Source organism: Parasteatoda tepidariorum, chromosome 6 (assembly GCF_043381705.1).
Source record: "Parasteatoda tepidariorum isolate YZ-2023 chromosome 6, CAS_Ptep_4.0, whole genome shotgun sequence".
Classification (NCBI taxonomy): domain Eukaryota; kingdom Metazoa; phylum Arthropoda; class Arachnida; order Araneae; family Theridiidae; genus Parasteatoda; species Parasteatoda tepidariorum.
This window is the reverse complement of record NC_092209.1, coordinates 12,162,667-12,234,755: the sequence shown is the minus strand read 5'-3', so window position 1 is coordinate 12,234,755 and position 72,089 is coordinate 12,162,667. Positions and strand designations below refer to the sequence as shown.

General features: G+C 29.3%; 3 protein-coding genes across 12 annotated transcripts in view; 1 reads left to right on the top strand and 2 right to left on the bottom strand.

The window, feature by feature from the left end:
• Nucleotides 1-11,070, top strand: part of LOC107450977 (T-box transcription factor TBX3) — a 21,132-nt gene extending 10,062 nt beyond the window's left edge. Inside the window, exons 2-6 of one of the 2 annotated variants that reach the window (XM_043043542.2) lie at nucleotides 669-1,030; nucleotides 3,437-3,704; nucleotides 5,337-5,483; nucleotides 6,978-7,054; nucleotides 8,981-11,070. In XM_043043542.2, coding sequence (XP_042899476.1) covers nucleotides 690-1,030; nucleotides 3,437-3,704; nucleotides 5,337-5,483; nucleotides 6,978-7,054; nucleotides 8,981-9,608 — 1,461 coding nt within the window. In that variant the 5' untranslated portion in view covers nucleotides 669-689 and the 3' untranslated portion in view covers nucleotides 9,609-11,070. Of the gene's footprint in view, nucleotides 1-668; nucleotides 1,031-1,573; nucleotides 1,856-3,436; nucleotides 3,705-5,336; nucleotides 5,484-6,977; nucleotides 7,055-8,980 lie in introns of those variants that run through there. The other variant, XM_043043543.2, reaches the window with a different exon arrangement.
• Nucleotides 11,071-19,180: 8,110 nt separating this feature from the next.
• Nucleotides 19,181-61,692, bottom strand: LOC107450981 (BCAS3 microtubule associated cell migration factor). Of its 4 annotated transcripts, none has more exons than XM_016066932.3 (23): nucleotides 61,484-61,692; nucleotides 56,746-56,800; nucleotides 53,027-53,087; nucleotides 51,771-51,871; nucleotides 48,538-48,619; nucleotides 47,917-47,980; nucleotides 47,569-47,676; nucleotides 46,847-46,923; nucleotides 45,160-45,236; nucleotides 44,146-44,229; nucleotides 42,808-42,972; nucleotides 40,605-40,835; nucleotides 38,827-38,920; nucleotides 38,594-38,740; nucleotides 36,240-36,542; nucleotides 32,998-33,151; nucleotides 31,283-31,389; nucleotides 30,401-30,465; nucleotides 29,561-29,757; nucleotides 27,050-27,141; nucleotides 26,017-26,190; nucleotides 23,241-23,388; nucleotides 19,181-20,736 (listed from the first exon to the last, which is right to left on the bottom strand). In XM_016066932.3, the coding sequence occupies exons 1-22, from the start codon at nucleotides 61,549-61,551 to the stop codon at nucleotides 23,243-23,245; spliced, it is 2,652 nt and encodes an 883-aa protein (XP_015922418.1). In that variant the 5' UTR covers nucleotides 61,552-61,692; the 3' UTR covers nucleotides 19,181-20,736; nucleotides 23,241-23,242. The 4 variants fall into 4 exon arrangements, with proteins under 4 accessions (XP_015922418.1, XP_071038104.1, XP_042899478.1 ...); XM_071182003.1 differs by having other exon boundaries at nucleotides 31,289-31,389; XM_043043544.2 differs by having other exon boundaries at nucleotides 20,598-20,736; nucleotides 23,241-23,403.
• Nucleotides 61,693-67,773: 6,081 nt separating this feature from the next.
• Nucleotides 67,774-72,089, bottom strand: part of LOC107450979 (RNA-binding protein cabeza) — a 25,249-nt gene continuing 20,933 nt past the window's right edge. For 2 of the 6 annotated variants that reach the window (XM_016066928.3, XM_016066927.3), the window contains exons 8-13: nucleotides 71,503-71,553; nucleotides 70,165-70,262; nucleotides 69,954-70,083; nucleotides 69,244-69,490; nucleotides 68,020-68,277; nucleotides 67,774-67,934 (exon numbers count right to left, since the gene is read on the bottom strand). In XM_016066928.3, the coding sequence (XP_015922414.1) occupies nucleotides 67,907-67,934; nucleotides 68,020-68,277; nucleotides 69,244-69,490; nucleotides 69,954-70,083; nucleotides 70,165-70,262; nucleotides 71,503-71,553 (812 nt within the window). In that variant the 3' untranslated portion in view covers nucleotides 67,774-67,906. The remainder of the gene's footprint in view (nucleotides 67,935-68,019; nucleotides 68,278-69,243; nucleotides 69,491-69,953; nucleotides 70,084-70,164; nucleotides 70,263-71,502; nucleotides 71,554-72,089) is intronic. The other 4 variants (XM_016066929.3, XM_071182001.1, XM_071182002.1 and 1 more) reach the window with 2 other exon arrangements.

Genomic DNA, 72,089 nt, shown 5'->3' with positions numbered 1-72,089 from the left:
TAAACCAAAGACGTACTTGTCATTTACTATCTCAAAATAAATACAATAGATACGCATATAACTAAATTAAATATCAAATTCTAAGAAAAAGCCATCTCTTGCTCTGCAGCAAATTTCAATGAAATATTCCCATATGAATATTTAACTGAAGACAAGAGACCAATAGCAGCATACTATTGCAGTGATGCATCATATTCCCCACATCAGTAGCATATACATAACCTCATTTTCATCATGGCTCGAGTTATACCTCATATTTTTACATTATGCTTTTATCTGCATATAACTACATGGTCCGAACTCAATGATCTACATGAATACTCCTTTATTTCATTTGCATTCCACCACATCATCGAAAACCCACTAAGTTCAAGTTAAAGGTGAATGGGAAAAGGGCCGCAAGCTGCCTCGGTTGCCCAAATAATTTAATTCAGTTCAGTTCTTTGTTTTTACTTTTAATAACAAACTGTAAAAAAATATGCTAGAAAGAATAGTTTATTTAAATAAAATTTTTAATTTTTTTTAGACTCCAATTTCTGCATGTTTATTCTCCCGTGGTAACATTGCTAGTATAAATTCAAAATGTACGCATTCATACTAAGAAAGAAACGGTGTATATTGTTTTAGTACAATTCCAAGTACAAACTAAATTCTTATTTTTGTTCTAGGTTTAACAAGAATCGCAACTCATGACACTGGATTCACCGTTTTTACCACCCACAGGGATGGCTTTTCACCCTCATCTCTACCCCTGTGACCTACCCCCTAGTGCCTATGCCCCTCAGGCGCCAATGATGGACTACAGAACCAATTCTTTCTTGACTCCCCCTACCTCTTTGCCCTTTTTTACCCCTTTCCTTTACCCACAATGTTTGCCTAAAGAGTTCCCCATGGGAGGTTACTGCTACCCCCCTGAGCCTGAAGAAGAGGATGGAGTGAAAGATGACCCGGAAGTTACTTTGGAATCAAAAGATTTATGGACAAGATTCCATGCTTTGGGAACAGAAATGGTCATCACCAAATCTGGAAGGTAGGTGTTCGTCAAAATCTTCTGAATAATTATATACTTTCCTTTGGTTCCTAAAATAATAAAAAGTGGACAAAAAGTCAGATTTGAAGAATTTTTGACCTATACAATACACCAATTTGGCTTACAATAGACCAATTGCAGACCATGTAAGAACTATCCAACTCTTCCAAAACTTACAACGGATACATATTTTTGAGTTGTAGTCTTTTAATGTATGATTCTTGGTCTAGTAAATTCGACATTCACCATTACTTTTATATAATTCTAAGACTTATGTGATGCGCCAATTTGTTGATGTTCAGCCGTGTTGAGACTTTTAAATGTAGGCAAAATTTACCGAAAATCTACAAATTTCAGTTTGTAGTTCTTTACCGTGTTTTACTTTGTCGTAACCAGAGTAGATGGCATCTCTGCATTTAACCCTTATGGAATGGCAAATTTTGATTGAAAATTTCAGTAGGCAGCTCATTCTGAGTTAAATGACATACTTTAATAACTAGAAAGGAAAGTTTCAGGATTTAATAGAAAACTCTTCCCTNTCTACCCCTGTGACCTACCCCCTAGTGCCTATGCCCCTCAGGCGCCAATGATGGACTACAGAACCAATTCTTTCTTGACTCCCCCTACCTCTTTGCCCTTTTTTACCCCTTTCCTTTACCCACAATGTTTGCCTAAAGAGTTCCCCATGGGAGGTTACTGCTACCCCCCTGAGCCTGAAGAAGAGGATGGCGTGAAAGATGACCCGGAAGTTACTTTGGAATCAAAAGATTTATGGACAAGATTCCATGCTTTGGGAACAGAAATGGTCATCACCAAATCCGGAAGGTATGTGTATCATCAAAATCTTCTGAAAATTTATACTTTATTTTGGTTCTTAAAATAATGAAAAGTGGACAAAAAGTCAGATTTGAAGAATTTTTGACCTATACAATACACCAATTTGGCTTACAATAGACCAATTTCAGAGCATGTAAGAACTATCCAACTCTTCCAAAACTTGCAACGGACAAATATTTTTGAGTTGTAGTCTTTTAATGCATGATTCTTGGTTTAGTAAATTCGATTTATGAAATTTTTACTCACCATTACTTCCACATAATTCTAAAGCTCATGTGATACGCTAATTTGTTGCCGTTTAGACGCGTTGAGACTTTTAAAATCCAGGCAAAATTTACCGAAAGTCTTCAAATTTCAGTTTCTTGTTCTCTACCGCGTTTTAAAATATTTTGTCGAAACCGGTGTAGATGGCATCTCTGTATTTAACCCTTCCGGAAAAGCAAATTTTGATTGAAAATTTCAGTTAAACTGGGCATAAACATATGCGACCTTAGGCAGCTCATTCTAAGTTAAATGGCATAGTTTAACTCTTTGTTGTTTAAATAATTGAATTGGCTGCTAAACGTTTAAAAGTAATTAGTTTTATATTTTTAATGATTTGTAACTTTTGTTGAATTAGTATTGCCAGACTGTCTGCATAGCGCCGAAAAGGGTTAAAACTCTAATTAGCCAATTTTATTCAGTTTCTGAATTGTGAAGGGACGTAACTGTTTAGTTCTTGTATAATTTTGAGATTTTTGATTTATTTAATTTAAAAAATGAATAAAAATGAATAAAAATGATAATAAATAAGATAATAGTAAATAAAATAATAATAAATAAAATGATAGTAAATGAAACAATAATAAATAATATAATAAATAACTAGAAAGGAAAGTTTCAGGATTTTATGGAGAACACTCTTCCTTTCTCGTTTTGATACAAATGTAATTATAGGTTTAAAAAATCATTACTGATTAAAGAAACTTAAACTCTCGAAGACAACACTTTGTGACTCTTCTGCAGAAACCTTTTGGGAACCTCTGCACTAAAAGACTATATTCTTTTTAAAAATTACGTGCTGCATTCTTTGCAATGTATTAAGATTCAAGAGCATAGTTGATTAAGATTTATATTTTTAAAAAAAGAAGTCTCTGAAATTTTTATACGCGTATGCAACTTTAGCTACAAAAATGTCTTAATAAGATAAAATAGTTAGGTTGCTTTCGCATGTTACCACAACGCTTTGAGTTTCAATTTTATCCGTAAAGTTATACTGAAGGAACAAATATTATTTTATCGCTTAATAGCATCTAAATGGAATTAAATAGTTATTGCGAGTTACTTAATAATTATCATGAGTTGCTTTATGTTTTTAAGTGATTTGCGCAACATATCTTAGCAGTCTTTTATTATTATTATAATTATTTCAAACGTTACTGCATGTCCAAATTGTTCAGATACTTCTTTCACAGTTTATATTTAACATTAAATCGCTTTTAACGTCGTCAATTATCTATAATGTATTTTTTTTTTTATTTTAAACTATATAATTATTAAAAAGAATTAACATAAACTTCTTTTCCATAGGCGGATGTTCCCCGCTTTTAAAGTCCGAGTGAGCGGCCTAGACAAGAAAGCTAAATACATTCTATTGATGGACATTGTAGCAGCAGACGATTGCCGATATAAATTCCATAATAGCCGGTGGGTAGTGGCAGGGAAGGCCGACCCCGAGATGCCCAAGAGGATGTATATCCATCCTGATTCACCATCCACTGGTGAACAATGGATGCAGAAAATTGTTTCATTCCACAAACTGAAAATCACAAACAACATATCAAACAAGCACAGCCATGTAAGTTCTTTTTTTTTTTCATTCATTAAAAATATCTGCATTTAAATAAATACCGTGGTATTTATAATCAATAGTTGAAGACAGAGGTTTTAAAAAAAAGTTTGTAAAAGCCTAATTTCTTGTCGCTGAAAAGAATTTAATTGTTCCGAATGGAGTTCTATCATATTTGATTGAATAATCGTTGAAGATTCGTCCAGCAAGTTTAATTCTCGGCAAATATATAATTTGTTTCACATTTTTTCATTGCTAATGTTAAATGCACTATACTTATTTAGCATTATTATACATTTAGCACCAGAATTATTTAGCAAACTTAATAGCACTATATTGATTTAGCATTATACCTTACTTATTAAATGCACCATACTTATATAGCATTTTTTCGCAATGTGCATTAGATTCCACAAACAGTTATTTTGACTACAATAAAAGCAATTTTAAAAATATATAGGATAGTTTTTTGAACAATTCAAACGTAAAGTTATTAAAACATTGCAGGAATTATGGATTATTCATATTAAATATAATTTTTATTTAGACCTTTTAATTAGAAAACTGTTTTCTAACATAATTTGAAATTCTGAAATTGGATGGATTTATTACTAAAGTGTTTAAAGTGCTAGAAAGGTTAAACCGGAAAACACATTGCTATATAACAGCATCCCCACCAATTGTGTATTTAAATGTACGCTATTATTTATTTGTAGTGATGGTCAAAATCATTTTAAAGACGGCGACTAAAAAAGTAAAAAGTGGCGACTAATAAATAGCAAAAATCTATTGAAGATACTAAAATTTGAAACTCTTGTGTGTGTATACTCGTATATCAAAATGAATAATTTGCTATGTATGTTAAGAGTTATGATAGAACAATTAAATAGATAAGAATAAATGTTGCACCGTTTTATTTTATTTTTTATAACCGTCGTTGAACAGCCGACTACCAATGTTCAACCCCGTAGCTTTGTAATTTCGAACCTAATCCAGAAAACAAGAGAACTCCTGGATCAGTACCCCCAAAGGTATTGATTTGTTTTAGGAACTTGGAGAACTTTGTGATCCCGACAGATTTAAAGTGTACCAGGCACTATTTAATACGCAGGGATTCTTCGGCCGACAAGATTCGAACTCCTATTCTCAGGAACTCAAGTCCAACGTCCTAGCAAACAAGCTATCCCGGCCCTTACTACGGCTTTATTATAGAAATTAAATCTTGAACAAAATCAGTAGTAGACTTCCTTGTATGTCCGCGGAATCACACAGAAATTTAAAGAAAAAAAAATATTATACAGTACTTTTTTTTAGAAAATTTGTGGGAATCTGAGATTCTTTAAACTTTTCTAGTACAGTAGTTCAGCTTCTTTTTAAGTTACGTAGACTTCGTTACCAAGAAGAAGCTGTACCGGTACTAGAAAAGATTGTGGAATTCTCATTTCCTAGAGGTTTTCTTGGAAGTACTGCAATTTATTTAATTACATTGTATTTGCTAGAAAAGTTTATGAAATCTCAGTTTCCTAAAGATTTCCTAGCAAATACTGCAGATTTTTTGTTCTTTTTTTTAAGTAATGAAACTTTTTTTTTGCAATTTAAAAAATACGTATTGTTTTTGTTAATAATTTTCCTCTTTTACAGACTATATTGAATTCGATGCACAAATATCAGCCAAGGTTTCACGTTGTCAGAGCTGACGATATTTCTAGGCTACCTTTCAAGAAATTCCGTACTTTCACTTTCGAAGAAACAGACTTCATAGCTGTCACTGCTTACCAAAACCAAAAGGTATGTTCCATTTCGGCAAAGATCGATTGTACCGTCTGATTATAACTGAACTCTGTATTTGATTTAAGGCCATAAATGTCTTACTTTATTTGCTAATTTCTAATGATTTTTTATCCTGAAGCATATACGCTTATTTATATATTTTTACAAGCCATATTTAGTTTGATCACAAAAGTCCCTCAGTGATCAAACTAAATATGGCTAATCGTAAGGACACTCGGTTTCCAGTAGAACACCGAAGTCAAGCATCACAAGCTGCGGTCAGTAAGCAGCGGGTGACCGATTTGATCAGCCTGCGTAGGAACCGAGGCTGAGAGGTATCAGTCCCTTTTTGGTAGCCCTACAACCTGGACAAGAAATCTAACACTTTACGGTAAAACAGTTTAATAAGGATCAATACCGCACACCTCGCTCCCTTCGCAGACTGATCAAAGTGGTCCCTGCCAGAGATGCTCGACTTCGATGATATACCGAGTAGAAGTTTTAAAATTGATATTGTTAATGTCCGTAAATTTCCAAAAAGGTAAGTTAAATAAAAAAAGTAATACTAATAAAGCATTTCACAAATAATTATTGAACAACATTTTTTAATTTATAGTTGTTGTACAGAGTGCAAAGTACAAATGGAAATCCTTTGTAACTTTTGATATATTGATTGTATATTTTAATAACGAAGATGCAATCCTAATGATCAGAGGACCAAAGATTTTAAATGACCGATTTCGATCAAATTTTGTCAATGGGGTATAATATAGCCTACGTCACAGGTTGTGTTGTTCCTACTAAATTTAACCCATGAACGGCATTTTCTGCGAGCCTAACTTCAAGCCACAAATATTTTTTCATATTATACCCAATTAACTGTATAATATTTAAAGCTTTGCAAAATCTAATAATCTTTTACTTAAGGCAGTGTTTCCCAAACTTATGACTTTTGTGTACCCTTTCTAAATTTTTCGTAACGCTGAGTACCACTAATAAAAAAATGAATGTATATTTTTGAAAATATGTTTTTATCAACATATTTATTAATAAAAATATATATTTTAAAAATATGTTTTTATTAACATTTTTATTAATATATTTTAGTTATTGACTGTTAACTCTGCAAAAAATAGCCAATAGAAAAAAACGTGATCGTAAATTTTCATGGTTAGCTTTGTTTTTAAATAAATTTTTGCTGCAATTTTCGTTTGTTGCAAGATATTTCGCATGCGAACGCGTACCCCCGCTTAACTGATCCCGTACCCCAGGGGGTACGCGTACCACACTTTGGGAAACAGTGATTTAAAGGCTTAATGCGATTTAGTTGGAAAAAGTAATGTTCTGTAAAGTTGAAACACGTGTATTAGTTAGTGTTGCATAGTAACGTGTAAATTAACACGTATATACTTATTATTCTGTCCATTCCATGCCTTTTATTATCATAAATTCATTTTTTTTTTGGCAAAGCAATGTTAAAATTTAATTAATGTATGCAATTTTCTTTTACAGATTACCAAACTGAAGATAGACAATAATCCCTTTGCTAAAGGATTTAGAGAATCAGGCGGCTCGAAGCGTTTAAAAAGGTGAGTGGAGCATTTTTTGATAAACGAATTGCACACTTTTTATAAAAGCACCTGATAAATTTAAATATCATGAAGCAATCATCTATTTTAAGAACTGTATAAACTGTACACTTCAAAAGAAGTAGAAAAACTAGAAATCTATTTATGTGCAAGAGTCAATTACTGTTATGATGTGAGCACTTTTGTTTAAAAGAATTAAAAATACATTATATTCAATAAAAGTTTTCCAATTACTTTTTTAACAATCGCTGTAAAACATTTTATAGCAATATTTCCTTTTTTCTTCAGCTGATTTAACAGAGGAAATTAAAATGTTTAGTCATTCTCGCTGATGATTCCGCGTTTTCGCCAATTCTATTTGAAGGAAAGTTCAAACATAATTGCAGGCAAAAAATCAAAGGCCAATTTTCTATAAAACCATGCTAGTTTCAACATTTGTTGGGATTTGGGGCAATGTTAAACCACAGACATTTTCTAGCGGTAAATGGATTAACCACATTTGTCTAGTGTTTCTATTTATAGAAATCTCAATGTTTTAATCGTTTTACGAAGATGGCACACCGGTGTCCCTTTTATTAGATAAAAATTTAATAAGTTTACTTATATGAGAATCATTAAAATTGGTGATTATTTTCTTCTTTTTGCTTCCCCCCACTTCACACAATGCAGTGTTGGCGTGCCAATATTTTCAAATATTAAAAAACTGCCAAGAGGGTACAGACTATAAATAAACAAAACTTCACCGTTTAAGCGCCAAAGTTTCATTTTTGGAACATGTCTAGGATTTACACCAGCAGTGGAAATTTAGTGATCCAATAGGATAGCCTAGGTATTCATTTAGTGGTTCAAAAAAATTAATATGGTAGACAAACTTGAGAAAAAAAATTATTGAGCTTTACAATTGCAATATTCATGCTATGGTACACATTAAAAGTTATTAATTACCATCTATAAAACCCTGAAACTAATTAGGTTCATTACCCCATAATGATTAAAATTTATTAAAAATTAAGTGAATAAAAAGTTTAAATAATATTAGTAAATAGTTTTAACATACAAATTAAGATGCTGAGACCAAATAAATAGATGAGGAAAACGGAGAAAGTAAAAACTAACAAAATATTATATTAAAAATTATCTAAAAATTCTAAATTAAGTAAATTCTAAAAGATAAAAAAAAAAAATTATGTTTTATTGGTGAACAATTACACTGTCAGTACATGAATGCTAAGCACAGTACTGCATGCAAATTTTAAAATTTCAACATTTCAATTTTTTTGAACCAGTCACTTTGTCATTCCATTTGAAAAATCTTAAAACTGAAACCTAACCTACGCAGGTTTCAGTTTAATAAAATTATTAGAATAAAATTAGTACAACATTATTCTTTTTTAATCTATGAATATTAAAGATTGATAGCTGGAATCTTTCATTCTGAGTACTTACAACTGGAGAAGCTGAATATTCCGATTAACCAGAATAATATAAAATTATATATATTGTGATATATATTTCTTCTAAAATCAAGCAATTGCTATGTTTTTTAAACCAAATTGGTTGTTAATTGAATAAAATATCCATACAATTTATTTGCAAACCTTCTATCATGTTTTTCATAAAGGCATTTTTTCCCATTACTGCAAAATAAGTCTACCGGGTAAACGGTATACAATCAGGAATAACTGTAACAATCGGAATCTCTAAAAAATAGCGAGATATAATTTAATATTTGATTTACTGGCTTTATCTTTTCGATGGAAACAAAACTTAAAATATAACTAGCAATAATAAAAACCTATTTTTATTTTATTTTTAAATTTTCTCTCAAGTGTACCTTGGTCTTTCTATCTCCCAACTGTTTTACTAATTTTTTTAGCTACAATATTAATATTGTATATTAATTTGGCACATTATCTTATGTTTTAGGAAAGCATCTGATGATTTCTTCTTCGAGAAAGAACCGGACGACAACGCTGACGAAAGCAAATGGACAACCTCAGAGTCCGATTCATCGCCAAGCAAAAACCTCGCAGACAAAGAAGAAAAAGCTAATACATCAACACGTGACCAAGATTCATCCAAACCGGATGTGGTTAAGCAGAATGATGCTGTTAAACTACCCGCAGCAGCAGAAATAGACAGACTGGCATCTTTAAAATGCAATAACTATTTGGAACAATGCTTGGCAGAACGATCTCTACAGAGCCAAGAGATCAGTCAGACATTGCAGCAACCTTTTAATGTCCCTACAATGCCTTACATTCGAACATCGGGTGGTTATAGAACACCCGAAACATTAAGGACTTCTCCAGATATACCATTTTCTGTTGCTTCGATTCTGGGTACAGCAGATCACCTACATTCGAATACAATCTTGAATCATGAATCCAGGTTACCAATTAAGCCTAGTCCTGTTGTGGGCTTGCCACCCACAAGTTACCCTATTATGAATACAGGCCCTGATGCATATTCAATCTACCAGACAGACGAATATAGACGGGCATTTTTGTCTTCGTTATTAGCACAGCATAGATACTTTCCTTACATGTGTTAGCGAAATATAGATTGCCTCTGCCATCACCTCCAACACCAGAAGGCCTTTACACGGCTTTTTTAATGGAAGTCTGCGCAGACTATTTAAAAAGTAAACCAGTTTTGCGCATGAGCCAAACATCTATTACAAAAACACTTGAAGAAATGTTCTTTTAATATTCATACATTTGATGAATTATTATGTTTTAGTTAACAAAGAAGTAAAACCAATCCTATCCATTCATTAAACGTATTTTAATACAAATATTTGCAACCATCTTTTTGGTTTCAACGTAGGCTTTAATAAATGGCTAGTGTATAAACTGGTTTACTTGCATAGTGGTCTGAACCATCACCTCCTACATCAGAAAGCCTCCTCACTGTTTCTTATAAGTAGTCTGCGCAGATTATTTAAAAAGCGAACCACTTGTGCGCATGAACCCAAGTTCTATTTTAAAAGTACTTGAGAGAAATTTATCATATACGTATATTTGAGAATTGAATCTGTAGTGGCGGACAAGTAAATAAAACAAACCAATTATATTCATAAATTTAAAAAATTTTAAAATATATATTTTCTACCGCTTTCTAATTTTTAATAGATTTCATATTAAATGGTTCTTTCACTAAATGGTTTACCTTCATAGTGGTCTGATCGGACTACCTACAAAAAACCGTGTGGAGGCTTTCAGTTATAGGAGGCGTTGTCTGAACGGACTATCTTCAAGAAACCGTGAGGAGGGTTTCATTTATAGGAGGCAATGAATCTGCAGGGCTGCCAACTTTCTACGCATTTTGTAAAAATTTATTCTAGTGGTGGCTAAGTTAATGTATTATTTTTTATTCATTTAAACTCATTTTCCAAACTACAACATATAAATGATTTAAAAGCTCATACGCAACGCCACTTTGTTCCATCTCTTTCGAGGTGGAATGTTATCAAAAATTACCGAAAATTTTGAAAGTTTTCGTTTCTAAATGTCTACCACTCTGAAAAATATTTTACAAAAAGCGTAGTAGTTGGCAGGCCTGCCTCTGCACTGTCTGAGTGTGCAACAGCCTTAAAGAAGTAAAAAGTGATGGAAATTATTTCTGCCACATTAGATCAGACTTTTTATTTCAGAATGGAGATAATTTATGTTTGATATCTATGTGGTCTATTGCTACCGATACGTCACAGCACTGCATTTTATTCAAAATCATATCTATAAAAAAATAACTTTTCCACCGCTTTTTACTCTTTTGAAAGATTATTCTAGTACAAATATTTTTTGTCGTCCTTAAATTGATTGGTGAATCTGTATATAGTCTTTTTAAAGCATCTGCAATACCGAATTTTAAAAGAGAAATGTCTAAACAACTTTGTACATAGTGCTTGTAAAAATTGTATAATCAAAGATATTTATATGTTGTGCTTATGTTGATGTCGAACGTCAAGTAAGGCAATTGATATTGAAAGAGAGAAATAAAAATTCTTTATAGAAGTTACTTTTTTCCTTGTTGTTTTACAAAAATTGCTTTACATTATTTTGCAGTTAAGCAAGATTAGCTTAATTGTTGGCTATATGTGCAAGGGTTTTGATTGACACGAGTTTAAACAATAATAAGACACAAATGTATAAATGATTTTGGGATGCAACTCGAATTATCTACTGAAAATTTACAATTATAATAATATAGGATAGTATAAAATATTGCTTTTTTTTCCTTTCTTTATCTGTATATTACAAGAAGAGTTGGAAAAAAACAGACATTGTGTACAATGCCAAAAATCGATGAAGCCTGAAGTGATACAATTCGTACATTGCCTAGGCATGGGGTCAGTGTGTGCGAAAAAAGAAAAAAATGGGGGGGGGAATAAAACCTTGAATTACTTTTGATCAAATGATCGGATTTTCACGTACTAGGACTCAGTCGTAATATATTTAAGGGGTGACCTAAAATACGCTTATTAGTTAACACAGGCGATATTTTAAATTATGGAATCAGACACAAAAACGTATCTTTCTCTGAATCAATATAACTTTTTTTTCTTCAACGTATTATGATTTCTAAAACGCAAAAAATAGGGGATAGCAGCAAACTGGGAAGTATGGTCTCAATAGTTTGGACAAAAGAGCAGAAAAAGTTTGGCTCCTTTAATGTTAATTTTACTTTTTGCTTATTTCACCATATCTCGAAAACTTTGTAAGCGAATTAAGACATTTTTGCACACAATCATAAAATTCGCTTATCCAAAGATAATTTCATCAAAAAATAATTTTAAATAAACATTTGTTAACTTTTACTACTTTATTTCATAACAGTTCAAACATTTTTGAAACGTGAGGTGCACAAATTTTCACATCATTTAAAAGAATGTAATTTTATATAGCAAAATACAAAACTTGAATGAAATCTATCCAATAGTTCCTAAGAAATAAAATTTTAAATACCTGATTTTTTAAAAAAAAATTTTTGATGCAAATTTCTTCAATTATGAACGGAATTTTATGAGTAAGTCGAGTCCTTAAAAATGTTTTTAGGGCTAACAGTCAAAACAGTTGCACTGCATTGATTTTTAGAAAGTTGTGACTGATTGTTATCATTTTATCAGTCTAAGAGCCTTTGCCCTAACCATATGTTAAACTCATTTTAATTACACATAAAGCACTTCAATTTATTATATTGTGTAACATTTGGGTCTCAATTATTATCTTGATCAGAATCTTTTGCATATCCTACATCATTCTGCCAAAATATCAGTCAAATACCATTATATCAGCCAAAATATCATTTAACATGTTCTACCACCAACTCTTAAATTATTTTAAAAACTAATAATTATTTCCTCCAAAAAAAGTTTTTTTATTTTCTTAATTTGAAACTCAAGCAATAAAAATGCTTATTACAAATTCAATAACTAAACGCATTTACTTAAGTAAAAAAAAAAGTTAAATATTGAGCGTTCATGGTCAAGCTTTAACATCAAAATTTTATTATGTAATTTCAACTTAAATTTTAGCTAAAATTATTTTTGATTGAAAAAATAAACAAATCGACAAAAACTAATACATATCTGAAATAAAAAATAAAACAAAATACTTCCTACAAGAGGAATTAATTTTCTCCCATTCAAATAATGAAACAAAGAAACTATAAGTTGTTCTTTTTAGCACACATTGCCCACTAGAATAAAACTAAATTTCAAGCAAATTATAAATGTATACTAAAGAAATGATGAGAATGATTAACAAGGTAGACATTTACAGATGCTTTTAATAATTCAGAGATCATACTTTGAAATAGCTTTTTATAAAAAGAGAAAAAAACAACTAACTTTCATACAAAATAAATCAACTATACAAATTTACATTATTTTTTTTGTTTTTTTTGTTAGGCATAAATAATAAAATATCATGATCACATACATATGAAGCAATGATAGCAATACAGATCAACATAGGATATAAAAAGAAGCTTCCACAGGTGACAATCACATAATCACTTTGGTAAATGGCCGAAATATATACTTGGTCTAGTTAAGTGCCACTGTCTGGTATACATCTGCCCGCTATACCATCAATGTTTTTTTAAGGGCAAGTGCCATTGCTTAGAATGCATTTAACCAGAACTCTGAATGCTGATTTTTCTCCAAATCTTTCCTCAGCAGATATTAACATATCGAGTAAATATATGAACGAATAAACTAATATCAAATTTGATATAACAAATATTTCAGACATTCACCAAAGCGACTATGCGATTGTTGACATTCACCGAAGTACATTATCTTTATTTCGGTCATTCGCAGTAATATATGTATAGATATTGAACCTTAGATAACTAAACACTTGTCAAAGAAGTTGCCAATTCGGACCAGTTTTCAGAAGTCATCATACCATGTTAAATTCTTTAAAAATTGCCAACATTGAAAATGTCATCACTTATCAATTCTTTAATGAAAATATTAGAGTGTTACTCTTAAACTAAGCTTTTTTGCCTGACATGCATAGGTAAAAAATTAAAATAATCAAATTTTTAATTTTCATTCTACGAGTTGAGTTTTCAGTAACAGAGTAGCACTGATTTAAGTTCAGTTATCTAGAGTTGAAAACATATTGACATAAATGAAATTCTCACAAACACATGCAACTTAGGTTATTTGTCACAAAAAAAAACAACTCGAACTATAACAGAGTAGAATGTTGATAAATTTAAAAATTACTTTAAATCATAAAAAACATGACAATTCTAGATAAATTTACTAGTTATCAAATAGAAATTTTAATATCAGTTCAACTGATTAAAAATATTGATCCAATTTCAGGAGGATCTGAAAGTAGCATTTCCATATGCCTTCTTCTTAAGAAATGGGGGAGACAGGGAAGTAGTATTTTGAGGAGAAACATTCTCCCAATTTTTCTCCATTAGAGGGAGAAACAATGGATTAGTTGGGAAACATTCTCCTAATTATTCTCCATTAGGGAGGGAAACAATGAATTAGTTGGGAAACATTCTCCCAATTATTCTCCATTAGAGAGGGAAACAATGGATTAGTTGGGAAACATTCTTCCAATTATTCTCCATTAGAGAGGGAAACGAATGATTAGGGAGAATATTCTGCAAAATTTTTTAAAAAGAATAAGGGTAAATTTAAAATCTTCTATTATTCCGCTTTAATTTTTATAATAAAAAATTAGTAGTCTTTATATACCGAATGCCCACTAAAATAGTCATAAAAGTGGAAAAGTAGATAAATTTTAAGCTTATTAATTATTTATTTATCATTCACATTTGTTATCATAATTTAATAGAAGCAGAAGCTATTCTGACCAGCAGAAGCCATTATGAAATCAAATATTAGAGTTAAAAAAGTTATAAGTGCATAAATATTATGCTTATCACTTATTTTTTTCAACTATATTGCTTAGTTACACTTAGGCGATTTTTCAAAGCAAGAGAAAATTTGAATTTTTATAATTGTTTTAGTCAAGCAATTCAATACTATCAAAATTATATAAAGAAATGCAAGACAAATATAAGTAAAAGAAAACAAATTTAAGCAATTCAGATATTAGTTTCCTTTGCTTTTTGGCGGAATTACGTTTTCTTTCCCATTAAATAAGAATTCAACATTTTTAAAGAAAATTCCTCTTTTTCAAACTATTGAGAAAAAAAATTTATGATTTTTCCCATCTTTGTAAATGTGATTCACGATTTGTAATCCCAAAATTTAAAATTACACATTGATTGAATTTACGTGACTTCAAAATCTCACATCATGATTTTTATTCACGCGATTCAAAATCACACATAGAGATTCTTATCCATGCTATTTAAAATTACTCATTGTGATCTGTATTCACGCGATTTACAATAAAAAATCGCAGTTCATAAGTTTAAAAATCTCACATAGGGATTTAAATTCACCAGAGTTAAAACTAACTCATAGAGTAATTTTTTTCTTTAAACATTCCATGGGTATATACTTCATTCATATATATTTTTTCTTCCTCTAACTTCAGGTTTTTTCAATTATTTAAAATATGTTTTGCACATAAAATGTTTGATTTCTGCTTTTTTTTTTTTTTTTAAAAAAAAACCTAACTCCTCATAATTAATCATAATTTCTTATTTAACATGAGAAATCAAACTCCCTAAATCCACTTTGAGTAAAAAATTTTGCAAGTAGAAATAATATACAATCAACTTTACAAAATTTAAAATTTTACATTCAAAAAAAATTTTTAGTGTTTGAAATTCAAATACATATGTGTTTTATGTACAATACAAAGCTAGTATTTACAGATGAGTAGTTTATTAAAATTGTTAAAAAGCATAAGAAAGATCTATAAAAGTGAATGTTCCACGCTTTGGAATTACTTAGATGTTCATTTTATGAACTTATTCAAGCAAAGTATCTACCGGAAGCCTTGCATTTAAGATTGTTGATGCAAACGCTCATCAATTAGAAGACTATTTAAGGGATTTACGTGACTTTCCAGATATCTAAGAAAAACATTATTGTAAAAACACATCAAGGCAAGTAGGAATTTTCTTTTTTGGGATACCACTTAAATGTTTAGGGAACTGGTACCAAAGAGTTCTCTCTATATATACACACAAGAAACTGGTAGCAGAAAACCTCCAGCACCGTAACTGGCACTAATAATTATCACAGCATCTGTAACTAATTTTCCATCACAGATTTGTTATTTAAAAAAGTAAAAAATTAAGGACGAAACAAAAATGAAGAAGTCTTCGTTTATGAAAAATAAGGTACAGTTTTTCTCTCTTTTTTTAAAAAAATTTGTCTGCAAAGTACCTGCGATGATATGGAAATGAATTTTATTTCAGGAAACTTTAAAAAGCCACAAATTGGAGCACCGTAAATTACAATTCAGTTAATTTCACCCTTTAAAATGGAATGATTTTATATTAATGCTATCATCCTGCAGGTTCATTCTGAATTCGTTATTGGGTTTAGTTTAAACATGGTCCTTTTCTCCTTTTGGGTAAAGCTGAAATACGATTGGAAAAAATGCAATAAAAAGGTTTTGTTAATAGCATAATTATATTTGACACTTGAAAATTGTTCTAAATATATGTTAGATATGCTGTGCGTCTCACTCTGTTGAAGTCCAAGACAAAGTTGAATTTTTGAAGATAGTGCCACAGATTGAGACTGTAAATTCTGCTACCGAGTATGCATATATACGCAATACATTTATGACCACCACTATGTTATTTAGTGCGTGTGCATGTATATATACACGCATACACATAGTAGTCACAAATATATTAAGTGAGTAAGGTTTGTCTCCCCTTCTAGACAGCAATTACATTTTTTCTGAGACATAAGAACCCTGTTGGTGAATTTCAATGCATCAACTGTAGTCTCAAATGTAATTTCAAAATGAAAATGTCTTATAAAATAATAGAAATAAAATTTGTGCTACATATTTTGCATATACAGTAAATTCTAGATATCTTGAAAACCTTGCTATAACGAATTTTTTTTTTCCGAAAAATCACAATGTAAGCAAGCACATTGTAAACCAATTATTTTCGATTTATTGCATAATTGTTCTTGTCTTACTTTTAAAAATAAAATTATCAATTGTTGTATTTAGACTTATAGTCAACTTATTGTTTACATATTTCATAATAACTATTCTCATGTTTTATGACTCTACTTTTTAGAGTAATATTTCAGAATATATTTTCTTAATTTTTAGAACATATTTAGTTCTTAACTGGTTATCTCGAAAACTTGCTTTGTCTAAATTTTTTTAGTGTCCCTTCAACCTTGAGATATCGAGAGTATACTGTATAGATATAATTAAAATGTTTATTGGTTAAAATAAATGATGGATCTTTTTTTTGTAGAAAAAAGAAGAAAAAACTAAATTAATAACAAAATTTATGAAGAAAAAAAAAGAATTTAAGTTTAAAATACTTCATCTATTTCATAAAAGAAGAAAACACTACCAGCGCAATTAGCATAGAACTATACAATGCGTCTATCACAGATAACTTTTAACATAACAAAGCAATTAATTGAAAAATAAAACACGCCACTTTGAAAATATGTTTGTGTCAAAAATTCTATATTTATTTTTTAAAAAATTTTTTGACATAGAATCTAAAAATGACGTTCTATTTACTTAAAATTGTAGCCAACTATTATGATGTTTCTCCATAAAATTTAACTTCTAAGCATGGATGCAAAACATATTTACCACAAAATGTGTTTGATAAATAGAATGCAAGAATATAAATGATTACAATGCAGTCACAATGATAAATTTTTGCTCTAGAAGTGAATAATGATTTTTCAAAACTTAATAAATTTTAAGCAAGAAATTCTGCAGTTTCGCCAATATTGTTAAAGCTTATAGCTATTTTAATTAATATATTAGCAAGGAAAAAAATGACATAAACTAAAAAATAGTTTTAGGCTAAAGGAATAAAACATAAAACCACCAGTTATTACACTTAAACCTGAAAACAAAACATCATAAAGACATTATTAAGTATTACAAAACTAATTTAACTCTGATTAAATAGTTAAAACAATTTGAAATTAAGCATAAAAAAAGATATCAATGCATAAAAAGACATCAAAAACTCGCAATAATTTGCTAAACACCAAAATGTAGTAAAATATGGATACCACACACTATTTTCAAAATATGTAAATAGCACATAAAAATCAATTGAACAAATAATTGGAAAATAAATGATACTCCTTAAGAGGTCTCTTTCTTATGAACTGAACTCAATTGTCGAAGGAGTGGAGACGGGGAGAGGAATTTCTAAGTATGTTACGATTACTTATTATTTAATTTCACAAATAAAATGTCGGTAGGTATTTCCACTATTCGGCAGTATCTTTTAAAACATGTAAAATACAAAGTCATTAACCAATTAAAATTTGAGATAAAAAGTGTGCGATATTTCAGATTATTTATTCATTTTTTTCTTCGGATAAAATTCAATTCTGAAATAATCATTTTTCAAAAGGTAGCTTAGTATTATACGTTTGACAGTATTTACTAAATTTTAAAATAGCTAAATTGTAGCTTTAAATAACTTACTCAAAAACATAAATTGCATAATTTTATTGCACGACATGTTCGAGAAAAATTTATAAAATTTCCAAAAATTGTCAAGCAGAAAATTTAAATCCGAATGGCAAAAGGGAGCGTATTATTAAAAATTTTCAATGTAAAAGTTATTGCTTTCACTCTTCCTTTAAATTTAAAATTATATCGGCTTTTGCCAAAAGAATCGAATTTAAAATAGTTGTCCAGACAACTTAACACAATACAAATTAAAAATTAATAAATAATCATAAAAATAAGTAAATACCATTTGCACTATAAATTTAAAAATAATGCTAAAAACTTGCTACTTTGAATTAAGAAATTAAAAAGTAGAAATTAGTAATGAAAGGAAGATCACTTTGGCAACAGATTAATTTTTACACCTTTCTTTTTGGCCTCCAATACTCAAATCCTTTAATACTGAAATATTCTTTTGAAATTAAAATACACTCAAAACAATTTTTTTTTTTCAAATATTCTATTTCATTATTTACACTTTACTAACAAAGAGAATTATATTTATAATATTTAAAAAATTTGTCCTTCAAAGAAAAAAAATATGCAAATTTCATCCTTAAGACTCATCACACACTATAGTCTGTTCAACAAGAACTGATAGCGAAAGTAAACAAAGCGGCGTNGTATTTTCATGAAAATATTTTAATTTTGCACTTTCTTATCTAATTTTAAGGTATCAAAAACCAAACATCGTTTTCGTTTTTCTATAAAAGCAAAAGCTCTGTCGATTCAAATGAAATCGCCCATTCAGCGAAGAAACCGTTAAAGTGGCAAACGTTGTGTGCAATCAAACAGCAACCATTTTGTTTACTTCCACTCTCAGTTCTCGTTGAACGGACTATAGTATTCTACCATGCAATTAAAAAATAACACAAGTGATTTGATACGAACTTCGTGAAAAGAGGCTTAACCCTCCGCGTTCAGCTCAGTTTTTATACTTTCCGGTCCTGAAATACGGGGCAATTTTTAAGTTACTTTTATTCAGTATTTTTCATTTTAAGTAATTTTTTCACCACTAAATATCAAAAATTATAAGTATGATATGAAATGCAACGTTAAAGCATCAATCTACTGGTTACTATATTAAAAAGTAGGCATTACTACCTTCCTTCAATGAATTTTTCTATATAATTTGCGAAATTCCCGAACCCTCTAGTGCCACCTAGTAGCGAAAATAAGCATCAGATGATAGTTTTGGATGATGGTCATTCACGGGGAAATGGCGGGATCCGTATTGAAATCAGGGGGAAAATTTCTTCGTCCGCGATTTTCACGTGACCCGTAGTGGGGGGCGAAACAGATACCCCGCTCAAATCGCAGGAGCCATGCGCGGAGGGTTAACAAATATTTTCTTTCTTTTCTAATGCTGTTAACGCTAAAACAGACTCTCAGAAAACTGATTAAAAAGTAATAATAAAAAATTTTTTTGCATTATGTAGCTTACCATACAAAAATGTAAAACACATAAAAAATCTTAATTTTCAGTTGCTTTTTTTTCATTTACGTTAACTTTTTAATTGCAGGGTAGTATAATTTTAATCATAATAATTTTAACTAGTTAATTTGAATTCATCTGTCATGAAATTTTAAAACATTAATTTCAAAAAGCCAATTTATGTCATTTATTTAGGAAATAAGAAATTATTTATTATATAAAAAGTAAAAACAATAAGACATTATTTTTAATCATTAAATAAGGAAATTATTATCAAAAAACTATCAAATATTTCAATGTCTTTCGTTAGTATAAAATTAGTTATCATAAAATTACTAATGGAGTTATGAAAGTAGTTATTATAAAAAGTAACTATAATTAGACTATATTTCAAATAAATAAGTGATATAATCCTGCCATGATTAAGGATTGAAAGAAAAATAGTACAACCGAGCAAAATAACGAAAAAATGTTAGAAGATTTGACAAAAGAATTGTTCATACAATTCAGACACAAAGAATAGAAACTAAGAAATTAAATTGCAGAACAAGCAATATTCAAATGACTTAACATTTACACTCAAAAAATTTAATTTATATTTTATGATAATTAAATATCTAATATTAGAAAGTTTGCCATTTGATGCACACATACAAATAAAATACACTTTAAAAAGATCACTCAAGATAAGAGATTTGAAGTTAAATAGCACAAAAATACAATAATAAAAACGTTGACATTAGTTAAAACAAAAAATATAAAATTCAAATCTTAACCATTCGAATTATATACCAATTATAATAAAAGTGATGATGATGAGCAGTATTTACACTAATGATGCTTATAATAAGAATATAAATAGAAGTATATGTTACATTGTAAGTATAAATTGCATTTCGCTTTTTTATCAGTTTAAGAGAAAAATGAATCTGCTTAAAATCACCATTTAAAATATTATTTAAAAGAACTTTCAGCTTGAGCAAAATTGGAGTTGTGGACCCAAAGAATTCCTTTTAAAAAATGCTTGGTGGAAGATTAAAAAAGAGTTCATCGTTGTTCAAAATTTTAAATCACAAAAATGGCTGTAGGTAGTAGTTTGAATATGACTGAAAAATAAAGTTATTTATAAAATTATATGCTAATACATGGTCAGCAAAAAACATATTAATGCACACATCAACTTAGTAGTTTTCAATACACAACAATTACATAATATCATTGAAACTTAGCATGCAATCTGTTATAATTCTGTTACTATGAATTACCAAAATTGGCAGTTGTTGGCTTCCACCGGTGAATGTTGACAATCACAGTCACTTTTGTAAATGTCCGAAATATATACTAGGTCTAGTTAAGTGCCACTGCCCAATATACATTTGCATGGTATGCCCTACATCAACGTTTTTTTAAGGTTCAGTGCCACTGCCTGGTATGCCTAAATTAATGTTTTTTTTAAGATCAAGTGAAACTGCCCAGTATACATTTAACTGCTACTCCGAACACTGATGTTTCTCCTAATCTATCCTCAGCAGATATTAAAATATCGAATAAATATAATAATATCAACGATTAAATTAATATGAAATCGGATATAACAAATATTTTCACCAAAGGGACTATGCTATTGTTGACATTCACCGGTGAAAGTCTACATTCTCTTGATTTTTGTCATTCACGGTAAAAATTCTACAGCCCACTAAACTGACACTACATTAATTAATGCATAGACAATACTGATTTATTAGGATATTGAAAATATTAAAATTTGAGGTTAAAATTTTTAATTTGTAAAAAACTATAAATTATAATTTTACATTTTGAAAGTTAAAAATGAGCAATGTACAGTAAATTACGAGCTAAACAAACCCTTGATTTAAAGGAAACTAAACTTTAGCAGAAACATTATATGTCCTTTGATTTAAGAGGTAAGTGGCATGCAAAATCTACTGAATTAAACAAAAACTGTCAAACATGGAAAATGGAAGTTGACTTAGAAAATTTCCTCTTAAAAATTTATGAATAACTTTATTTTCAAAAAAACATTTACACCCACATCTGTTTCATTGATTGAATAAGTCACAATAAGTTGAAAGATGCAATTATTTGAAAGGTGCTATGGAGGTAGTTAACAGTATAGCAGACATCACAAAGAGCAGGTGGACATTTCAATTGAAAGGGATTCCATAGAAACGTAATATTAATGAAATTAGAATCTTACATTTTATGAGTGGTCAACTCAGTGTACGTTCTTTCTTTCTTAATTTTTACCTAACTGTAAACGTTTAGACAAAAACTCTATTTGATCTTATCACAAGAATAAATATTATTTATGTGAGAAAATGCTTATTAAGTAAATCAAGAAAATATTTAAGATCGTTAAATTATGAAAATATGTAAGACTGGCAAAACAGAAGTATACGATAGGTGAAGCATGGTTAGAAAGCCTCTATAGAAGAGATGCGTCAAATAGTTTTCAACAAACTTAGTGGAAATTCTTCAAGAGTAAGTTTCTTTCCAGAAATAGTAAATGTTTTTCTCTGTGGATTTAAACCAGAGGAAATAAAGTATCATAAAATTTTAATACAGTCTTTCCTAGCCAATATGGATATTGCGTCTTTAGCTACAGAATTTGCAAAAACAACTTTGAATTTATGCAGGGATATATAGATAAGCAAAGTTGTTGCTAGTGATCATGACGAAATATTTAAAAAAAAGCTGGATTTCCAAGAAGTGAATTTACTACTATAAAATATAAAAATGAAGGGAATTACACAAATGGAGCTGCTTTTGGTAATGCTAATTTTCAGTACTACTTCAACCCAAAGAAATATGTGTAAACTGAACAAGATGGCTGGGACACCTTTATAGATCTGAAGACCAAAACCCCACAAAAAAGTAACTTTTTCTAAACCAGAAGGTACAAGAGAAAGGGGTCGTCCACCGACTAGGTGGCTGGATGCAGTTGAGAGGGACCAAAGGAAAATAGGAATAACTAACTGGAAGGCCATGGCACAGAATAGATTAAGATGGCAAAAACTTATTGGAACAACTTTGGCCTGTCATAGGCTGTAGTGCTCAAGAAGAAGGCATGATTGATACTCATTAATTAATAGACAATCTCTCAGAAAGTAGAAAAAAAGAGCATAAAAGTAATATGTTCGAAGAAGAAAAGTTGAAAAATTATCAAGATTCTGTCAAAAACTTGAAGGAACTTCAGCAATTTTCAAAACTAAGAAAGGAGTCAGATATGCTTAATATTTTTCTTATGCTATAATGTTCAATGAAAGCCAAACAGCAAAAAATATAAACTGTTTCAAAAAATCTATTTTTGATTTTTGAAAAAAATGAAGAAAGCATGAGAGTAAATAAATATATATTTTCTATTTCGCGTAATACATACTTTAGGTTAGTGCTTAAAGCAAAGAAATGCATGCAGTAGATAATATAAGTTTTTTATTTCATTTATTTATTATTTTTGGGGGATATTTCCATTAAACATTACCCACTGTAACTTTAATTAGAAATAAGTACAAAATTAGCTCTATATGAAATATTTTTCAGATAAGAAAAAAACCTGTTAAACAAATAACTTAAAATAAGTCAAACTTACAGTTATGATGAATCCGGGGATCCACGACTAGAAGGAAAGACCAGAGTGTGATCCAAACTTTGAGGATATGCGTTGGCATCATAACAGTGACTGACAGAACCAGAATGAGAACTACTAGAGCTTAGTTCTTCACAACTACCCTGAAAATCTGAAAGAAAATTTTCTTTTTTCTTTTAAATATAAATTTTTTGAAAATGAGAATATTTATTTAAGAATAAATTTATACATTTGGTCTTGAATAAATATTCTCATCAAATAATTCATATTACAACTCAATTTCATGTAAATTATAAAATGAAATTAAACTGTGTGCATATATTTTTTAAAGTGTGGAATCTATATGATAAGAACACATAGAAAACATTGGTTTAGAACACCCAGATTATCGGTTTGGAAACAGATTAGTTTCTATAAATTATTTAGATAAATGCAAATTTGTATTTTGAATGCGTGGTACGATAAAATTTTAAACAGGAAAAAAGTACAGACTCCCCCCCCCTCAAAAAAAGAGCGAAAATCTAGCTTCGAATAGCTAGGTTGCTCTATAAAATTGTACCTTAGTTCAGTTCTGTTCGAGTAATCATATGTCAGTAACAAAAACTACATGTGACTTACATGATTTCTTGCAATAAGAAAAACATGTGACATATAAATAAATTAAAATGCATTTAAAAAACATTTTAAAAAGCAGTTAGATTTCAAAATTTACAGATTTGTTAAATATTTTTCAGATTTGTAAAATGGGGTGTTATGGTAACAAATTTAATGCTATATAACAATAATTTACAGCATATCTTATAAACCTTTAACTAGATAATTTACATATCATGTAAGTAATAGAAGAAAAAAACAGATAGAAAAGATAGCAGTCAAAAATTACTCAAAATTAACTGGGAATGCAGGTTTGAATTAATTAAGATTATACAACTGCATGAAAATAAAACTATTAATATAAAAATGAAAGATTTAATTTAATTGACTTTAATACAGCCAAAAATTCTCTATCTGAAGAAAAAATCTCATGCCTCTCTGATATTAAAGAGTTACAGCTAAGATGCATTTTGGAATTGCATCTAATGGGACTATCAAGCATGAAAAGCAGATATAGTAGGTATTAAAGTTTGTAGTTTAGCAAGTTAGAAGGATATGAGTAGAGTGTGTGGTTATTCCTCCATGTGTAGTCCAGGTTAACGAGATGAGTATAAAGCACAGGCGAGGACAGAAGAACCCTAAACATTACAGTTCGTAGAACCGTAGGTCATGGTTCTCAGCTAAAGATATCATCCAGCCAAAGATAAGTTGCTCAATGAAAATTTACTTCATTAATTGCTCATGCCAAACATAACAATTAGAAGATAAGAATTTTTTTTAAGTCAGGTCTGGAAAATAACTGATTGATGATAATTTGATCAGGTAATTCTAGTTTAAAATCCTAGGTTTAAAATTCAGTTTAATCCCAGCTTTGACGCCATTTTGTAAGTTGCCAATTTGGCAGAATTTTACGGAGTGTCCCCAAAAGAAAGTCAACTTTAAAATCAATGTTAAACTAAACAAAATAAATAAAAAAATTCAAAAACATTTTAGTCACCAAGGATGCTGTAAAATTATGATTCAACCTGTCTTTAGTATTTTACTAATAGCCAGTATCATAGTAAGATTACAAAAAAAAAAAAATTAAGTATCTGTGCCCACAATCCAAAAGCATCTACAAACTAATAATATATTTGGGTACGAATGATTTCATATATAACAAAAAGGAGAAAAAACATTTAACTATTTAACTTATTTATTCAAAAATAATAATACAGTACAGAACCCATTATCCGGAAACCGGAAAACCAAAAAACCGGGACGAAATCCGATACATTTTCCCGCCATTTTTAAATTTTTTTTTTCCTCATAAGATTTTAGGATTTTTCTTTCTTTTTTATTAAGGTTACGTTAAACCGTTACCGTTTTTTCTTAAGGTGAACATCTTTTTTAAAAGATGTTCACCTTACCATCATTCTGGAAATAATCATTAATATATTATTACTTCATCGTTTTTTCTTTTTAAGATTATTTCCAAAAAAAACTTTTTTTTAGTTGGGTTTAACAATAAAAAAACGGCTTTTTGTAGCGATTCTGAAAACCGGAAAAATAAGTTATCCGGAATAGCGATAGTCCCGATCGTTCCGGATAATCGGTTCCCTACTGTAATATAACATTAACATTAAGAACATTGGAGGAAGATTAATATAAATAGTTATAAATAAAAATGAAATTAAAGAACTGCATTCATATTAAGTAATTATCATAGCAAGTATTAAGTAATGTTAATAATTTTGCTCCCGTGATTCTCCACTGTGATATTCATATTTAACTTTTTGTGTAAACTTAGGCAACTATGTTTCATTTTTATTAAGAAATGAAATTACATTAAAAGATTTTCTACTGTCACCATAATAGCTTATTTTTGTTGTAAAGCGACAGTTGTGTCCAGTTGTTTGCTTATCCGCTAACGACAGGCTCTCTAATTTTTGGGCTAAATGAGCAGTTTTATCTTTTCTCTTCAAAAGCAGCACGTATACAACTAAACAACTTTTTTCCACCTGGCTTAAATTATGATTATGCAGCTGTGTGCCTCTTGTTTAAATTTTTTTCCCTGCAAAAGTTTTTTTTGCGCGGATTTCTTTTTAATATTACAATAAATATTTTTAAAAAAAGATACTCTGTCTACATTATCTAACTATGGCCAGTATTATAAACATTTTAATTAAATAAAGGTTACACTTACTTCTCGAGTCTGAACATCTTCCACTTCGCAGAGCATCAAAAGGGTCTTCAATCATAGCATCAGCTAGGCTTTCTTTTAACTGTTCTTCCCTGCCTTTACTAGGGGTGAGGCTTGGACAGTTATCAGGCCAGCTACCACACACTTCCAACATGCTAGGTAGTTGTTCAAAACTCCCTGAAAAAATGTACTTTCAAAACAATTTCTAGAGAACATTTACTCAGCTAAACTAATATTTTTTTCAAACAAAAAAAATTAAATATTCAAATTGGGTGGCATTAGAAATTGTTAGACAAACTGTAAATGTTCACATTTTGCAAATAATCATTAATTTTTATTTTGTACAACAGATTCTTCTATGAATGTTTTCTTTAGAGTGAGACAACTGAAAGTCCAAAGGATATTGCACATCTTCATCGTGCAATATCTTGGAATATAAAATTAACACTTCATCCAGTGATTCAAAATTCCAGTAAATTCAACTCTTAAAAAAATGTCAGCTAAGATTTAATAATGATTAAAGCTCAGATTTTGACAATTTAAAAAATCCTTTAAAACTTTAAAAAAGAAAATTCATTAACAAAAAAAGTAACACCCAAGGACAATAAGGTTATTAGAGATGGTGAGAGAAATAATTTAAGAGGGAAAAATATGAAAATAAATATAAGATTAAGAGAAGAAAATATAAGATAAATCCCAAGCGACAAAAAGACCCAAAATCAAAAAATTTTAAAAATGAAAAGCAAAAAAAAAAAAAAAAAANAAAAAAAAAAAAAAAAAAAAAAAAAAAAAAAAAAAAAAAAAAAAAAAAAAACTAAAAGCACATAATTAAGCAAACTAAATTCTTAAAAAATAACCTAACAGATAAAAAGAATCTAAAAATGCAAACATTCGAAAGAACATTTTTGAAAACGTGTCTAAGATTATAAACTATAAATTCAAGTTAAAAAGAATGATATTAACAATTAATTTCAACACACTTGTTGAAAGAAGAGTTTTTTATGCAGGCATTTAAAAGTTTCCTTTTTCTACTTACCAGAGCTAGCTTCAATAAATAAAAGTGAACCGGGTGAACCAGAGGAAGACTGGTGACTTCCAGGCATTGCAACTGGATTAGAGCGAGCTGGGCTGGAAAAAAAAATGACAGTGATAGAAACTTTTTTTTCCCTGCAAAATTTTAAATGTATAAAAAAGAGAATTTTTTTAACATTCAATATCAGATATAAAATTAAGCTTTCTTATTTATTGGTTTCCCAAACCATTTCATTTTAATAAATAAATATATGCACCTTTATCTTTTTTAGAACTGGCGGAAGAAAGAACCATTTCCCTGAGCTCACACTATGAGTTTATACGTACTTAAGAGTGTGTATATGGACTAATACTAGATGTAATACAAGAGGATGAGCCGCGATGGCTCAGGTGATAGAGTGTTCGCCTTCCAATGTGGCGAACCGGATTCAAATCCCAGTTGATACGAATTTCGCATCCGGGGCTAATCGTGTGAGGTTCTCGTGGTCTTCCTCTCCCTGTAACGCAAATGCGGGTTAGCTCCATCAAAAAGTCCTCCATGAAGGCAAATTTCTCCTAATATTCAATCTAAGAGTTCCCTTGTCTTCTGGATTGGGTTCAAAATTACAAGGCTACGGAGTTGAACAATAGTAGTCGTAAACCCATAAAATTGGGTCGGCTGTTCCACGACGGTTATAAAATAAAATACAAGAGGACCATATTAAGATCATGTCGGAGTGAACTTGGGCCATTTGAGCTCATTTCATATATATGATACCATCGGTTGTGATGGTCTAATCATTCGATCACATATATGTTAATACGTGATCCCTGGCCTTAAGTGGTTGAAAACCACCATCCTTGTCTTCTTTGTTTTAAATTAAAACTTACGATTCATTCTTAAACTCATTTGCACAATTTTATTTAATTTTTCTTCCCATTTCTATTAAAGGGTTTCAATGGCAAAATAAATTCTAAATGTGAGCAGGTATGCCTTGGTATGACAATTGTGGGGATAGTAGTTATCAACAATGCCAACCTTCATGTATGAAAAGGTACCCCATCATAGAATTGAGTTAATATGTCTTATATACCAGAGATGCCAACTGCTCCGGACACGCCAAAATAATTAAAAAAAACGGTAAATAACTATAAAGTAAATTTTGCAAACATTTCACTATTTTTGCTTGCTTTTTAAAGGGTGTAGCATGACATATGTACTACAAAGTGGTGAATTATATAAGCCTATGAATTATTTAGGAATAGTGATGGATAAAAATCTACTAAATTGAATTTATTAAACCAAGAATCACAATTGATAAACTACCACTTTAAAATATATATTTGCTGTCCGGAGCAAGTTGGCATCTCTGATATACTAGTAAATTGGAATTATATTTTTGTTGTGGTAGACACACTACTGTACTCCCCCACCAGAATTATATCTGTGNTTGATTTATTACTGTTTTGTGAGAAGCCGGGAGAGCTGTATTAAGATCACCGTACTTTTGAATGCTGATCTAAAGAGTTGTATTAAGATCACCGTACTTTTGAATGCTGATCTAAAGAGCTGTATTAAGTTCACGGCCCTTGCTGCTCCCGTGTTGCTATTAGCAGTCGAGCGTATTATGCAAGTGATCGAGACTGAGAAGCAACAGCGCAAGGAGGTAAATAATGTCGCAGTCACAAGTAGCAAGTCAACTGTTCAATGTGGGCCATAAATCAAAGTAGGCGTGTTCAGATCAAAGTGGGCGTTACTGTTAAGGTAGGCGTGTTCATATAGAAGAGGGAGTTTCCGTCAAGGTAGGTGTGTTCATATCACGTCCGAAGGTCACCGATGTCAACCTTCATGTATGAAAAGGTACCCCATCATAGAATTGAGTTAATATGTCTTATATACTAGTAAATTGGAATTGTATTTTTTTGTGGTAGACACACAACAACCAATTTAAACTATGTTTACACACCTAATTAAGTTAACTGGAATCAGTCTTAATACAATGAGAAACATAATTTCACCAAAGGGGGGGGGGAAGTAGCATTGTACATTTCACAGTAGATTTGTCATTGTACATTTTACAGCAGTAGCATGTGTGAAAGCATAATAATTGTACATTTGCATTTCAATATAATAATCTCCATTCTAGATTGCCATGGCAAGAAAAATAAGAAAAACTTTTTCAATTATGTTTGGAGATTAAATTATGTGAACTTTTTTCAGAATATAAAATTTCAAAAACTTTTGGATTTTCAAGTCTAAAAAACAAATTCTACAGTGCTTAATTTTTGAATAAAAATTTTTTTTCTCAGAAAGGCATTTTTTAAACTAGAAATTGAAGAAATGTTTTTGACAAATTTAAAAAAACTAGATGAATTCAAAAAAGTCTGTTCCTCCATATTTCAAGTCAAAAGAAAATCATAAAAAAAAAGGTTTAATAACAATTTATAAATAAAAATTTTTAAAAGGATATTTTAAATTATTTTAAACAACACAAGTAATAAAAGTAACTCATTTAACTCGCTAAGAAATGCTTACCGCAAGCTCTGGACTTCAAGTTCTTCCGTGAAAATATCAGGGGTCAAGGGAGTTTGACTATCTGGGCTTTGAGAGAGCAAAGCTGAAGAATTGGATGAAAGAACTGTAGTATTAGATGAATGCTGGAAAGTCTGAAAGGAAAATTGAGGTCCCATCCACAGTCTTCTATGAGGTCCTGCATGAGTTATAATTTCTACCTATACATAAACACAAATAAATGACTATTAACACAAAAATTCAATAGAAAATGTAAAAACATAGTTAAATATAAATTTAATATTTTAATTATAATTTTATTTTTAAATTTCACTTAAATAAATGCAATATTTTTCAGCAATCAAAATTGAGACTTTTCTACTTTTTACTAGCAATTTAAAATGATGAATTAAATTTCTATGGAAATAACCTTTTACAAGCTTCTGATAAAACATAGCTTCTAAAATTAAAAAAAAAAAACAATAATTAAGAACGCTTTATAATATCAGAAAAAGTATCAGATAGTAGATGAATTACTGTCAGAACTTTTTATTTTATTGTTGGATATCATTTATAAAATGTATCAATATTTTTTTTAATGTTACAATTTTAGCTTGCCCGATACCTCAACTAATAATTTGCTATAAAAAAAGAAATACTTTTAAAAAAAACATTCATAAATATTTTTTAAACATAAAAAGTTGGCTTGTAAATATTGAGATTTAAACGTTTCAACCACACAAAAAAGGGGGGAAGGGAATATTCATAATGGGTATAATTTAAACAAGATTAATTTTCTTTCCAAACTTCAAAAAACCTTGGTTTAGAATATATAAAAAAATACATTAAATACAAATATATTACTTCAGAAAGCCAGCTTTCTTCCAACTCTGCAGACTTCAAATCCTTAGGACTAAGACCAGAATCATCTATAAAAAAAATAATATTATTTAGCAATTAATTTGGAATAAAAGATATATGCATAAACAGAGAAGAGCACAAAATCTCTCTAATAAATTGGGGAAAAAATCCTAAGCTTTTAGCCTAATTTTAAATTTACTTATACTTTAGCAAAAAAAAAAATTAAATAAATAAAAAAAATAGAGTTAAAATATAGTAAAATATTGTTCAAAAATACTGCTCTATTGCAAGTAACATGCTTTTAATACAGGATCAAATCTAATAACAAATTGTATTCCTTAACTTCTAAGCTTATTATTTGGTGAATTGCTAAAACCCAATTTCGTAAGTCAATCAGCTCTTTTTATTTTCTTTTTAGCTGACTGATTTATAAAACTCTCTTCAACTTTCACTTTTAGCCAGAATTTAAATTTAGTATTCAACATAATTTCATACCTTAAGTAGCTTATATCTTCCAGATAAAAAAGTAATCTAATATTACATGTAGAGCAAACTTAATGAATGGAAATTTAGTTTAAAAACTGAAGAAAACAATTTACACTAAGAAGTACATAAGGGTTAAGAAATAAAAATTTAAAACCAAAAATTATAATTGTGACATGAATTAGTTATTTTCCTAGCACAAGCATGCTCATTTATCTGCAGTTGATTCCATTTTAAAGAATTTTCAAATTAAAGATTTAACATACACAATTTCAATCATTAATGTTATCTCTATAAATCTTTTAAAATATATGAGCAGTTAGTCATTTTTTTCATATATCAATAGTTTGTCAATTGAAAAAAAAAAAACATACACGAACTGTAGCAGAAAAGTTATTTTACCCTTACTGGATTTTCTTCTGTTTTCTTGGGACTGAAACATATCAGGAGTAAACATAAGAGGATTTGTGTTGGGAAGTGGAGGTTGGATTTCAACAGAAGAGGGTAGCCTAAATAGACAAAATAAATAATATAAAATTTCCTACATTCAAATTCAACACAAAAATGCTAATGGAAATATTCCTCAAAAAACCTTAAGAGGACGCAATACCTACCCTCTCAATGCCAGCTGCTAATGCTTTTTCTATGGGAGCTTCATTTGCTAATAACTTTTTTGCATTTTGATATTTTGGAAAAATTCTTTCAGCATTTGAAACTTCATAGTTTACTCTAAGGTTTTATGAAATCATTTTTTGTTTTACCATAAATTTTAAATTATTAATGGAGTTTAAATATCGGTAATAGAGATATCTTCAAGAAATCAGTTTTTTATCAAAATTCATTCAGTAAATCCTTATTTTTGAGTTCACGTACTCGAACTATACNAGTTGTGTTTACTGCTGATTTCTTGCTTAGAAACTCACAATGCCCAAGCAAACTCACAACATCAAGCACTTAGCTCAATTTTTTAGGGCACTATCTTTCAAAAGCCAAGGCAGGAATGCTATGTAATTTTTACCCCAGTCATAAGACATGGACAGCAACTACGCTGGTACCTCTCTCGCTGTCTCTTTGTTCAAACTTCCACAACACTTAACGGGAGAAGTTTGATAGATTTATCATGCATACACACACCAGTTGGTTGCCATGGCCGAACTCTTCACACCCAGCTTTCTTCACTGGCAGTAACTGACTGTGCCACTGGAGCTCTTACAGAAACCATATTTTAAGTTTTTCAGGCTAACATAAACAAGTTTGTCAATCTTGAAGTAATTTGACTAACTAATAAAACAAGTATAAGTATTTAGAGGACAAGAGTGCAAAAAAGAACAAGAGCAAATTCTTCAGCAACCTCCTAACCTTAGACAGTAACTAAAATTTGATTAATGAAAAAAATATCAGCATAGCTTTAGTCAGTGATTGCAATGATGTGATTCATGGCAAGACATGTGAAGAGCTTTACTGTTTATCATCATACAATTTTGCACAAACTAATCTAAAAGGGCCCTTTTGAAATGATTGAAATTTCCCCGAACAAAATAGAATACTTTTTTTTTTGACAGCATCTATGAAGTAAACTTAAAGTGAAGAAAATTTCCTTGCCAAAGCCTAACTATACTCGTAATAATTTTATAAAGGGTTCATATTTTTAAATGAACAATTTATTACACTTTTTATGATTAAACAATGGATCTTGTAACATGAAATACATTAATTTTATTTATTCACACAACAACATATCAATGCATTTTTATTTAATTTTTTTTCTTTTAAATCCAAATTTTTGTAATTACTTCTAATCTTTTTAATATACCATATAATGAGAAATTTAATATGCAAAGATGACTGCGGACTAAATAATGTGCAATTTTAAAATTATTAGGAAAGTTGCATAATACAATACATTTATAAAAACAAACCAAGCTTCAGGTCCAAGTCCTTTTCATAACTATAAAATATATATCTTTCCTTAAGTAACAAAATTTAGTAATTTTAAACATTATCACAAAAGATTATTTTTTTTAAGCAAGTAGTCATTTATAATGATATGTATATTTTCTGTTTGGATCATTTCAATCAGTCTTTATTAAAACTTGATTTATTCTCAGAATGCTTACCTCAAAAGATTCCACTGAGCATGAGCAGTGACCTCTAACTCTATAGGAGAATCATCGGTTTTTGGTGCAGTGGAGGATGGTCTTGGTTCCATAACATATTCTGTTAAAATCCCCATCCAATTGATAATGAAGAGGGAATCCATAGCTGGTTTATCTGAATAAAGGAAGAAAAAAAAACATTATGCAAAAAATCATTTCTAAAAAATTAAATAAACATTTTTAACTTCAGAAAAACTAAAAGACTTTAAACGGTTATGGTTAGCAGTATTCCTTTTTCGTATACAGCTTTCCCTGGTAGCATTTTTTAAAACTAAAGTATCTAACTTTAACTCAACATTCTCATAATAAGTTCAAGTTCATAACTTATAAATGCTGAGAGTCAAGTACATGAGTTGCAGCATATTTTTCACTAGATTATTACCCTATTTTGCAACCCTTTAACCAGTTAAGCGTGTTTGGCATGTTTACAGGTTGGATCAAACCTATTGTAGTGCATGACATGGTGTGTAAAATAAAAAATTACCTATGGTAATCAAAACTTGAAATTCCAATAAAATACTATAAGAATATTATCGGGTGATATGTTTTCCTCATATTATTAATAGAACTGCTATATTGGGGGAGGTGGGAGATCATCCTACTTTTAATTATAAACTATTCCTCATTATATTTACTTCATATTCGGTAAAAAAAAGAAACAGTCCTATAAACAGGGATGAGATTGGCCAAAAGGCAAAAAAGCTGAATTTTCACGTGAGTAAATCGTGATTTAGAGCAAAAATACCAGTAACAATATTCTCATCCAGTTTCGCTGATGTTGTAATGCCTACGTATAGCAATAATCGTCGATAGAAAAACTTCCACATTTATAATAACTAATTCAAGAAAAAAACGTACTTTTTGCAAGAATAGCGATCTTGGATTTTAAAATCGCGTGAATATAAATCAGGATATCGAAATCACGTGAATGAAACTCAATATTGGATTTCAAAAATGTGAAAATACAAATCACGATGCGTAATTTTCAGATCGCGTAAATACGAATCACGATGCATAATTTTTAAATCGCATCAATATGAATCCAAAGCTTAATTTTTAAATCACGTGTAAATACGAAAATAGATGTTGGATATTACAACAGCAAAAACGAATCACAAAATTGGATAAACTCGCGTGAATACGAATTGTTACATAGAATTTTAAAAACGCCTCAATACAAATCGGGATATTGGATTTTTAAATCTCGTAAATAAGAATTGCAATGAACGATATTGAAATCGCGTGAATAAGAATTGCAACTTTTAAATCAGGTAAATACAAAAATCGATGTTTGATATTAAAATTCAGAGACGTCTGGATTACGAAAATACGAGCTATCTAGCGGACGGGTAAAAATGAGGAAAATCTTATTTTCTGCTCATAAAAGCTAATAGCTATAATAAGTACATTTGTGGAAGGGTTGGCAGCTACGTAGTTTGAATTTTCTATACATCTTTTGATATATTATATCTATATATTAAATCGGAAATAAATATAATTATTTTATTTCAATGACTGAACTTTCAGAAAAGGCGAAATATTTATTTAAAAAAAACAAACTTTTAGAGAATCGGAGTTCTTGATAAAAAAGGCTGAAATTTGAGAGACAAAAGCGAAAAAGGCGGAAATCCGTTTAAAAGTGGAAAAATCTCATCCCTGTATAAATATATGTCGACATTCTCTTGATTTTGGTCATTCAATGGCATATACATATAATTTCTTTATTTTAATTTAACTCCATTTTGAGGATTTTTAAGCTGCGACAATCGAAGTTATATTTTTGCATGATGAAAAATGGTATGATGCCACAATTAGAAGTTGAATTAAACAATGAGATTTAGAAAAAATTGTTTATTCTTGAATTTGTTTTAAAAAAAGAAAGAAAAAAGAGATTATTTTGTGTTTACTAGCGTATTATATTTGTAGTTTGCAGTTGACAAAAATTATTATCTCTTTCAAATTGAGTTGCATTCATTTCAGATATAGTCAATGATGTTACAACCTGGTTGCTTTCAGACACAGAAAATTTATTTTATTCCTGGTCATTTTCACAATAGAAAAACTGCACCTCGCGTACAATACAAATAGGTAGAAGATTAATATTATTTGCTTTACCAGCATCTTAAAGTTAAGTTAGCTGCTACATGTAAGCAAAAAAAAAATTTTTTTCTTCTTTTTTTATGTTGACAGCACAAAATCGACATATTTTTGAACTTAAAAGATTACTTGAAATTCTTAAAGTACATAATTGAAATAACTTTTACAAAACACTTTTATTTGATACTCATTTCTTCAAGGTGTGATAGACCAACTAAATAATCACAGACAAAAAATAAAAGTATAAAATTCTTATGGCAAACAATGGCAAAGATGAAATCTTATGTTACAGATAGTGCAAGAATGAAAGATAAAATACGGATTACCAGTCCCAGTTGGTTGAACCCCTAAGTATCTCAATCGCTACTACATATCACTACTAAAAATAGGGTTTAACCAATCCTAGTTGGTTGAAGTCTTAAGTCAATATTTACAATTAATGTTCCTGCTAAGCTGTACATGTGTGCCTCAGCTTACAAGATTTTGAAAGATTGCTCTGAAACTTTCGCAAACAGAATAAAAAAATATTTTTAACGATGATGCAATCTTATTTAGAATGCCTACAAATCGTTTGGCTACTAAAAAATATTTTCTTACAATAGACTGCATTTTCAGATGCTTTTAGGTTTAATCTCTAGCAAAAGTGCTCTCTGCTGTAAAATTTAATTTAACAATTAAATTTAAAAATGAATAAATTTACTGGTTATAAATGCTTAATCGAACTTCAAGTTTGTCAAGGAAATATTAGTTTTCTTAATTGGTTGAATTAAATGAATATGTATGACAAATTTTAGTCATTTTTATTATTAAATGGAAGAAAAAAAAACTTAAATTTGTTGGAAAAAGTTCAGTACACAACTATCTGTCACCCGTTTAGCTTGATTCTATCAATGGCTCTTAACCTTAAATTTGCATTACTTATGTTACTGCTTTATCAACATACAAAGTTTGGGCTATTAACAACTAGGATAGGTAATAAAATTCTACCAAGGATATATCCTTCATTGTTGCTTTATTTACAACAACGTGAAATACAAAAGATAAACTAATAAACAAAAACAAATAAAAATAAAATAAGAATTCTCATAACAGAATATTGCACTTACCTCTCTTATCACGTGTTAAACTAGGACTACCGACCAGCCAAGCACGTGGTGGTGCAAATGCAGAAGACACACACATAATTTCTGAAGACAGAGAATTTCTTTTGTAAGTTTTTTCCTTCCCGGGACTTTTAGGAGCGGCTCCTCCGGCCAGAGGAAATGTAATGACTTGCTTTAACTGTGCCAAAGGTTGGATAGTCGTAGGATGAGGATAAGGGGGCAATCTTGAGTTACCCATACGGCTCATTACGCCAGTCTGATAAGCCATGCTTGGATGAGTATCATAAGCTCTAGCCAAATTACTCGCTAAAAAACATAAGATAATTTACCAAATAATGCCATTAAAAATATATAATAATACCACTTATTATAAGCTTATTAAAACATTGTATAATAAGCTTAGAAAAAATCACAAGGGCTGTTATCCTCAGCGATTCTAGAGCACCTAGCCAAATTACTTGCTAAAAAATAAAGGATAATTTACCAAATAATGCCATTAAAAATTTATAATAATACCACTTACTATAAGCTTATTAAAACTTTTTATAATACAATTAGAAAAAAATCACAAGGGGTGTTATCTTCAGTGATTCTAGAGCAACTCTGTTGGCTATCGTTTCTGATAATAATCCCACAACACAGTACATATTGGATTGTACTTATCATCTTAAAGACCTGGCATCACTTGAGAATATTATAGTACTTTTAGGCGTTAGTGGGTTCCTGCCCACTGTGGAGTTCCAGGCAATGAAAAAGCTGACATCCTGGCTAAAAAGGGTGCTCTAATTATGCAAAAAATTTCTCGTCATATGCGTTTCAGTACTATTAAAAATCTCTTTAAAATATCTATTAAAGCCCATGCTCAGGAAGATATCTATAACCCTATTTCTCAAAAGTCCATAGGATGGACTATGACATGAATAAACAGCTGAACTTGTGCATTCAGCTAATTAACGGATTTGAGCACTCTTATCTTAAGATTTTAGTAAAATACTATCATTTTTAACTATTTTAATGACATAATTTGAAATCTAAGTAAATCTGCAGTTATTGTCTATTTGTAGTCTAATTCTAAAATAAATCTGTAGTTGCTGAAAAGTATAAATCAAATTTTAGACTTAAGTGGCATTTCTGTTACCATCTTTCATGTTGCTATAAATAATTTCAAATTTCAATAAAAATGCATATTTGTCAAGTGTAGTAAGAAATTGAAATTCAATGAAAAACAAAAAATGCCAGTTTTGAAAAATGGCTGCAGATTATAATCTGATAAGAAGATAATGTCATTTATATACAAGAATAATGAAAAATAAAATAAATATGCTAAAAATAAACCATATTGGGAAAAAAAGTATTGAAAATTATGAAAATTATTTTTAATTATTTCTCTCTTTGAATGATGTAATATAAAATTGGCTGGAGAAAATACAAAAGTGTTTTAAAGGAAATTTTTAAAGAGAAATTAAAAAAGTGAATTTACAAGAAAATGTGGAATTTTAGCATTCTTCAAGCATACAGATTCAATAGGATAAAAAATCGATAATAATTGCCGAAACATTTTTTAATTTGTATTCATTCAAAAAAAAATCCTTCTTTAAAAACTCTATGACTAATATCTTTGTTTACATTTTTAAAAATTGTCAACAACTAATACCCATAAGTCCAATCTTGAATATGAGTTTTATGTTACATTTTATAACCCGTATTGAACAGCCGACCCAATTCTGAGTTTACGACTAATAATATTAAACTTCCTAGCCTTGTAATTTTGAACCAAATCCAGAAAACAAGGGAACTCCTGGATTAAGTAGCGAGACTTCACAGAGGAACTTTTGATGGAACTAACCGCGTTTGCGCTACATGGAAACGAAAGCAAGGGAATTCTAACCCATGATCCGTCTATCACTGAGGGTATATTTATGTCAGCATTGTGGTCTGTGCGAGCAGGGAGAAGAATTTGAATATTAAATATGAGTTTAAGGTCTATGTAGTTATGCATTTAATGATATCATATATACATGCGAAAATAAAAACTTAAGGCTCACCTACGTAAACTTTAACATGCTGACCGTTGGTCGAAATTTTCTCTGAAATTTCAAATGTAAGCTTTTCTTATTAAAAAACCAGCTTTCCCCATATTATTCCATGAAAATGTAGTGCCCACAGAGAAATTTCAGATTAATTTTACCAGGAACTCAACAATTAGAGGATAAACAATCATAATGAAAACATTATCTAATTAACAAATAAAAATAATAGAGTTACTAAGAAAAACCAAAATAATTAATAAAACAAATTCTGAAAATTAAAATTATTTATCCCACGATTTTAAATTAATAACAAAACACTAATAATACCAGAAGAGCTAGGACTGCCAGAAAGCACAGGACTGTTTCTTCCAGTTGAAGGAGATTGTTGAATTTCCTCTAAACCGGCACTTCGGTGAAATCTACTTAATCTATTTACAACTCTTGGGGAAGTATGTGTTCTGACTGTAATTGGTCCTGTTTAAGAAACAATTTAAATGAGAAAAAAAAGGTGAACATTCTTGGGTAAAAAAAGTTGAAGGTTAGCAAAGACAGTTATTTACCGCCGTATGGAGTAATTGGAAAAATGTGAGTAGTACCCCTCATAGTGCTTACTGAGATCCAGCGACTATCTAAGGAAAAGGCAACATCTTGGACCTATGGAAATATAGTAAAAATTATAATTAAGTATCTATTTATGATATATAGCTTAAATATAACGAAATAAAACGCTTTACATAAAAGTAGCTTAGTGATGAATGATAATATGATCTCTCACAGTAAATTTGCACATTGCTGAAAGATTAATTTAGTGCTATTTATATAAATTTTTGCCAGATTTTAACAATAAGTTTGATGTTCAACAGAAATAAATGAACAAACAAAACAATTTTAGCTAGAAATGGAAAATTTAATCCCATAGACTATTTTCCCTAATTTAACATTATGTAATAATCTTGATTGTTTTATTACTTTTTGTCTAGCAAAGTTTTTCATCTGAAACTTTAAATGTAGAGTGATGCAAAACAAAATGTTCAATATAACTTTTGATCTGAAGATCAGGATTTTACATTATCAATTTCAACCTAAAGATATGTTAAGTAATCAATAAAAACTGACAAATTAATTACCATTTGCATCAAACAAGCCATTTTAATATGTAAAAAAAAATTGTTCGGAAATAAATTGACTACAAATTGACTTTCCAAAACAGAGAATTACAGAAATTTAAAAAATATGAACTTAATAATGTGGTACAAGTCAAGAGTTCAATAACAGTTGTATTACATGCAGAGTTGACTTCTTTGGCAGCATTGCAAGAAACTGAGCAAATATATAGCTTTAAATACACAGTTCTTAAGTGTGATCTTTCATAGGCTATTTCCTTAAATGAAATAATGTTTTTTTAAACTAATAACTGTTTTGATTTATACCCAACACTCTATGCCAACAATGAAAATGGTGCAAAATGTCAATGTCAAAAAATGCTAGTTTCTTAAAAAGGAAAGCATTTGTGATTCAATTTAATGTTTGACATGATTATCTAACGCTGTTTTGCTTAGGTTAATAAATATATGTTTAAAATTTTATCCTTTTTTAACATAGTATGCATTATGCCTTTTAAATTTATTCTACATTTGCAAGAATTCCATTTTTCCAATAAATAAAAAGTTATAACTTTAGATTTTAAATTACCAATAGAGGAGAAGCCTAATTTGCTTAGAAAATTTTCTCCTGCTATATAGCGCCAGTGGCGGATCCAGCAGGGGGGGGGCATAGAGGTCATGACCACCCCGCCCAAAAAATAGAAGAAAAAATAATAATTTCATTAACAGTTTACAAAAGAAATTAAATATTTTAAAAATTATTTAAGGGGGCATATACACCTAGATAGGTCGGAAAAAGCAATTTCTTTCCCATCTAATTATGTTCTTCACTGTTTCAAGAATCATAATCCAAAAGATTAAAACGAAATTCGTCATAGTTTCATTGTAAACATTAATAATGTTGAAGCGCGCTTCAATAGGTTTAACCGAAGATTGCACCTGCCAAAGTTTCCAAAAAAAAAAACGCATTACATTTATTATTTTAAGATTTTGAATACTTGAATTATTTATGTATTCTTCTATTGCTAATTATGAAAAAAATAAATGAGAAGACTAGCATTAAACCCCCCCCCCCTTTTTTTTTCAAAAAAAATATTTAAAAATTTTTTTTTATAAAAATATTAATTGTCGGGATGAATCTATGACCCTCCCCAGGAAAAATTTCTGGATCCGCCCCTGTATAGCACCCTTTTTAAATAAATTAAAACTTCAGTATAATGTTGAATAAAAATTACTTTAGATGTTGTTTCACCACGATGCAGAGTATAGAGGTGGTGCACTGCACCCATAGCTGAGCTAGCAGGATGTGGAAATATTCTGAAAACGTGAAAGCTGTGGCCTAATCGACAAGACGTGAATAAAAGCATGCCGCTTGGGTCAAACTCTAAAGCAGCAACTGGTTCATTAGCATGGGCAGGAAAATGGGCAATGATGCCATCTCCCTCACTGTCTTCATCAATATTAACCTTAAAAAGATAAACAATATTCAATTATTGTTGATAATTAAACAATAATTTGATCTTTCAAAAAATTACATCAATGAACATATTATTTAAAAAAATAACACAGATAGCTCTTTAAAAAAAAAGTTTGCACTAAATTTGTCCCCTACTACCGTCACATTCATATTTCGTATTATAAGAAATAATACTAATAATAGTAAACGGACATTTAAATCTATTCATGAAAACTATTCCCTAGTTAACTCCAAACTGATAATTGAATAAATATAAATAGATTTACTATCTGAAGTAGCATAAATATTAAAATAATAATAGAACAAGCCTATACTAAAATAATAACTAAGTTAGATTCCTTTTCAGGTTAAACATAAAAATAAATTATTTCCAAGAAATAAATTGAAATTATTATAATAATTGAATTCTGAATGTTAAAAAGGAAAGTAAATAAATTCTTTATTTTAAAATTAATTTTATCTTAGAAAAAAAATTCATTTTAACTTTCAAATAAAAGACGCTTTCATTTGAAAATAGTGTTCAATATCTCAGAAATATAGCGCCAATTTGGCATCTTTGTCTTAGCATCCTCGCCACCGTTTCTTGTAACCATAACAGTTGAAAATTGGTTGTTGATCTTATAGCTGGAGCATGCTTGTAGCACCAATGAAAATAAAATTTGAAATACAGTCCATTAGTTATTTTATTCATTTGTTATCAAACGAACCAACGTAGAATTCAAACCAATAGGCATCGAACAAACTGTAATCAGTTATTATTCTCTATCTCCATTGACCATCTGCCTTTAAAATTACTCTTAATCGCTTCCCTGATTATCCCAAATTACCCGGGGCATTGCAAATATTTATTATCCCGAGAAAACTCAGGTGTAGCAGAATTTGTCAGTACGTTTTGCTTTATTACATTTTTACTTAGTCGGAAGCAAAAAAAAAATTCTTAATAAACTGCTGCGACTGGAAGTTTGCAAAGTTTTGCTGTTGGATTGTAGGACTGTACAAGTGTTTTGTGCGATTGCATATAATGGTTGCTGAATTTACATAGAAAAAAAAGAGAGTAAAAAAATGGCGTATCACTTTACTTGTATTTGGATACTATCACTTTGTGGTGTCCCTTGTTTTAAAAACTATCAGATGATGACTAATCTTTAAATTTTTTCATTTTCCCCAGATAACTTGGGATAGGTAAATTATATGTTTTTCACACACAAAAAAATTTAAAATTTCAACTTGTGTATTATGTTTTGTTTTAGTTCTCTGCATTTATTAATGAAATAAAAAAAAATGTGTTGATTTTTTTTTGTTGCATTCTTTTTTTAAAAAAATTGGTAAGGGAAACAGTTAACAATTCACTACCAAAGCTTTATTTATTTATTTTTTTAAATGTAAGTTTTTTAAGCTTACAGTAAAACAAATTATAGTAATTATTTGCTGAAGGAAACGAAATTAAATGGAGCTAAAACTTTGATGTTCTCTGAGTTCACAGTAAAAGAAATTTGCTGAAGGAAACGAAATTAAATGGAGCTAAAACTTTGATGTTCTCTAAGTTCACAGTAAAACAAATTTGCTGAAGGAAACGAAATTAAACGGAGCTAAAACTTTGATGTTCTCCAAATTCACAGTAAAACTAATTATGGTAATTATTTGCTGAAGGAAGCGAAATTAAATGGAGCTAAAACTTTGATGTGGTACATAAGTTATTGAAAATATTTTAATTGATATGATATCCCCTAAAAATAAATACTTTAACAAACTTGAAATTGCCCCGATGTGATCGGAACAAAACATCTTTTTTTTTCTAATGACTTTGACCATTGTGCTCATAGCATGTGATTATAACCGGATAGTAATTAAATATAACATTGCTATCTGTAGCTAAAAGATAACTGGCAGCATAAACAAGGTAATGGAATTTTTTTAACAATAAGCTAACTCAACATAAAGAAAATTATTTCTCAGCTTACTTCACCATTAACAGCAAGAGTATCTAGAATAGTAACAATTCCAGGTTGACTATCTTTTGAATTTTTTGGATCATTTTTCACAGTAGATGATTTACTTCCAAGCTTTGGACCACCAAGGCTACTTGCTACTGTTTCTCCAAACATAGTTAAACCTTTGGTAATTGTCTAAAATTTCCAGCACATGGGGAAAAAATAGATACAAATAAAAAATCATGGATGTTAATTTCATGTATTAATTAATCTAAGCATGTATTAATAAAGCAGCAGAAACGTAACAGCTTTAAATTTCAAATCACTTTAGCATGTAAAAGAATTCAATGTAATTTGTTAATCCAATGGCACTAAATACATTTTAAAAAATAAGCATACAAATGAAAAGTATACAAGTAAAAAAGTATTTTCTAAACATAACAATAAGTGATAAGAGAAAATGCTAAAGAAATGATTTATAAACTTCATATGAAATGCTATTTATCATTATAAATAATAAATATAATAATTAATAACCTTTTAAATTATTAGTTTTTATGTATAATACTTTAGCAAAATGTAAGTAAAGTTTTGCTTTTGCTAATGCATTAAGTGCTAGCTCATAATACAGCTTTGCATTATTAAAGTACTTGAGATAATAAAAATAAAACATCATTAAATTTAAAAAAATAAGTTATTTTCAAACTTAAAATGGTATCACCCTTACTTTTCCTACAGTAGTCATGCAATCATGTAGATTATAGCCACTTAATATTTTAAAACAATAAAATAATGTTTAATAAAATAATTGCATACAAAATTTGAAAAGAATTTAAACATTTCTATAATCTATGAATTTTAAGAAACATGTTTACAATTAGAAACATGATAAAAATATTACTATCCATCATATAGAAAAGTCAACACTTTTTGAATTAGTTTTTCCAATTTCCAAATTTCTAAGTAAATATTTTAATGTATGTTTAACAGTTTCATAAATTTCACATGAATATAATTATCACATAATATAAATTTTACATTATCAATTTAACATTATTTTCCACACCACTACATGCAAATGATTAAAAAATTCATAAAAAACCGTCACTCTGTTCTCTGTCGTAGTGAGGTTTCTAAAATATAGGCTAAATTACCAAATATTCTGAAAACTTTTGTTTTTAATTGTCTTCAACTCTATTGTTACAAAAACGCAGTCCCAGGAACATTAAGTATAATATAAATGACGATTTAAGCAAAACTGATTGACATTATTTCTGACCACATATTACAACTATACTTGCTTTTTTTTCTTACAAAAATAAAAGCTTACTGATAATGAAAGCTTTTTGATAAAGATAGAATGACTACCTTGGCAGCATGGATAATTGTTGCAGCATAGGATTGCACACCATCTCCAGCCATTCCACCTCCACTCTGATGAACTGACACCAGCTATAATTTTAAAGTTAATTTTTTAAACAACATACTAAACATAAACAAAACAAAAAATTTAATATCACTATTTTTATTTTAAATCACAGAAAAAGACAATAGCATGTAACATATGAGTGATATAATGAATGAAATAACTTCAAAATTGCAATTATTTTAGGATAAAGTAAACATATTTAATACAGTCATATATCACATCATCGTACTTAACATATCCTCACATAAAATTACATTGTAAAATAATTTTTAAGAAATTTTCAATCCAATAATAGATAATTTGATAACTTCAAAGAAATCTCAACCTAACTTATAGCTAACGCCAATAACTGACATAGTTTATTTAATTCTTATATGCAATTATGACATTGGATTTCAATTTGATAGATAATTTGATCGAAATTTTCAACCAAACTGATAGCTAATTTCTATAACTGACATGGCTTAGTTAATTCTTATAAGCAATTATGACATTGGATTTTAATTTTACAGATACATCAAATTAAAAAAAAAAAAAGAGGAAAAAGTCTATTCAAATAAGTAACAAGAGATAGATTAAATATTTGATGCTTGATTCCAATGATCAAAAGTAAATGAAAGAAGGAACTTAGAAATTAAGCACACAAAAAAAAAAGCTTTAAAACTTTTTGTTTAAAAAAAATAACATTTACGAAGGAAGAAGAGCATTAAAATAAAATTGTTTTCCTCAACATTTCCTTACATATTTGAATAAACAGATAATATGTACGCAATAAATTTCTTCACTGTACATTAAATTGAGAAATAACTAAAATTATAAGTCTGTGAGTTGAAAAGACTAATTTTTAAAAGAGTAAATACTAAGAAGATTTTTAATCAATTTGCATTTTGACTACCAGTATTTTTTTCTTTTAAATGTTTAAAATTACACACATAAGCTAATTATTATCTTGCCTTTTTGTTTGCAAATGCAACCCATCTTGTTCCTAAAGCAACAGGGTTAACAGCAAATCCTGGAGTTGTATAACAGCCTAAAATGTATTTTAAAAAAATAATAAATAAAAATCAAATCTTAAATGCATTTATAACTTTTTTTAAAAAAAAAAAAAAGTTTAAATATAAATTTCAAAATTACACAAAAATTACTAATAACTAGAAATAATAGTATTTAAAAATTCTTAAAACTTAAAAACTACAATTGCTATTCCTGTTTATTTTAAAAAAGTGCTTTCCAATCTTTTCCTCTTACATACCCTTTAAGCATGTTCTTCCCACCCTATCTTGGGTCATTTTTGTTTCTTAAATGGGCCATCCAAAATTGATGTCCCACTTTTTTTTCTCAATATCTTTGATCCCTCTCCTACTCTTAGCCAATAAATGCCACACTTCAGCATGTCCCTTAAATGACACATTATATTACATAAAAATATACTTACAGTAAACAAACCACAACCTTATGTGAATTATCTCTTTACCATTTTATTTTTAAACTGCTTTAATGACATTTGTGAGTGTAACAGAACAAATGATGATTGTGAGTTTACTTTAAAAAACATGAAAATTGCAAAAATAAATAACATAAAAATATTTAATCCAATGACTTTAAATATTTTTATTCCATTAAAATGTGCTTTTATTCCAATAAAATGTGTTTTTATTCCAATAAAATGTATTTTTATTCCAATAAAATGTATTTTTATTCCAATAAAATGTGTTTTTATTCAAATAAAATGTGCTTTTATTCCAATAATATGTGTCTTGTTATTACACTTCTCGTCACCCTTTAAGTGTGACATCATTTATAGACAATCCTTGTGTTTTTTTGCTTGTTTATAAACTATTATTTGACAACATAACTATTAAAAAGGTGAGTTTTAAAAGTACCTCTTTATTGGGTTGGCAAAGGTAGTGTATGATAACATTTAGGACTTCGATAGAACTTTTCCTTATAATATAAAGCAATAAAGTTATGAAGTTAACAATTTTGGATAGATTATTTAACATTGTTTTTAAATACATAAAAATTTATTTCAACTATTGCTTAAAATATATAATGAGTGTATTATACAAAAATATTCCTTATAAATTACACAAAAACAATGATATTCTTCTAAACAACATAACAATATTGAAAAAATCATAATTTTTTACTTAAACTATTCATTCCTAGAAAAAAGTATTAAAGATAAGAACTTGTGTACTTGCAAAAAAATTATATAAGATTTCTAAAAATATAGGTAATTTTGATTGGACAAAATATTTACAGTAAATAATAAATCCAGCTTGCATAGTTATTAATGTTCCATTAGTTGCATACTAGAATACTTAATGACCCTCTGCCCCTCCCCTAACAAAAAAGTATTTAAAAAAAAGAGCAGGATATACCAAAGGTCATTATAAAAAAAAATGAGTTTGAAATGCGTCAGATAATTGACATCGGATTTATTGTTCTACAGCATAAGAGCTGGATGGGGATGAAATGTATCGATCTCAAGATAAAACAAGACTTAAAATTAATGATGATAATTAGAAGCCAGAATACTTTGAAACTAACACAATAATTGAATATATATGATGTTAATAAATATAAACAAAATACATTTTTTTTATTCCATTACAAGATCATAATATTAACACTTACTAGTGATTTGAATAGTCTCCTTTAGTGTATATGCATCAAAAACTACTACTTTGTTTTGAAAAACAACAGCAATGACTCTAAAAATTGCATAAAATATGAAAACTGATTAGGAAAAAAAAAACTCTTAACAATTTACTGTAACAATTAAATAGAAAATACAATTTGTATTAGTACTTACTTGTAATTTATGCTTACAAATATGCCAAGGAAGAACTATTTTATAACCATAATTAAACTGGTTTAATAACTAATGAATTTACTATTTTATAAACATTAAAAACTTAAAGAGACAATTAGTGGAGTGCAAGACTATAAAAACATTCCACTTCAAAATTTAGACTTTAAAGCAACATTAATCCATATGCGAAGAAAAGCTTTTAAAAATTGCAAAATAATCAGCATAATTTTCAATTATGAGTGAATTGTTTAAAAGAAACATTAAAACACAAAAATGATCAAAAAAATTTAAAACAGACAATTATATTTTAAGAACAAGTGCTTTATTTGATTTCAGATTTTGTATTTGATTAGTTAAAAATTTTATTTGCTGTAAATTTTTTTTTCTCTTTGATTTCTTAAACTAATGTTGGAACAAAATTTGTGGTCTGTGAAAGGTTAAAATTTTCAATTTATACAAAGAAAACTATAAAATAAAAGTTTAACATAGGAAACAATTTTATACTTAAGAAAGGAGGGATAGAAAAGAAATTTTTAAAAATTACCTTTTAGAACATTTTACATCCGCTATTTGACTTGAAAATTTAATACAATCAACTCTGTCTCCAGATTTTAATGAGATAAAATTAAGAGAGCAAAATTGCTCTCCAGCGCTGGAAAAAAAGAAAATAAAAATATACATTTCAATAAATAATGCTACCATAAGCTGCTCAACAATATTTTTAATATATAACAAATAACTCAAATTTTCATCAAAAAAATCCAGTCAACAACTTGACAATTTAACACTTTTTATTTTATTAATAAATAAAAATGTGAAGCTGAACAAATACAACAAGAAACCCTGAAAAAGTGAATGAAGCAATAAAAAGAAATTATTAATGGATTTTTACCTAGTGCTATCACATATGGCAACCAAAGGACGATTAGCAACAAAACGATCCTTTAAAGATGGAGCTAAAATGAATTTACAGTCACTTTTAAATTTTCACTATACGAAACACAACTAAAACCATAAAACAATATTCATTGCATTTAGAAAAAGATTATTAAATAACAGAGTATTAAATAATATAATCAAACCAAATCTAAATAATTATTTTATATTATAAAAACAAATATAAATAAAACATTTGCTGAAAATCAAAATTTAAAAACTACTTTTAGCATCATATTAAAAGAAAAAAGGGATGAAAATTTCCTGTATTAAAGAAAAATAATTTAACTCAATTATTTCCTTGGATTTTTTACATGAAATACTAATAAATATATGCTGATTTTTCCATGCTTAAGAAATCTATAGTAATTTGAAAACATCTAAGTTTATGAAAACTCATGTAAAATAAATCTTCAATAAAAAATTTTCTAAAAAAAACTCATGGTAAGTCATTACAGAATTGTTTTTTAAAAAAAAAATCAGTTCATTATTATAATCATAAATCAATTATTTCTTAATTAAACCAAATACAAAATATAGGCAAAAATTTTTTTTTTAAGAATTTAAATTTACAAACCAGATTCTGGTGAAGACAAGAGTTTTAAAAATTTAACTGGTCCTTCACGCCAAGAAAGAACTTCCTGTGCTTCTCCGCTGGCCTAATTAACAGAATAAAAATTAGAAACTTAACATCTAATATAATTAATTAATAACGTTCAGCTATTAACTTTATAACTGTTAGAATAGGTTTTTTTTTAAAGTTAACTTCAACTGTTTTATCAATTTAAATGAAAAGATTGAGAAAGTAGAGCTTTTTCTCAATTCACCCACTTATGAAAAATATGCTCAATCTAACAAACATGATATTTTTTTATACAAAATACACAAATACAAAAGCATTGAAGCACAAAAGTAACAAGGAAGAGCAATTGTGAAAATGACTGAAGTCATTGCCTTAAAAGTTAGAGTTGCCAAAAAGTGATGTACATTTACGGAGGTGGTATTGATGAATTTGATCTGCTAGACAACAAAGATGGCAGCCAGGGTTCAAAAATATTCTAATATGGTGGAGATGCTCTGGTGGTGATAGAATGTGGTGGAGATAAAAATGGTCCGAACATCTTGCAGTGAGATAATCGAGTATAAGTGAAAGCAAAGTAATCAAGCATAATAGATATTTTGCTACCACTTTATCTAAAAGAGGTAGAACTTCTAAATCGGCATCAACGGAATATTGCTCCGTATGATAACCCTAATGCAAATTTCTCATTAGTTCACTAGATCAACTTTTCAAAAATGACCCCTTTAACTTAAATCGCATGAATGTTATAACATTTAAAGACTCTTCTAGAAAATTGATAAAAAAACATTAAACGACTGACATACTAATCCACAAAAACTGCTTTATATAACACAATGAACATTTAAGTATGTTATATCATACAAAATACTAAGTACCACTATAACCGAAGAAAATTACTCAAAATTACAAATTATTTGTTGTTGTGGGCCATTAAGTCAAGGAGTGCGATCGTTCTTGTTTTCCAGTGGCACCATCTATGACCAAGATTTTAACTTCTGCCACACCCATACGTCCCACCCGTTTATAGAGAAGATCCCTTCATACATCCACAGATCATAATTTTTAACTGAACCAGAGAGCAATCAATCTTCAATTCAATACCCCAAAGGTATAATTTGTTTTGGAACATGGAGGACTTTGTGACCTGGAAGATTTAATGTGCACAAGTCACCATCTTGTACACGAGGAATCATCAGCTGGCGGATTTGAACATGATGAACACGAGTCCAGTGCCCTGACAAGCAGGCTATTCCAGCCCATTTATTTATCATAAGCAAAAAAGAGTCAATTGGATACTGATACCCTTTATAAGATCGCATGAAGTATACTCTTTCCCAATTTTATTAAAATTTCAATGTCTATTAGAAGCTATTTTAATGATTTATTGGGCCTTCTGCTGATAACTTCCGAAAATATAAAATAAGAAAAAGAATATATACACCAATGAGGATTTTGTTGACATAAATGTGATCAATAGAAAAGATTAGCGTGGGATCAGAAGAGAGGCTATTTTCTCGAGTGTTTTATGTGTTCATTCACTTGCCCATTTATCATCCAATCTATTTGTAGTCATAGAAGTTTGGTTATTAATAAGTGCTAAAGTAATAGTTTACACCAATTCTTTACAGTTATTCAACTACCCTTCCATAAAAAAATGGTCTCAAAATGCAAATTAACTTTAGGTAAAACGCTAAATGAATTTCGTTCTATAAATCAATCTCAATTAATCCCCAAAAAATATTTTAATATAATATTACTAGGAAAAAAATGGTTATATAAAAGGTTAAGCAAAAATAATGAAACAGAGACAAAATAGCTTTTTCTTACTATAAGGGTCCTATAATAAACATGCCTAAAAAAGTGAATTCACATGGTGTTATAAACTAAGACTGACAAAAACAAGAACAAAAAAAAAGAGTAATCCCTAAGGAACTGATGGATCATATGTTTCATATAGAGAAGGCAAACTTCTTAAGATATTGTGCATTGGAACTCATAAAATTATCAAATATTTTGAAAACAAATTCTAAATGTCGATGGCATTCAAATTGCTTTTCATACTTTTTTTCAAAAGAAAATAAAATGATTAAAAAAAAAGAGTTTTATTCAAAATAAATAATTAAATATCATTGTATATTAAATTTCTTTTTCTACCATTATATAATTGGTTTCACAATAATTTCGAAGCGGCAAGAATATTTTTACATTTAACAAATTAAATTAACTTAAAGCCGCAAAACTAGCAATTAGTAAATTTCAATTTTAACGTAAGACTAATCCTGTGTATGAGAGAAGAGATGAAAGAAAACATGAAAATATCATTAGTGTTCCTTATCTTAAACACTTTAAAAATCCATGAAAAAAATATTCAATTTTTTTTCTATGAATCAGTAATTAATAAGTAAATGAAGGTAAATATTTTAAATAATATTTGATTAAATTACTAGCTTCAAATTCCTTAGTAAAAAAATAGGGAGATAGTAATTATATTCAATAAAATCACACACAGATTTTTTTTTTAAGAAGAAACTAATGTTTAAAGAAATGGTTCTGCAATTAAACTTTACTGTTCTATAGAAAAGAGTATTCTTTGTAACCAGGAAGTTATATTTTATTCAACTAGAGCCATCTATATTGTTTTATTTGAACTTGGAAAGTAATTACACAAAAGTTAGGAACACATACAAAATGATGCGTAGAAAAAATATACAAATTATTCAAAGAATATTAATGATATATATTCAAGTAGACAAACAAACTATATCAGAATATGTTTGCATTCGTCTATGTAACACTTTCATAATGTAGTAAATTACTTAGAAAATTCAGAAATGTGTTTTGGAGACATAAAATAATGACATTTTACTTATATTTTATTTATTTGAATAAACACTTAATTATTTAAAAATAATTTAAATACAAGATCTGTCTGGTGAATATTTTCTTAACCATGTGAGTATTTTAAGCAAAACATTCCATTAAATAATGAAAATAAATATTTTAATAAGAAACATTGCTTAAGGATTCAAAAGTTACCAATTGAGAAAATAACCCATTAATATTTCAACACAAATAAGTAATGAATAATTGTGTATGATTGAAAGATGAATGGCATGATAGAACGATGTAATGTAGTAATTGAGTGAGTTTTATAAACAATGCAGCAAATAAAAATATAAAATAAATTACTACAATATTGGTACTAAATATAAAAGACTTGTACGTACTGGAATACACCATATTTGAACTCCATTTGTATATCCAAGAATGAGTAAAAGTGGAGGATGATTTGCGTTATGTTCTCCTTCTTCACGGATCAAATTATAATCTAAAATATAACAAATTCATCAAAAATCTATAATTAAATGTAGAAATTTATCAAAAAGGTACTAACTCTTAAATTTAACAGAGTCCTAATGCAAGTATTGTAACAGAGTTCTAAATGTTAATGGGAAATTTAAAATATAACTAATATTATCAAACAACTATCTAGTGTTTATTAATTTGAAAAAGATTCAACTTTAATATTTGATTATCTATTAATAATGATAATAAATAATTTGCCAAAATCATATAAAATTCTGAAAGATTGACTTCACAGTTGGTTTACATGCTTGGTTTCATTTTTCGTAACATTTTTCTACAAAAGTAATTTCAATAGATGATTAATAACTTATAAATTTCATGATTAAAAATTCTATAACTGTTAATTGGAATCGTTCATTTCTAAAATCGTATAAAAAACATGAATCAACAATTGTGAAACTACAAAAATTCACCTTACAAGCTACATTAATGCATTTGCTTAAAGTAATAAATAAACATTTGACCCTTGAATAAAAAATTTTATATCAACCTTAAAAATTTAATTTAATTTTGCTTAGTTTACGTATAATTGTCAAATAAATGTGTTTTTATAAAAAAGGAACTATTTCTTTAATGTAGCTTGTTTCGTTACGGTTCTTGCCAGGTTTTACTGTAGAGTTCTGAATTTGATGTGGTCTAAGGCTAGAATATTTCTCTGTTTTGCCAACCAGTTAGTTTTGTACTCTGAAGTTTTCCAGCAAATAAAAAACGTCATCTGCAAAATTAAGGTCTTCTAATGTTTTAGTGAAGTTCCATCAAAATCCTTTCTTTCTTTTTTTTAAATCTTGGATTGCACTTTTCCTTGTCAATTAATTATAATTCCTTAACCATCAACTATAACCCTAAATTCTAACCCTGACACCACACATCCCTGTCGACCCCAGTCTCAATAGTAAAGGGCTCTGTCAGGCTTTCATTCACCCCAACACAAGATTTTGAATTTCTGTAGAGTTCTTTAATGATATTTATAAATTTTTTGGGAATACCATACAACTCTAGAATTTTTCATAGCATCTGTCTACTAATGGAATCAAGGGCTTTTTGAAAATCAGTAAAAAAATAATATCCTGTTTATTTAATGTGATATGATTTTCTCAAACATAAAATAGATATTCACCATTAATATCACAGTAGTCAAATTTCACCCACAAAATAACTTCTTTTTCTCCTTGTTTACCCTGTGATCAAAATAAAAACAAATTACATGAAATACATAAGAAAAATTACATCAAAATAAATAGATATTAATTATAATTATCAAAAAAACTGACAAGGAATGCTTAAATCCTCTAAAAAATAATGTACAAAAGATTCTATTCTATATATTTGTCAAAATAAATTTTGATGTACAACAAAATGTTTTTGTTTTTCTTCAAGTAAATATGAATCTGAATCTTTCAGTCACTATTTACAAGGATTCTTACATTAAGGGAATGAACACTCTGTATATATATATATATATATATATATCAGGGGTCTGTCTAGGTTTTTCGGAGAGGTACCTATTTTGTGAAAATTTAGACATAATTTGTGAAAAATTAAAAATTATATTAAAAAATCAACACAAAAATATGGATTTATCGTTTCTTAAGGGATACAAAAATAAAATTTTAAGAAAAAGTATTTTGTGAAACTACCGTTTTTCCTAAAATTGAATTTGTGAAACTACCGTTTTTCCTAAAGTTGAATTTGTGAAGGTACCGCTAAACGGTAGTAAATTCGGCTTGGACAGACCCCTGTATATATATATATATACAGTAGACGCCGCTTAATGTGATCACGGTTAATGTTATCAATCGTTTAATGTTATCAAAATCGCTTAGTCCCGTCCGCTTATATCAAAATACATTGAAAAATCATCGTTTATTGTAATCAAATGTTCGTTTATTGTTATCAGTTTATAGGTAAATTTTATTTTCCTGAAATCAATAAAAACAAGAAGGAAAACTTTTTTTGTGTTTTGTGAAGTGTTTCCTGAAACTTACCAAAAGTTCAAACGGGGCTGGTATATTATCTTTTAAACATGTGTTATTATGAGGGGGGGGGGGATTTTGCCATTTTCGGTCAAGCATTGCAAAATTCCGCCGCACTGTACGATTTCAAATTCCCGGAAATCCTAATTAAAGAGAAAAGAAGACCTGCCAGTAACGAGTCAATGTTTGTCACGAGCCCCTTTTCAGAAGAACTAAACAATGTGACAGATGATATGTTCCAGCCGCTATGGGAAGGGGGTAAGGGGTGACCTTCAAAACGCTATGGGAAGGGGGTAAGGGGTGACCTTCAAAAGAGAACATTGTTTCGGGTATGCCACTTGATCTTGGCAGGTCGCTTACTGAATCGCTATTGAATAAAATGGGGAGGGGGATAGTGAAACTGCAACATCTAAGTGTTTAAAAGACGCATGCAGAAGAAGATCAGCATAAATTTTCACTTTACCATAGTTCATACGATTTGTAACCTGATTTGTTTTTTATAATGGAAAGGAAACGGAGAGATCTTACTGTGAAAGAAAAGGTTGACATTTTAAATCGTTACGATAAATTGCAGAAAATGAGCCAAAGAAATGCTGCTGTGCAATTGAAAGTTTCGCAGCCGCTTTTGTGCAAAATTTTAAAAAATCGTGAAGATATCGAAAAAAAGTACACTTTGAACGAAAATCTGAATTGTAAAAGAAATCGAGATGGAAAAGACAAAGAGGTTGAATCTGCATTAAAACTCTGGTTCACAAATGTTCGTGAGAGGGACGCTGGTGTTAATGGTCCAATTTTGCGCCAAAAAGCTGAAGATTTAGCTGCAAAATTGGGTGAAGGAAACTTCGTAGCCACAGAAGGATAGTTCCACCGCTGGAAAAAGAGGCAGAACATACTCTTCCGAAGGACACATGGTGAACAAAAAGATGCCGATAATGTAGCCGCAGATCAGTGGATTAAAGAAGAATGGCCTAAACTTATTGCCACATATTCACTTGAAGATGTATATAACACTGATGAAACTGGCCTATATTCTCGTGCGCTGCCTGAACACACGTACATGTTTCAGAAGGAAAGTACGCAAAGGTGTAAAACCTCCAAGGAACGCCTAACTGTGCTATGTTGCGCTAGTATGGCCGGCACTAAAGAAAAACTTTTAGTGATTGGAAAAAATAAGTAGCCCCGCTGTTTCAAAGGTGTGAAAAATCTGCCCGTCGATTATTTTGCCAACAAAACGGCTTGGATGACTACCATCATCTTTAACGAATGGCTGTTGAAATGGGACAAGCGACTAAAACGGAACATACTCCTGCTCATAGACAACTGCACTACGCATGATGTAACTGTTTCATTAAAAAAGATAAATATCGTGTTCTTACCACCAAGCACCACTTCTTTAATTCAACCGTGAGACCAGGGAATTATCCGCACCTTGAAGGCATATTACAGAAAGGAAATGCGTTCAAGGATCTTAGAAAATATGGAAGACCAAGACGCTGAAGATCTTAATGCGAACGCTCTAGCCAAAAAAACAAATGTTTTGGATGCCATACATTTGTTAACAATGTCATGGAATAATGTCTCGGAAAAAACAATTCGAAATTGTTTCAGTCGTGGAGGATTTTGTCAACCAGAGGACAACAATGCTGCTGTGATGAAAGAAATGGAAGACGTTTTCAATCCCCCGCCCGATATGAATACTGAGGATTTTGAAGCATGGATTGAGATCGACGAGAAGGTTGAGACTTCTACTTCGTTAACTGATGAAGACATTTGCGAAGCCGTATGTGTCAAAGATCAAGTTTCGTCACAAGATTCTGATGCCGACGATGAACCCGAAAGTGCTATCGAGGACCAAATTCCGACGCCTGCTCAGATGAGGGAGGCACTTCGAATCTTACGGCTAGGTGTGCAAAACAAAGCCGACGTGGAACACTTTCATAAACACCGATTATGAGCGATTCGTAAATGACTTGCTTCGAAAGAATGCTAAACAATCGACAATTGATGATTTCTTTTTCAGTTAATAATTAACCTTTTGTATTGTTTTCTGCAGCTCATCATTAAATACATAAGTATACTAACTAATTCTTTTTCTTTAGTGTACATTAATTTCTATTAAATACTTTAGAGTTTTACAGCAACTACTCCTAATTTAAATTTTTTTTTTATTTTAATATGTATGTAAAAAAAAAAAAAATTTTTTTAGCTTAATTTTTTTTCCGTTTATTGTAATCAATCGGTTATTGTTATCAAATCAAGTTCGTCCCGATGTGATCACATTAAGCGGCGTCTACTGTATATATATATATATATATATATACGTGTGTGTGTGATGCAAACTATGCCAAAATGGGGTAATCTAAAATATTTTGAAATCTGCAGCAAAAGTAAGGTACTTTACCTGATTAATTTGTACAGCCTTTTAAAAGTTGTTAACAAATATTTATTTTGCATAATAACCAAAATCAACAATTGTTGAGCTATTGCACACAAAGTAAAAAGATTTCATACTTCTTCATACAAATCAAAGAGATAAGAGTAATTTCAAAAATAAAAAAAAAATTTAAAAATCGACTAAGTAGTTCTGTTACTGAGCATATAAGTTTTAGTTGACTAGCTGGCAGACAATTTTATCCAATTCTATACATTGATTTTACTATTGCTTTACTTGTTTGGCCAACTCTTAATTATGTTATCATATTACTTGCTTTTTTTTTCTTCAAAATAAAGTTAAGAAACTATTCAAAACAAAAATTCAGTTAAAAAAAATAAGCAAGTGTTTCAGAAATCAAATACAAAAAAAGTACATTATTCATTTTTACTGTAAATAAACATACAATTTTATTTTTTTATTTCTGCTTACCTGGGGAACAACTTCATGTATGAATCCAACAACACTTTCAACATAAGATTTATCACTGCAAAAAAAAGTATTTAGTTAAACCAAAAATAAAAACTGCTTAATAGGTCTTTAAAATTAAAAAATTTAAAATAAAGTATTTAAATAAAATATATTAATAATTTTATAAGCTTAAAACTTAAAATAAACAGTTTGAATTTCAATATTTGTAATGCCACCTGATGTTGCTCAACCTACAGTGACATACTTCAGAATAATTTAAATTCAAAACTATTTAAAGGAAAACATAAAAGCAGAAAATATTAAATTAAATACAGTGCTGCTGAAAAACATTTTCATGCCCACAGCACCTTTTGGAAAACTGAATGAAAACTGGACTAAATTTTGGAAAAGGAATTTGAATTTTTAAAAAATTGTTTTTCTCTTGGAATAGTCTCGCTGGTGTAGTCATAACACTGTATATAATTGTTTCTAAAATTTTAAACTACAATACTTCTACTAGAAAATTATAAAATCTATATCAAGCCTAAATATTAATTTAAGAAACAAATGAAGAAGATAAATAACAATTAACAATTTTAAGGTAAAAAAAGAAAGCCGTTAGTTTAATTAACGAGAATATCCCCTCAAGTATTCAGGAATAAATACTATCATATACAATATTTATAGTGAGATATAAATATGTAAGCATAAAAATAAAATTTATTTTTTTGTACCATAGCAGACGCTGACGGTTTTATAGACTCTCTAAAATAGATTGTTTAAGAAATTTCATTTTTGATAAAAATTTGGCTAATTTGTTGTAAATACACCTTTCACTAATCCACTTATATTAGAATGTTTATGAAAGTTATATTATTATCCTTAAAATAAATTTAAAACGGCCTTTTATAAAATACAATTACAATTGAACACATCATTGCAGTAATAGAAAATCATTTAACTACAATTGTTATCAAGTAATTTTTGGGAAATATTAGATATTCTCTAACCAGACTAATGTAGATTTATAAAACTATACATAAAAATACTAATAGATAAAAACTACAAGCAATGTAAATTACAACAGTAAAATGTTCAGATATATCAGATGAACTAAGAAGTTATTGATTCTGCGATTAGCAAATATTTGTTGAGGAAAGAAGTCTTACTTTAGTTTCTTCGAAAATCTTTTAATAACTCTTTTAAGAAAAAAATATATAAAATACTTTAAGAATGAATTGCTGTTTCTCAGGTTGCTTTTAAATATACTTATTTATCTGAGTGCAGTTGCCAGTCAATTTAAATAAATTTAATAAGTGAGTATTCATTCACATTTTCCAATTATTAAACTTATCATGATTTAAATCAGTTTATTTAATAAGAATTATTTTTTGTTTCAAAAAAGTCAAAAAAAGTGTCTCGCATTATAAAAATAGGGTAGCATGGCTCAGCAGCAAGTGTACTTTAGCTTATGACAATCTGTTCAGTATTCAGAACCTGTTTAGTGCTCAGTACTCAAAATAAATAGACTGAATACTGTTTAGCATTCAATTTATGATATATATTGCTTATGATAACCTGCTTAATACTTAATGAAATGTCTACAAATTTGATCAAATAACATTGATAGAAAATTTTGAAGAGACAGACGAACACCAAAGTTGTAATTTTGAAATTCAAATGGCAAATATCACATCAGTTTAAGTGCAACAAAATTTGACACTATAAGTTAAAATTTGTTTCAAGAAAAACAAAGTTAACCTTTGGTTAATTTTTCAAAGAATTTTTTTTTATAAAGATTTGTGACGTAACTACCACTAGAAATATTAAATACCAAATCACTAGTATATAAGACGTTAACTCAATACCATCTTGAGGTACATGTGGGTCATTCTCACAAAAAGGTGATTTTCTAAGTCCCTTAGTAATAAATATTAGGAAATACAGCAGATTTCTTAATATTTTTCTCCATCATTTTTCGTAAAGTTCTAACTAACAAATCATATGCATTTCTGCTAAATGTATTTAATATTTCATTCTTATTTTTTAATAAACATAACTTCAAAATCCCCTCCGTGGACGTCCCTACGTCTGTGACACAAAATAATTTTTAATGGCTGTTAAACAATTTAAATGTTATTTTAATGATTTTTGTAGTTTTACCTAGTTAAATGTTTATAGTAACTTTTTATTTAATATTTTTTTAAAAAAAAATTATTTTTATAAAATAAATGACTAGTAAACTTTGTCCATCAAAAATGAAATCTCCCTCCATGGACAATTAATATAGTTCGGTAAATATGCAATAAAGGGCAGCATATGCGAAATCCCTATAAGACAGCTGCTGGGAAAGGTAACCATTCCATTTTCTAATGTTAACTATCAGTTGTTTTTGTTCTCTTTGGTGTCAGTTTTGGATTGTTGTGTTCAACTGGGGTTTGGCAAAGTTCTCACCGTATACTCCGTGGACATCATAAAGAAGGTAAGAGAAAATTATTTTATTTTTGATAGATGAATTTTAGATTGCAAAAATAGTATATTTAACAAAAAGAACTGCCCCATTTTTGTAACTTTAAAATTAAAAATCAGAAAAATTCAAGAACTAGTTTTTGTCTCCTCCGTGGACATAACAAGTCCACGGAGGAGAAGACACAGTCAATGGAAGAGACAATGTGTTAGATAACCATAATACAATTTTAATAATTAAAAAACTATTTTCTTTTAATTGATATTTTTTAAAATGGAACAAATGTGTTAATTTGTTTGTATTTTTAAAGAAAATCAATTAAGTTTAACTTTTTCTTATCGGAGAAGTAAATATTGGCAATTTTTCTAAATAATTTCTGTGATGTTTAACATTTTTTTTCTCTTCAAATTTTAGGAAAAAAATTGCAAAACCAAAATTTAAGAAAAGAAAGCAATCAAATGTTCAAATGCAAAAGAGAAGGGAACAGAAAAAACTTAGTATGAGACAAGCTAGACAGAAATTAAAAGAAAACCCTATATTGTTTGAAGAAAGTTTAAAAAAAAAAAAAAAAAAAAGAGCAAGAAACTTTAAAATCTGTATCAGAAAAAGATTTAACAGAAAAATCGTGATTAAATGTACTTAAATTTCTAGAAATTGATAGAGCAAGCCGTTTGTGCCCAGGGAAAAAAGAAACAATAACAAGAAGAAAAGAGAAAAAACAAAAACGTTATTTGGATGACAGTATGTTTAACTTGCATAAAATGGTCACAAAAGAGTACCCTCAACACTCAACTTTCATGTGGAGTCTGAATTTTTATTTCAATAGTCTTTACATTTTAATTTATTAATATTCAGTAAGAGTTACTTAAGAAATTGTACACCTAGGTTAAAAATGGATGTTTCCTTTCATAGCAGCATGATTAATCGGAAGAATCCCTATCTCTAATAATGAAATATTTTATTGTTTACTTATTAATGCTAAACTCATATCAGTTGTACCCAATAACTAATGAATTAGTCTTCATTGACATTTTATATTTTATAACATAAAATGTCTCCTCCGTTGACTATTACATCTCCTCCGTGGACAAGGCAGAATTTAAAATATTTTAAATCTTGTAAAAAAATAAAATAGAAAACTTGACCATTATTGTAAGGACATATAACAAAAATAAATAAAGGCATTTATGTAATTTTTATCACTTTTTTAATTACTTTAATTTAAGAAAATTTTTTAGTCTATTTATACCTTTTCAGTAAGAATGACCCACGAGGGGATTTTATTAACCACTATGTCAACCTTCATTTATCAAACGGCACCTCTTGATAGATGAAGGTTGACATAGTCCATAATAAAATCCCTACAGATTTATTTACAGCATTATCTGTTTCATGCAATAATTTACACAATGCATATAGCAATATACCTGTATATATCAAATATTACTTTTAACTAGATTCTAAATAATCCTTTGCTAACTAAGCTTAATGATGGTATTCAGCATCTTTTAGTTATAATGGGCAAAAGTATAATGAAAACTAATAAAATACCTTAAAAAAGTAATTGCAAATTAAAGCTAGCAAAGAATATGTGAATCAGCTTCTATTAAATTCATAAAATTAATATAAATCGATGATTAAGAAAAAACACTAATGCTAATTTTTTAATTAAGATTTCTCTTGAAACTTGTATTAATAAAACTATATATTTACTCAACATCAAACGTTCATTTTTTAACATAATATTTAAAAAGCGAAATTAATTTACAGTTAAATAAAAACATAAAATTTATAATTAAAAATATTAAATCAACTATTTATATTCTGTAACAGGTAAACATACTTAAAATAAATAAATAAATAAGAGTATAAAAAAAATTTATAACTTTTCGTTTAAGCATAAGTAAATCAAAGAAAATTTGAACAGAATAAATTCGAAAAGAATTGAAATAATAGCGAAAATTATTTAATAAAAATTCAAACGCATTATTTATAATTGACAATTTTTCATTTAAAAAAAATTATAACCAATAAACATAATAAAGGGTGCTGCGTATTAAGCATCAAATAATAGAATTTTATTTTAACACATTAAATAATAGTAAACAAAATAATGATGACATTATAAGTTTATGAAATTAAGAATTAATTATTTTAGCATTTAATTCAAATTAAAAGAATGCTACTAATTATGTTGCGCAATAACTAATTGTGTATAATATACAATAACAATGACGCAAACTAGTTGTTTACAATAGAATTGTAAACAGAGGCTTTAAATGATTTTCTTACCTAACTCCTTGAGGTCTGATTATCAATCCTGTAGATTTAGGCCCACGTCTTGTTGTTTCCGCAGCCATTAAAACTTTAGAACCATAGAAAATTGAAGAATAAAATTAAATTAGTGAGTATTATTACTCTGTGTTAGACGCTTACAAAAGGAAAATAAAAACAGTCTGTAAAACAGCTGTAAGCATCTAATGTTGCCATCTCTAGGAACTATATAATTTCAAAGCGCAACAAACTTGTTTTGATTGTAACCGTAAAAGCTCAATTGTGATCCAGAACAGTTATTCCCATGGATATAACATATAGATGGCGCTTGGCACAGTTCGTAAGCATGATCTAACACTTTTAAGTTGAGCTTCAATTTAGGAGAAATTTCATAATTACATTTAGTATTCAAAATTAAGAGATTTTTTATATTCGACGTATAACCTCTGGAGCTACTGGATGAATTTTAATGAAATTTGGCTTGAATGTAGCATTATACAATTGGGTATAATATGAAAAAAACACAACTACTTCGATTTAGTAGGAACAACATATGACGCAATGCTAAACGAATGGAATTTAGTTGTTGTTTATTTAGTTATTGTTATTAGTAGTTGTTGTTATTTGTTTTAGTTGTTGTTGTTTATTTAGTTGTATTTAGTTTCAATAACTTTTCTTTATAATGCAATAAAATCTGGCCAGCAGCTATTTAAACGATCGAACACTTCGTTTGTTTATTTGTGGCTTGAAGTTAGGCTCGCAGAAAATGCCGTTCATGGGTTAAATTTAGTAGGAACAACACAACCTCTGACGTAGGCTATATTATATACAATTGGCGATCGAAATGGACTGCAGGTGGCGTCGAACAGAACTCCTTACCTATGGCAACACTTCACATGATCTCCCTTATAGCGTGTATAAAGTCATGAGTTTCATAGATATAAGGAACCCGTAAGAGGAAGTGAAGATCCTATCTTCCCTGTGGCAACGAAAAATAGGTTACTTTTTTCAATCATCGTGGCGACTTTTTCTATCTGTTAAATCGCCACATCGCCAGTGTTCGTGTGCTTTGTTGTGATGGCTTGTTAATTTCACGTGTTGAAATTTTACTGCATGGGATCGATNTTTCATTTCATTGCTGTAGGGATTTACTAATTCCATCACTAGATGGCAGCTCTGCATTAAAGTACACTCTACTAAAGGCTCTGTTAGTAGTTTAGCATTGTAAAATTAAATTATCAAATTAATTATTAATAAGTAATTAACTAAGTTAATACATATTTCTAAATCGAGTTAAAAGTTTTATTAACTCTAAAAGTAAAAATACAATTTATTGTCCATTTTTTATAATTTATTATATTGTTATATTCGAAATCAGAACTAGTACAACTAAGCACTCAACGAAAAAAAAAATGGTAGTACATTTTTTTAAAACGCCAATAATAAGATAAACCACAAAAATAGGGTAACCCTGAAAACCGGTTTTTCGTTGCCATCGGAAAGATAGGACCTTCACTTCCTCTTACGGGTTCCTTATATCTAAGGCACTAATAAAGTCATAGAGGAAGGAAGTACGTAAGTTTCTCTCTTGATTTTCATATAGATCAGAATCTTTTAAGTTGGAAAACTATATGGAGCTGAAAACTACATTAAACATGGTTCTTAAGAAAAGCATCACGGAAATTTTAAAAAATATTCTTATTAAATAAAAAGGGAAAATATCGTAGTACATTCCTATACAACTGAAAAGAGGCGGAGAGGGAAGGGACAAAGGTATGAAACCGGTCTCACCCCAGATGGCATATTGGAGCGTTGCGATCGCCAATACAAGAATAACAACAATTCAACAGTTACGATACATATGCACATGATCGTACGTAGCACTCATCAATGTCGGATGGTATCAAAGAGTGGTTACAGAATTTTAAAAAAAATTGTTTGATATGGTTATGGCTCCCTCGTACAATTATGCAGGCCACACAGCATGATTTTTTTTTCTTTAAATAATGCAAATTATGAGTTCCTGAGGCAGTTTCTTCCATTTGTTCAGTAATGCTGATTTCAGACACTGTTTGGTGCTAGGAGGTAGAAACGAGATGCAAGTGTCGTCTCCAACACATCACTGACAAGCTCTACAAGATTGAGATCCTGAGTTCTGATTAATCGTCATTCCATCCAGCGAATATCCTCATTGTACAGAAAATAATCGTACAAAATTACTTGTGTGGATTCAAATTGACATCCATTAAAATGAATTCGGAATCGCTGTATCCCTGAAAAGGCGAATATAGGGATCAAAGATCTCTTTCCTGTGTACGTCACACTAGCCACATTCCAAGACATGTAGGGGTGTGCTGAAACCAATTACTTTTCCAGCCAAGATCAGTAAACCTCGGTCACCATAATGGTCGATTTCTCGAACATTAGAGTACAAGGTGCGGGTCCATAGTTCACTCCATATAAAAATACGTCGCGTCATTTGTTAGGCTGAACCGGGATTCTTCAGTCAACAAATAGAGCATCACCCTAAATTAACTTTCTGATAGTGGAAATTATCAGCTCTTTCATATGTTACCTTCTGGTAACATTAATCCTTCAAACTTTATTTCATGTGGCAGTACAGGGGACGAGAGAGTTTGCAAGATCCTTGTTACACCTCGATGTACCAGACGTTCGCCAACCTTTCTCTCGACAGAGTCGGAATCCTAAAATTCTTTCCACTAATTAGATAATGCCGGGTGCCATAGCTAAATTTTCAACAAATCTGGTCTTGAAACTGGCCTGATTCAAGACTCCTCCCCCCATCACTCCAACATTTCAAACTTTGGTGGTAACTCATTTTTTCTGTTTGAAATTAAAAAAGATTATGCTGTTTTTGACGCTTTTCCATTTTGACTTATTCTATTTAAATTTTTGGTCAATTCCATTTTTTATTCTTTTCTTGGATTAAAAGAATCAGTTAACTGTTGAGAAAAAATAAATAACTCAGAATTTCGGCAACCAGTGCAAAAGAACAGAAAAGAAATTTCGCCATGCGCGCTTATGAAGTCTATTCTACAGGGGTGATTGTGAGCCCAAGTCAAAATTCCGGAAAATTTCTTGAGCTTAAAAAAAACAAAAACACACAAACAAAATTTTAAAAAATGTTCTTTTTTTTTCTTCCTTTTTCTCAATATTTCTTAGTTTACTTAAAATATATTTAAAATTTTACACATACCTATGACCTGGAGAAGTAATCAAAATTTTACAAATGTCTTTCTTTCTTGAGTTTATGATAACAACTATTTACTGATAAAAGATGAATATTAATCATGAATATAGGCTTAATAAAGTATCTCTCTGGCTCTCCCTTACAAACAAATAAAATAAACCGTGTTTTTAAGTTCCAACTTTGAAAAATTGGATTTCCGGATCACTGTTAGCGAAAATTCCGGAAATCCGGATTTTTTCCGGAGCACAATCAGCCCTGATTCTACTACTAGCTCCGCCCACAAACACCCACGTATCCGACTCACAAGATTAAAAAAAAATTTTTTTGAGGCAGTTAAATTTCCTGAAAACTGTGGGAAATGCTAACAAAATAAGCGAACTTGCTTGATTTTGAAATAAGATCGAAAAAGCACCGTGCTTCTTCGAACCAATTCCCAGGAAGCTGAATGAATTTAATTTTCTTCCGACATCTTAATTAAAAATAAAATTAGCTAGCTACGGTTTCTGAGTTACCAAAATTTTCCCGTCTTATGCATGCTCACTCTCAAATGATTAACAAAAAATGTAAATCCAAATAAAAAGAGCCAGAGCTTCAAATTTTGCTCTGCATGGAATCAAAAAATTCACTCAAAAGTCTCATAAGGTAAATCTCATATTAAGTTCCACTTGAAATAATCACAAAATTCTTTCAAAATGAATACAAGAGAAATAGAAGTTTTAATATGCTGTAGAGACATTCACATATACAATGCCTAATTCACATGTCTAATAGGTAACTCAGTCACTTCGTATTATAACTATTAACAAAAATGTGCAGGTGGTTTCATATTACCTTGATTTCAGCCATTAATAGTTATTTGTCTGTCTACATATCTTTCCTTAATGTCTTATTCTCAATTAGGAGCGGTTAAGTTGATTAAAAAAATATTTGTCAAAGTCTAATATATTTTTAAATTCAGAATTTTTTCATGTAAAATGAAGTAGAAGTATCAAGTAACACACATTTAACCTCAACATATACTCTTTGGTAAAATACAATTGATACTTAATTATTCACTTGCACGTTATAAAAAAAAGTACAAACCTTACTCTGGCTTTTTGTTCACTAAATACAAGCAAAATATTGCTGATGTATTTTTCTTTTAAACTCTGAATCTAATAAATATAAATTCAAGACAATAAGACTGATTATTAGATTTTTGTGTACTTTTTGACACTGAATCAAACTTATTAAGAATTAGAGTCAATGGAAAAAATTAAGTACAAATAAATAATACTTTTTATTGAATAATTAGCAACCAAAGGGAAAATTTTAAGCAATCTATATCTAGCAATAAAAGAAAAAACTTTTAACAAAAACTGAGCTGAAAAGAAGTAAAATCTTTGACTAACGGATTTTGATTTGAAACCGAGAAGAAAAAGTTTTAGTGTAAATCTAATTTAGGGAAAAGTTTTCATCAATTCGTCTTTAAGACATTTATTTTTTAAAATTAAGTCAAGTAATTGCATTTCGTTTTTAATAAGGTATTTTTATTTTGAACGAAATAGGTCAAATATTTTATTAAACTTTCAGAAGCACAGGACACTATTCAGAGGTAATTGTGACTCAAATTGAAAAACACTGAAAATTTAAAGTGCAAAAAAAAAAAAATCGATATCAATTTAAATACAGGGGCCTGTTCAGACATTTTGTGTAAGGTCAGTTTTTGTAAAATTGTGAAAAAATCAATCGTAATTTGTGAATATAAAATAAACGATAAGTCGCATTCTTTCAACCAGGGTCCTACTTTTGTGAATTTGTGCAAATAGGGTCCTGTTATTGCAAAAAACTTTTTCAAGGAGTTTTTAAATTGTAAAGAATTATGCTCAACACTAAAATTATAATTAAAAAAAAAAAAAATTTAAAAAATAAACAGCAATTGCTGCTACTAAATTAGAGATGCAACATACAAATATTTGGTATTTAGCCTATATTGCTGAACGCAGAATATTCAGTCCGGACGAATAAAGGAAGAAACGCCTGCCTGGGAAGGGTTTATTCGATTAACAAAACAATAATGAAGAAAAACAAATTTGTGAAGGGTCCGATAAAAAGAAAAATTATTTTGTGAAGGGTCCGTTTTTATGAAAAGATATTTTGTGATGAGCCTGTTAACGAACCCATATTTCTTCTAAACAGACCCTTGATATACCATACATGTTTCAAATTGTAATTTAAATTTTTTTCACACTCACATTTATCATTAAATTAATCTACTAATGAATACACATTTTCAGTAACTAATTCAAGAAAAAACTTTACAAGAATCGCGATATTAGATATGAAATTTCAAACCGTAATATTAAATATCTAAATCGAATAAATATAAATCACGTTGCACAATGTTAATATCGTATGAATACGAATTGAGTTATAAGTTAGTGATTTGCGGAATTCCACAAACTAATGGTCTCGAGATACATGGAATTCTGTGACATTCGCAGAAAAATCACATGCACTGCTTCTAGTTATTAGACCTGGAAGATTGATAGGAAAAAGCCGGTATTCCGTGGTACATTCGGAAATACAATCACCTTTGACTATTGTGAATGTCAAAAACATCTGCTTTTTGCCATGCAGTATTTTAAGCATAGAATGGAAATCATTAGATTTTCTAGTAGGGGAGGGGGTAATCAATGCAAGTTTATATTGAGACGTAATCTAGTTTATAAGAATACTAATGGCATCTTCATTTCAGCCTATTGAGGAAGAAAAAATAAATAAACGAACAAGCAATTTTCTCCACTTGAATTTAAAAATATTTCAGTGTATTATAGATTATCCTAGGTTTCAGAAAAAAAATTATCCAATACCACAAATATACATTTATAATTAAAAAAAACTCCGACTTTTGGTGACATTGTAGCTTAAATTTTAACGCATTAAATTTCAAAAAGATCTGCTGTTGCACAACATAGGAAAGTCTGCATATACCAATGAAAACAATGTTACCTTTGTCAAGTCAAAAACTAAAACTTATTTCCATGAGAGGATCATCACTGATGAAAATGACAAAATGTGCATAAAAATTACAAAAAGAAAGTAATTAAAACTAAGATAAAGAAAATTTACACTTTTATTAAAATGTACAATAAATGAAAGTTACTGATGAAAATGTTGTAGAGTATACAACATGGTAAGTCCAATTTGATGATTGAAACAAATATAAAATGCTTAAACTAGGCTACCAGTTAATATGGTCTTTGTCTTCGATCACCACTGAAAGAAAAGAAAAAACAAGAATTAAAGCAAGTTAAAAATAATTTCTATTAATCTCTTTAAAAAGTAAAATAATTTAACTCACCCGGGACCACCTCTCATTGGGCCACCACGACCAGGGCCTCCTCGTCCTCCACCAAAACCTCTTCCACCAGGAGGTCCGCCTCTTCCTCCCCGCCCACCTCGATCACCACCACGGCCTCCACGCATTCCGCCGCCACGTCCACCACCAGGTCCTCTTGATCCACCATCAGGTGGAGCACCACCTCCAACACCTTCAGGACGTGGAGCATGGCAACGATTGCACTCTACTCTCCAAGAGAAATTGTTGTTACCACAATCACTAAATTAAAAAAAAGAGAAACATATCAATTAATATTCCAACAGCTGCAATGCAATATTGAGTACTATAACAACAAATGTAAAAAAGGAGAAGCCGAGGCGTACCCAAGACTATAATAGTAAAAGAGCATGCTCAATAGACAAAAATTCATACCACTATATCAACAAGAGTTAACATTTGAAAAGTGATATTTAAATCTTTTCAACAATCACTGCTTTAATATTTTTCACTAATATTTGACATATAAAAATGCTTAAAGTTAAAGAGTAACACTTCTGCACACATTCATTCACTCACTCCTTCCAGCAGGATTAGTAATTAAGTTTAGAAAATAATATTGAACTAAAAAGTTTGTGATGATAAATATTTAATTTATAACTAACTTTTCTTTTATTGCTCCATAAAATAAATTTGTCCAGTCACTTGATTCATGAATTCAATAGACAATTTAAGTTACTTAGACCAATGAATCTGTTGTTGCATAGCAACCATGAAGAAAAATTGCTTTCACCCCTTCCTTTCAATTTTAAAATCTCGCAAAAATGCTATGAAACTTTGATTAAAAATATATTTTTGTGCACTTTTTTAGTATGGCTAATATATTGAAAGTGTAAAATTGTGAATAAATAGATTAAAAAAACTAAATTTGAAATAACTATCACGAAAAGGATGAATCACAAGTACCTTCTTTTAGCTCCAATAAATATTAGGAAAAAAAATTATAACTACTAATAAAAAATAAATAACAGCTGAAATTAAAGGTCAATTTGACCTTAATGATTTCCATGCAAGAAAAACAAATCTAAGAGCCTTAAAAACAATTTTATACATTAAAAGTTTTAAAACAGGAAGTTTAACATCAACAAGAATCTCTAGTTATTGTCTATAGATTGACGCCTTAACAATGGAGAGGTAGCACTGATATAAATAGGTTTCCGCTACTCAAAAGCCTAGAAAAGTACTTACGGATTCATGCATTTCCAGTCTCCTTCTCTGCCAGAACCACCAGAGCCACCCCTATCTCCTCCTCGACCACCATCATCACGTCCACCACGGCCTCCGCCACCGCGTCCACCACCACCTCCTCGACCTCCGCCGCCACCACCACCGCGACCTCCTCCTCCTCCACGGCCACCTCCACCAGGCCCACCACCATATGGAGTTTTACGCTGTGCAAGTTGCACATTTATTTTTTTACCTTGAAAGTCTTTTCCTAAAACAGATATGGGAAAATTATATTAACAGAGATAACCTTCTGGATAAAAACTATTCAGGCCAACAGAATAGATATGAAAAATAAATTAAATATTAATCAAACCAAAACATTAACTGAAGATTCTCCCAACTTATGATCCTTGAAGATTAAAATAACATTTCTATTTTAATATCAAAAACATTTTAAAAACTTGAATGCGTTTTATAAGTACACTTACTCTATAGAGAAATTAAAATTACACAGAAATTATTATGTTACAAAATTTAAGAAAAATTAAATGCATAAAATTTTTCAATTATGCAGACAAAAACCTAGAATATTTCAACATTTAAATTGAGACTTTAAATAACAAAACAACTTAATTTTTTTGTTGATTATATCATTAAGCAATAAAACTGCAGTATTTAAAAATTTGAAAAGAAGCTGTTTATGAAGGACAGCAAGCGCCTTTATATGTTACCTCCAAACCAATTAATAGCTGAACTAGCTGTTGGTGGATCATCATATGTTATTGTGGCCTCTCCTTTGCCTTTTCCGGTCATTTTGTCCTTATAGATCCAAATCCTTTGTTTTCCAGTCTTTTTATCTAACTGTCAATATAAAAGAAATATAGATTTAGTTTCTTCTTACAACTTATATTTGTTACCATTAATAAAAAGTGCAAGACTTACTTTAATAACACCTATGGCTCCAAAATAATTTGAAAGCTCATCCTCATTGACAGCTTCAGGCAGTCCAGAAACAAAAACTGTGTCTTGTATTTCCTCTCCTATAACATTTAAAAGCATGTTTACAAAACCTCAACAATTATACTACAGTTTCATATTATTTAAAATTAAACAGAATACTTAAAAATTACAACAGTATCAATTGGTTACTATTTCCTCATGCCCATAAATAATTGATTTTCAAAATCAAATCCTCCCTGAGGGGTAGGGTTTGAATAAAAATAAAAACCCAGAGAATATACCACTAACATTTTTTTAGATAAATAATTTTATTGGAGGACCCCTCAATTCATCATTTAAAAATTCCATAATATGATAACTGTGTTGTAAGATTGAAACCAATCATTTTTAAAATCACATGCAAGAGGTAAATCAGTAATTGTGAAACTACAAAATTCTTACTGAAATTTGTAACTGCATTCTTTTTAAAAATAATAAATGTAAACACCCTGACTTCATCAGTATAAAAATTGGATAAGAACGACTGAATACCAAAAAAAAGTTAAAACAATGAATTCTGCATGTAAGGACCATGTTTTTAATTAGTAGACAGTTTCGAAATTGAATTTTCCAATACTATTTCTACTAGCATTAATTAAAATAAAAAGATGGACCAAAAATTCAGATTCATCAAATCTATTTTTTAAAAATTTACACCTAATAAATTGGATATTCTGAACATACACAAAAATCAGAAATATCAAGGCATGATCTTAACCATCAAGAAAACCAATACAGTAGGGAACTGATTATCCGGAACGATCGGGACCATCACTATTCCGGATAACTGATTTTTCCGGTTTTCTGAATCGCTACAAAAAGCCGGTTTTTTTATTGTTGAACCCAACTAAAAAAAAAAAAAAAATATTTGGAAATAATCTCAAAAAGAAGAAAAAACGATGAAGTAATACAGTAATGATTATTTCTAAAATGATGGTATGGTAAACATCTTTCAAAAAAGAAAGAAAAATCCTAAAATCTTATGAGGAAAAAAATTAATTTTTTTAAAAATGGCGGAAAATTTATCGAATTTCGTTCCGGTTTTTTGGTTTTCCGATTTCCGGATAATTGGTTCTGCAGTGTACTTTGAAGTCTGATTCATTAGTGTCAACAACTAACAAAAATATAGAATACTTTTCTAGTACTGGTATATATTCTTAAATAGATAATTTAATTGAAAAAATATGTAGAGAAAAAATTGTTAAAGATATAAGTTTTCAGTAATCAAAATGTTTTAGACATAACAGCTCATTTTAAAAGGGAGTTTGCCATTTAACACACCTCCATAGTTTGATCCACCACCGCCATTGTAAGAAAAGCCACCTCTACCACCTAAATTAAAACACAAACAATTTAATAAAGATCCTAAAGTAACATTTGTAACTTCATAATAGTTAAATCAAATGTTTTACACCAGTTGATCAATTGCCAATATTCAGACTCATTTAATAGTAGAAAAACTTTCAGCTACAAGAAATGTGTAGATTTCAGAATACAATTATAAAATGAAAGTTTGAAAATTAGCAACTGGTCAAATGATACTCTATTATTAATTGTTGTAATATTAAAGGCTGTAATAATTCTAATGAAATAACTTAACACAATGGCTTGACTTTCTTTAGCTGAGGTTTAAAAGCTTTACATTCACACCAAGTAATAGAACTACCTGGTTTCGTATGCAGGTTTAGAACATAAGCTTAGTAACCAGCAATAAATTAAAAATCTTGCGAGTGACATACTCCTGTCCAATAGTGAAGGCCTTATAATAAACTAAGTACATTAGTTTATATAATATCCATAACTACTACACTCATAATAGTGTTTAATATCTAAACAAACGCAAATACTTTGGAATGGTTATTAATATT

Bases quoted from the DNA above. Each gene is read 5' to 3' on its own strand.
- LOC107450981 (XM_043043544.2), bottom strand. From the start codon at position 61,551: ATGGCTGCGGAAACAACAAGACGTGGGCCTAAATCTACAGGATTGATA. The intron at 53,088-56,745 runs GTAAGCAGAAAT...TTTTGATCACAG, and splicing joins TACATGAAGTTGTTCCCCAG to GGTAAACAAGGAGAAAAAGA. The intron at 47,677-47,916 runs GTAAAAATCCAT...CTTTTTTTCCAG, and splicing joins GCCATATGTGATAGCACTAG to CGCTGGAGAGCAATTTTGCT.